Here is a 67,045-nt window from a genome sequence, read left to right as displayed (position 1 = left end):
TTTTTCCTTATAACTGCTCTCAAGTTTATATGATGACAGCAAAACAAAGTTAGTGGGCAGATTCTCTCCATGGATGGTCACTCCATGGCTTTTGACCTTAAACCTCCATAGGCTTCACATACAAATTCTGGTTTATAAACGCAACATTAGACAACGGACGGCAGATTCTCATTCCTACCTATATGACATGTAACTCCCCATCTTTAAATGGTCATTCAAAGACTAGCTGAGAATCACGGTAAATTCAACCTCAGCTGGGACACTACCTCTTGGCAAACTTTACTTTGTATATAAGTGTGACATGCTTGGATCATGTACAATCATGATATATCTTTACTCCATAACATACAATAGCGAATATCCCAGCAGATTCCATTGAACAGATCTGGTCTAGAGTCCCATCTGAGCCACTGAAGAACTGTACTGGAATTAGGAGATATTTGCAGACAGAGGTTATTATACTTATCGAAAGCAATCTTTATCAACATACAGAAATGTGTTTTTAAAGGCACTGAATAAAGATCAATAATAAGCAAATAATTTATTGTTACATTGAACAAACTTGCAAAAATGCTTGTCGTATGATGATATTATATTGTCCACAAATAAAACCATTGTATTACTATACTTATCAAATAAATTCTGACTGACAAAAAACAAGAAATCAGTAATTAAGAAATCAATATCACCCTTCTTCCAGGATTTAGACATGCTGCGGTCGGCTTCCCCAGTTTTATCTGTATTAATGTTTGTAAGGTTTTTCCGTTTACTTAGTTCTGTAGTAGTTGTCAATGTTACAAAATGAAACAGTGAACAGATGTCCAGCTCTGCTGCCTACAGTATTTATGTACGTAAAAGGGCTCCGGTATCAGACAGTCTCTGCAAACACTCGGGATCATTAGGATGATCTTATTTAGAGAATTCTGCTAGGTCTCAATGTGACGCAGTAATTAGATAAGCAGCGGTAGAAAAAGGGCAGTAATGTGTTTGTAAAAGGAAATTAGACATAAAACGTCAAACATTATTAGAAATTGGTACTGTATTATAAAATGTTAACTGTTTCCTTTGTGTGTTTTTTATTCAAACTGTAGCTGATGTGATGTAAAATATATTAAAGGGACACAAAAAAAGTAATCCTGCGCTAGTCCCTGCTGATCTTCTCAATTTAAAAATGTCAGCATGTCCTTTGACTGTAAAGTCACTAGAATAAATGTACATGAGCATTCTCAACCAAACCCTTACCTTAAACACTTGCCTATTAGGGACAGCGGAATGTATATGCCAACAAAGTCTTCACTTGAGTAAGCTGTGTAGACTATGTAGTCTCTGTAGTGAGCATGGTATCTGTTACCTGTTTCTATAATATACTCGCACACATGGGCTGATTCTTTCAGTGGTAGTAGGTAGGTAGATAGATAGATAGATGAATAGATACATAATTAGATATAGATAGATACTAGATACATAATTAGATATAGATACATGTAGATAATTAGATATGGACAGGTAGATAGATAGATAATACGTAGATAATTAGATATAGACAGATAGATGATAGATAGATGATAGATAATTAGATATAGACAGATAGATGATAGATAGATGATAGATAATTAGATATAGACAGATAGATGATAGATAGATACCGTAGATAGATAGATACTAGATACATAATTAGATATAGAAAGCAAAAAAACAAAATTCCACGTGTGAAATAAAAAATATATAGTACTTCCCAAATGTAAGCAGCTACCAGCAACACTCTTCCTCAAAGTGTATACAGAAACAAACGGTAGATCATGGAGCGCATATACATAGGGTGTAAGTGCATTCGGACTTTTTTGAGACCATCTCTGTCGAAGATACTGCACCATTCCGGTGTATTTGTTTTTACAGATTTTAGAAGCTATTAAATAAGAACATTTTACCGAATCTTTTGATGAGCCTGTTTTATCCAGCCTGCTTGTGAGTGGATCTTACACCATATTAAAGTTTTTTTCAGTTTTAACATATTGCACTATTATTGTATTTTATTTTTTTCCCTATGTATATGCGCTCCATGATCTACTGTACATAATTAGATATAGACAGGTAGATAGATAATAGATAATAGGTAGATAATTATAGACAGATAGATAAATGATATATAGATGATAGATAATTAGATATTAGATATAGATACAGACAGACAGACAGACAGATAGATAGATAGATAGATAGATAGATAGATAGATAAATGACGTGGGCACACAATTCACTTGGCAGCAGGTTGTTGTTTGGCCACCAAACCTCTCCCCTTCAACAGCATCCTTATCCCTTTACAACTATAAAGTATTAATAATATATTTCTTAGAAGGAAGATTTTTGTAGCTGCTGTTGGGCCTGTTAAAGAGACACAGACATGACGCTTCAGCTCCTACATTTATGAGGCCTTGGGAAATGTTCTTAACTCAAAGAGGATAGTGTCTTTAGTAGTGAAACATTTTAGTGGGCCAACTTATTCACAGAACCAGATGAACTCACTAATTGACTGACAATCTCAGGGGCCTCTTATTAAGATGAAACTGTGTTCTAATATGATATCATACTAAAAGGTATTACTGTCTACTATGACAGCTAGCTACATAATGACTTAATGGGCTGGAGCAAGGAATTCTGCAAGAATAAGTTTAGGTATGTGTCTTAAAGCTACACGTTCTTACAGCGAACATATGTTTTCATTAGATCTTCCATTGATGTTGTGCTTCATTGTTAGTAAATATTGTGCTGTCTATGAAAGGAGCAGTAAATACAATAGACTGATCAAAGCATTGATGAAAAAGTAAAAACTAATTTAGAATAGTGGTTTATCACCAGTGTTGTACTTTTTAGAGAGAAAAATCTATAAAGTGATTTGTATCTCCAATTGTGTTTTTTGCTAATTCCACTGCAGTGTCTGTGAAAACTTGTATTCGTGGTTCTTAGCATTAGGGTTTTTAGGAGATTGATGACCACGCATTACAGAGGGACAACTGCATCCTTAACGCTGTTCATTTGTACCATTTGCAACTCCACATATAGCCACAAGGGGGTGTCCATCATAACAAACACAGAAGTCAGCATTTACATTAAGGCTGGATCATTTCCAGCTTCCTTTATGCCTTTCCTACGAAGTTCATTTTTGGTTAGTCTAATACAGGGGTGTCCAACCTGCGGCCCTCCAGCTGCTGCAGGACTACATCTCCCAAAATCCTCAACCAGCCCCTTAGCATTATGGGAGATGTAGTCCTGCAGCAGCTGGAGGGCTGCAGGTTGGACACCTCTGGCCTAGTAGAATGCAATGAGTATAATCTTCCCAAATGCATTTTGGGCTAGGTGAGCAACCCCCACCAACAACTAACCCCCTCTGACAGGAGAAAACACTAAAGTGCATCCTTAATAATACATATTGTAATGTTAATAAGACATATTAATACATTTAGAAAGCAGGTGAGGGCACTAATATGTGCACACACAATGTGTCATTTCTCTGAGTTGTTTCAGTAATACACTTACAGCAGAGTCACATATATTGTGAAGCACAAAATAAATAATTAGGAAAATATTGTTCACTAAATAGTCAAGAAGGCCAGGGCAGGGGACTGTGCTTGCGCAGTGCGTTATTTCTTGAAATACTGTCCATGGGTTTTAGTAATATACTTATACTACCTGCAAAGTGGGCAGAGGGGAATGGGCGTCCATCTGGGAAGTTGTGGCGGTCCTGAAGTCATGCAAGGAAGCGACCAATGATTTAAGCCTGTCAGTTTGAGATTGGTCATATCCTTGTTTACACCCCCGCAGAAAATGCATGACTTCCTGGAATACAATCAGACCTTACACTTGGTGGTTTAAACACTGATCAGAAGGCTGATAAAGGAGCTAATAGGTCACATGCAAGCCATCATGGACACCCCAAAGTGCACGTTGGCTATCCTATGTAACCCAATAGTAAAGGGGAGGTTTAATAATTTTAAAAGTTGAGGCATGAGACGCAGCACAAAAAGGGCATGCTCAGTGAAAGAGTTAACACAGCTCTCCTTGTTCCTCCCCTCTAGTGTCACAGAGAGATGTCCCAGGCCTAGCCCTTAGCATATACTCCTAACATACGTCTGTTAAGATTGACAGATCACATTTTGTCCTCAAGGTGACCCAAACCCAGCATAGAAGACCATCACCCTAAATTCCATATCATAGGGGAGTTTCCACTAATGGTCACCGAGCCTGAATCTGAATTTATGGCACGGCTCATGTATGCAGAAGGAGTCGGTCGGTCTGTGTGGCTTAAGAGGGCAAGCTGTAGGCTGTGTAGGCTCTGCATGACAATATACATAATATAAGATGTATTTTATGTGTATGTGACAGCGTGTATATGTGAATCACTGCGTAGATTTGTCCTTCTAGATATCACTCAGTTCACTGACATTACACTAGAATGATAGACATCTTTTGCAATGTAAGCTTCCCAGCTAGCTAAAGGCTAAATGGACTACCCAGCTAGCTAAAGGATGAATTGGCTACCCCTAGAATATCTGTGTATCTACATTTCCTAATTCAAAAATATTGAAAATGACGGAAACAGAAGCATAAACAAGGCAAAATATACAGCACATTTCCAAATTCAGGTAGAGCAGGTGTTGACCAGCCAAGTATTACAACACCACTTTTTTATACTATGGTTCAACAGGATTACGTGTCAACTATTTTTATATAATCATAAAACAGTGAGTCTTTGAAATTAATGAAACAGATTGAATAACACTGGATGACTATGCTTTTTTTTTTACACATATCAGGGAAACTAGTAATCTGGATTACATTGCATGTAAGAACTGTTTGCCCCATGAACATCCTTGCAATCCTTCCACCACCTCCCTCCATCCCCTGTCCTGTGGGATAGAAGGGGTTAGGTACTGATTTAAAAAAAATAAAATATTCAATAATATTTTTTACTGATTTAAACACAATAAAATATCTTTAAATGTACCCCTATGAATGCTAGTATATAGTTAATACATTTATAATGGCATTCAGTTATTGAAGTATTCTGTAATCTATATTCTGTAAATACTTTCATATGCATTCTTTAACCTGTAAAAAAATGGTCCCATTTCATGCCAATCAGCAGCCTATAAAGCTAAGACATGATGGATCATTCTCACGATAGAACTATCTGGTTCATTTCTTATGGAGCCTACATGCGCCAAAATCCTTCTTTTGAATTGTCTTGTAGTTTTGTCCACATACTGTTTTTTACACCTAGGTGTTATTTAGTATTTGTACTAAAAAAAAATTAGCGAAACGCGTTGTTTGCAATAATAGGATTTATAATGCTCTACAGCAGTGTAACCAGGTTTACAGCTATGGCTAGGTAGGGCATATACGGGGTTGAATGCAACCCCAACTTGGTTGTTATTTTAGCCCCATGTTGAGTATATCCTTTTCACCTTCACGGTGCCTCCAATCTTTTAGGGGTGCTAGTATTTAGTATTAGGGCTTTTTATAACTATTTCCCATTTTTATTTTAACTGTTTACTTAAAGGTTATGTTTTAGTTAATTTTTCTTTTTCACTTAGTATTTTTGTTTGGGATTTATCATATATCATAGGGGCGAGGCTGTCAGGGTTCCTCCCTTCCTGCCCGTATATTATCTATTGTATACCTACCATCATGCCTACTTAGTGGACAATCCTCCCTCTCAGGGTTACCCCTGTTACTAATTATTCAGGACAGAGCCGCCACGTACCTGGGTGCTAGTCCTACCGCTGTGGTTCTGTATCCTGGTTCTGTAGCCTGTGCTTCTCCCAGCAGCTTCCTAACAGATTTACTGGTACTGACCCGGCTTGTTTGTGACCATTCTCCTGTATACCTGATGTGGCTTGGTGACCCTGTCCTTCTGTCACCGTTGCTTGACCATGCCTTATGGCCTGAGGGCTTCCAGCCTCGTGCCCGGCCTGAGGGTCTCCAGTCCCCCACCAGTCCAGCTACAGGGTGCTGTCCTAAGTGCCTGTCTCCTATTCCGAGTCTGAGGTGCCGTCCAGCCACAACGTTCCGCAGAAGACTTCAGCTGCGTCCCCAGCCACTGACCCGTCAAGAGACTTTCTAACCTGTGGGTTACCTACAGCCTGTATCCTGTTCATGTCTTGCTCCTCTGTACAAACCAGTCCCGTTAGACTGTTTCCTCATAATCCAGGTGTGTGTGTGTGTGTGTGTGTGTGTGTGTGTGTGTTTTCTCTTAGCCTGTCTGTACCTTCCTGTCCAGCACCATGCGTTATAGGATACAGACAAAGCCCCAACCTGCTTACCCAAGTCCAGACACTAACACAGGCTATAAGAAACAAACCACAGTGTGGCAGAACTACAGGGGCTGCAGGCCAAGGTTGAAAGGGCACTTGCTATACAGTTTTGAACAGGCACAGGGAGACAGGAACGCAGTGGGGTCACGTTACATTACTTCACATAACCCCACGACAAAACAGCGGCGGACCAAAAGCTGCAGGAAAGGTAAGGAGGTTATTTTACATTAATCAGGTTGTATCTGTAATGACGTACAAAAAAATAGCTGAGTGCAGGAAAAGAGAGGCCCTTTTTGCTCCAGTGCCCCAAGATTCTTGTGGTGTGTGTGTGTGTGTGTGTGTGTGTGTAACAAAATATTATACATCACTGTTTATGATGATTTTTTTAACAAAAAAATTTAGCATGCATGACTTATATACGTTATGTCTTATAAACACACTACAAGAATCCATAGTGGGAGTTTCCATTTAAGTTGCTGACTGTTGGTTACCTGAAACTGACTCTTCTGTAGCTCAAATTAATGATTTGTTATTTATGTCAAATGCTGTGACTGATAGTTCAGGGAGCGATCAGATAAGTAGTTAAGTAAGTGAAAAGGTTTGGAGTTCTAAAAGTTCTCAAGTGAGAGAGAGATAAATTGGTTGCAAAGGGAAGAGGGAAACATACATTAGAAATTGGAAGGATGACATGTGCTCCTCTGTTACTCATCTAGCTACTGCTTTTTGAAAGCCTGCTTTGGTTCCTGGGGATAGCACTGCTTAGAATTGATGACAGAGCTATTTTATGGAATGGTTTGGTAAGAAAGCATCTCACAGATCATCACATGAGGTTCTATTTATACATACTTGTTAACGCAGAGTCTAGTTCTTTTTAGCAGCAACATCTACATCAGCATTTATATTCAGCAGCAGTAAGTGAATGTAAAGGAAGCTGTAGACCGTACCTTATATTTGTCCGGTTTGCTTATCTGTGCTTGAGTGACAACAAAATTACTTATAAAAGTGGATAAAGTGATGGAAGAAAACCATTGCTAAACTAACAAGAGCAGAGAGTGCTTTCCCCACCTGCTGTTTGTAAATATATGGCGGTTCAATAAGGATTTGTGTATGTGTGTAAAATAAATAAAAATAAATTCTAGTTTATTTTTCCCCACTTATGCTCGATTTTTGAGATCTGGAAAAAAGGTTTGGTTAATCTCAGATAAACTGGCTAATTTTCCAGCATTTTTTCTAGCGTTTTTGTGATTTAAAACAACCCATTAAAGTCCATAGCATAATAAAAATAGAGCCCCAAAACACTGAGAAATGCACTTTATTTTGAACAAGAAACAATGCACAACGTGCGTCTTGCACAAAACCAAACTAACGCCACATTTGTTCAGATTTTCCGGATGGCTACTCCTTGGGTGTTAACATTAAAAATAAATTCCATGTATAAATACATAAGATGCAATGCTTACTTCACATTGAGTGGTCTATAAAAACATACATCTCTGTTCACAACCCTGTCCTCTAAAGGTTGTAAAAATGCCAAACCAGTGCAGGAGCCATCCAAACGGAGGCAATACTTGTAGAAGCCCAGGCATTCTTTGTAAACTGGCCCTGGGGGGGGGGGGGGGGGTTAAATTCTCAGTTCCAGAAGGGTGGGCAGTATATGGAAGTTCATCCCTCTAGCACCGAAAGGCTAAATAGGGCAGGAATGTGAGACAGTGGGCCATGCTTGCTAAGCGCAAAAATGAAAAAAAGTGCTGCTATCCATTGGAGTGTTTTTGGTTTTCAGCAAAATGACATTAAAAATAGGCAGACACTAGAAGGTATTCGCTGTAGCGTAGAGCACTAAGGATGACATAAGCAATCTACAAGAATGTTTTGCTAAAGAGAAGGCACACTGTAAGCATTAGTTTTTTTTTTTTAGCAAAATGAAAGAAAAATAGCTTAATGCTGAAGAAGCTACGTGGGTAGCTTGGAATGACACTTAATAAGATGTTGCCAGCAACACATCTTTCATACAGTACAATTACCGTAGGTTATAATTAGAGGGCTAAGTGAGCCAGAGGTAATACCTTGTGCACGTTTGTACCCTGGTACTCAGTGTTTTAAACCCGTTAATACAAAGTCCTCCGTGCTAATATATAACGGAATTAAGTAGGCTCACATTCATATTATATAAACTGGCTCTGCAATCTTCGCACAATATTAAAAGTTTTCTGCTTGGATATGTTGTTTCAGCATAACCAATTTAAAAAATGTAGAGGCTTTAATAAGGTTTTAGGGACTATACCCTATATTATAAATGTTAAAGTAGGTAAAACTATAGATTAAACTATAATTTTCATAGGCAGTTAGAGGGTCCAAATGAAAAATCAAGTCCTTGATTCTGTATGTCAAATGTCCTCACAGGGTCGATGTGAACGCGGGATTGAAGACCGTTGCAGATACCTTGTAATTATTAAAGTCGATGCCTTTTATTGCCCCAACATGGGAAAAGATGTGCAGTTCTGTAACCTTTAATGATCTCAGACTATTCTTCAGATGAAAACACCTTGCAGAAATTAAACAGCAGAGTATTATTGTACTCTTCATTTTTCAGATGGCTTGTCCGTGTGTGTAAAGTTGGCCAGAGGATCAGCCTAAAAATTTCCCTTGCAAGGGCAAAATAAAAGACTCAAGGACTTCATCTCAACAATGCAAAATTTTGCTTGGTGTCTTGCAGTACAATGGGGTCCACATCATTCGAGTTTCACTAACCTCTGGCAGAGTCCATTTGGAAGTGCTTAGAGTGTATTGATATCTGGTTTAACTTCATTTAAGTGCACAAGCACAGACTTTCATACACCAAGGTTTACTATGTACATACTGTAAGCTGTGAGCCCCAGTGTTTTCATGAAATCTCTGAGAACTGGCTGTATGTAGGCCTTTTCTCAAAAACTTCAATTAGCCTAAAAGAAGGAGACAACATTATTTAATTTTGTAAACAGAGAAGCACAGCAATAAAAGTGTAAATATCTTCAATAAAGTTGTGTATTAAACATTGAGTTCTGCTGCTCAGTTAGGTTTAATCCGTTGACCATCAACGTTCCAAGCACGCCAGGGAAAAACATCCCGCTGACGACATGAGTTTAGAAGGCGATCTAAGATTTTACTTACCAGCTTACTAATCACAATATGGATAATAAAAAAAGGTGGTAACATGTAAAAATAATTCCCCACTGATGTCACCATCAGGGGAATCATACAAAAAAAAATAATGTATGGGCTATAGCTTCACATAAATCCTTGCATTTGAAATGCCCATGGGGTCTTTTTTTTTTTTTTTTTGATGGGGTAAATCGAATTGCCCGGGTTCAAATATGTCCCAAAAAGGACAGGGGCACAGGCTAACCAAATGCCAAAATTCCCCCTCAAAAAATGCACACCCTCTCAAACGTGGCCTTTTAGAAAACTCAAACCTATGGATGGTATCACTGTACTCAGGAGATGTTGCTGAATACATATTGGGCATTGTTGTTTTTGCTAACTAGTATTCCTAAAGACCATTTTTTTTCCTCTTTACCTCTGGTCAGTGTAGTGTACTTCTACTTGGACAAAGTGATAGTAACACTTTCTAATGGTAAGTAAAATATTTGAGCTTATTTTATTTCCTTTGTGTAATCACAGCAACATTTAAGCCAATTGCCTTGGCTACAGCATATCAGGTGCAAAAATCTGTGTCTGGGATGGGTTTTAGTTGTCATCAACACTGGGATAGATGTTTCTAATGCTGTATATGATTATAAAGGTATTAAATTCAGCGAAATAGGTGAAACACCACCTTTAAAACTGCAAAGATATATCAGGACTAATCAGTTAAAAATAACCGACTACTGTATGAAGGCCAAAAACCATTATCTGAAGCCTTGGACTCACACACTCTTGTATTAAGACGGGTATCATAAAAGATTAACTCATACTAAAAACATGACAGATATGAGCTACTTACCCAATGATTCCAGCTGGGATCAGGAGAACGAGAGCTCCAAACAGGAAAGGGAATCCTTTCATAAAGTGCAGCGTGGCTGGATATAGGGAGTTAAACACACCTGTGGCCAACAAATATGACAGACCTTCCACGCATGCCACAGATGAAAATAAAGTACCTGATGAGCAAAAACAAAAAGCAAAGGGAAATCAGAATGCATTGTATACAGAATTTACCAGTTTATCAATACTTTATATGATCCAATACAGATTTTTTACATCTGTTACATTTAATAAAGCTCTGTTTGCACAAACATCTACACTGATTAGCAATTAATTCCTGGAATAAAACTCTGTATATATGGCTAAGTTTGTAAATCTTATCTTGCCAGACTATGTCAATACATTTATCTTGAGTCACTTTATTGTGGCCCAGTCTGATCATATCACTGCTTATTAAAATAAGTGAACCATAATAATCTTGTAAGCTTTTCAGTACAATCGGGTATGAAAATCTCCTTTATTCATCGGTTAACTAACTTGCCTGTATTGTATTATGTATACACTAACACTTTCCATTTTTTAACATTTTGCCAAGGTACAATAACACAATTTGCACAATGAAGATTATACAGATGTAGTCCACCATACCAGAAAAGACCAAAGGCCCATAGGTCATATTTGACTAGCCTTATGAAACCTGGTAGAGTGTGTAACAAAATAGTCTGCCATAAGAGTTTTTTTTTGTTTGTTTTTTTAACACAGAAATTAGGTAAAAAGATTTGTTTCAGGATTTTTATGTTTATGTATTTTTGCTTTTTTATTGCTTTATAGTGATATATTTTTACGGGCCTATTTTCCAAGCATGTGTCTTTCTGCAGGCAGTGAACCATCTGTCCATGTCAGGCACCAATATTTTCCCTCTTAACAGCTTGGGCAAATTTCTCCAGCAAGAACGGATGAGCTTGACCCGTATAATTCAGTACATAAGGGTACTGTAAAGAAATCTCACTGATTTGATTATGTACTATACAAGGCTGGGCAAGATCTTCTTGCAGCAGAGGGGCACCGGGATCAGCCCATTTTAATATATCACGTCACAGAGCTGAATCCATAAATCTCCGGTAAACCATACATTTAGTTCATGCCCATAGCAGGATAAGGACCACGTTGAAGGTATGTTTTCCTAAAAGCTAAGGGGGGGGGGGCTAGTTACTCTGATGGGGGTACAAGTTTAAGAAGTGTACAGTTGCTAACCTTATAATGCCTAAAACCAGAAATTTAGAATAATGATTAATAGAAAGTCTACCCCCCAATGTCTCTTGCCAAGCAGCCTCTTACCTTGCTCTCCCTCATCCACCAGTTTAGACAGTTTGGACCGGATTACTGGAGTTGTGGCCATTGCAAAAAACCTTAAACCATATCCTGAAATAAACAAAAAAAAATAACCATGAGATAACATTTCTGTCCATTTCTTATTTAATGCAATTTTTTATTTATTTATTTTTTATTAGGCGGTAATTTAAAACCCTCCACAAACAGTCTGGACAGATCTACTAGTCCTAATTTATCTAATTTGCTTTTACAAATGGGGAGATTATTTCCTTTGAGGCAGTCAGCCCACCTAAAAGCATGATCAGTTTTCGGTCAATTTCAAACCCTGGAAACGTAGTTGGCCTTAATTCATCCCCATATATTTCTGAGACAGGAACTCCAAAATGTAGGTTTTACTGCTATTATTACATACAGTAGTTGTTCTGGTACATGTCCTTTGTAACCATGTTTATGTAAGAGGTATGGAAGCACATCACTTCATTTCATCAGAAAAGAAAAAAAATATGAAAGAACAAACAAACAGAACTTTAAATATTACCCGTAAACATCACTTGAGTGGTTGAGGCCAGTGAAAAAACAACTAGGCCTGAAATATTGGACAGGAAGCCCATCTCTGCCACCCAGCTATCTGCCAGACACAACTGGAAGAGACGCAGCCCGGCCAGGCTGCTGAGATAGGTGAGGTGTTCCGCTGCAGAGCCGTAGCCTATCAGGTCAGAGTCCCAGCACAGGGGAGAACTAAGTTCATAGATCACAAAAAGATCCTTGGCACCCATATGCACGGTGACTACCAGCAAGAGAGCCAGTGAGTACAGGCATAACTTGCAACGTTGCTTGTTTTCACCAGCCACCGTGTAGAGTCGAAACACTGATCGGTAGTGCTGGGGAGAAAAAAGTCTAGATGGCTTCCTTTCCTTAACCGACTCCCAGATGCAGAAATACACATAAAGTGCTGTGAACAGATAGACAGCAAACACAAGCCAGAATGGATTAGTGTAACCTTGGGCCTTACGCCAGTGGCCCCCAATGATACTAGCCACCATCCCAGCAATGCCCAGACATGCCTCCAGGATAGCCACACGGAAGGTGCGTGACTGGCGGTCACTGACATCTGAAATATAGGCAAAGCAGCCAGCGAGGATCATGTTGAAGTCGCCAGTAATGCCACTAATGATGCGTCCAAGCAAGAAGTAGCCAACATGCAGTTTCTGATACATGACCACAAGGTAGACAGCAGCTTGCAGGGCCAGGCCGATAGCCGGAAGGATAAGGACTGGGCGACGTCCCACACTGTCACTCCAAGGGCCAAGCAGCATCACTGAGAAGAGCCCAACCAGAAAGCCACCCAAGTTAATGTAAAGACTCCAGTGAGAAGTCAGTGTCTCCACTTCCTACGATGAAGAAAGAAAACATGTCACGACTAGGAAGTGCAATAATCTCCTGATCAGCTAAAAGCTGCATTACTGATTATTTGCATTAGAATATATTTGTAAACCTAAATTTATCTTTGGTTTTAACCCCTTCACAACGACTTTGCCCTAAAAGAAGCAGCTTAAATATATACATTATATATATATATATATACACACACATACAAACAAACACACTCCAGTAACGTGTCATGACATCATTGAGCTTACTATCTAGTAACAAAGATCCTAAGCAAATCTCTAGTGAAAAAGGTTTAAAAAATAAAATATATAAGAATGGATTGAGAGCGTTTTTTGTTTTTAAGAAAAATCTAAAAACCCTTCTCTGCCCCCAGCACTTCTGGTTTAACAAAACACCAACAATACTGTGGAAGAAAAAAAAACCAAAAAACAGCATTTTTCTCAATTACTCCCTACTTCAGTACTATATAAAATATATAATTTGCAGTGCTACAGAATCTGCTGGCGCTATATAAATGAATGTGGGGTAAATAGTGGACCATACAACAAAAAGCAAACCCTATATGTCTAGAAAACATACAATCCGTGTGGGGGCATTGAAAACAATCATGACTGATCTAATAAAAATGGCAAAAGTCCAACTAGGGTGTGGATAACCCTGGCCATGAAGGGGTTAAACAAGATCTAAATCATTTCTAAGCACTCATATGTAGAATAAAACATTGTTAAAAAGACTTCACTACACAATTTCTGGCAAACATCTCACATTAAGGCAACACTTTGAAATCCTACAGAGAATAAGTGATTTTCATCTGTAATTAGCACTTTGTAATAATTTCAAGCTTTCACTTAATGATAAAAGACCGTTATCCAGCAACAGAGGGGGTATGAATTTCTTTTTTTACTTCTCTGCTAGTCACTACTTCACCAACAAAGAAAATGCAAAGAAACCAAACCCTCTCCACCCCCTCGCTCCAAATTTTATTATATAAAGTATTTCCAATTGGCGGAGAGGCCGATGAACAAGCAGAGCCACGGACTAATTTGTGTTGCTTACAAACACCTCCGGTTTATAACAGCAATTTCATGACTCATTAAGGTGTCAGAGAAGAACGAGCTCACATCAATTCCCCATAAACGCATTACCTGCAGACACAAACGTTAAGCACGCACGGAAAATGTCTTTACACAAACGCCGTACATTCAGAAGTTCAGGCCAGGCCCACGGGACGGGACCGGTCATCTCGTATTTTAGTTACGGTGGGTAAAGGTGATGAAACCCTTCCACCTAAAATTAAGGGGGTAGTAGAAGTATTATTAAACACTCATCTACAGACACCAGACAAGCCAGAAGGCTTTTTTGTTCCCCAGACCACAACCACAAGGGATTCTGGGTAGGTGCATGCAAATAGGGTCAACAAGGATACATGTATAAAGTGGATAGAGGCAAAGGGTGACCATGGGATTTCTGGGGGGAAAAAACAAGCCTCCTGGCTTGTCTGGTAGATGTGGATGAATTTAATAATACTTCTACTACCCCTCTTATTCTAGGTGCTCGATTCGCAGATAGACGTTACGACAGCTTAAAGTGGGGGCGCTTCACTCCAGTCCTCAGGTGCTGCAAACAGGCATCCCAATTCTAAACCAGAATACTTGTTTCCAGGAAAGGATACACGGAATTCTGCGCCTGTTTGGGGCCCTTGAGGTCTGGAGTTGCACAGCCCTGGAATAAAGCAAAAGAGGTCATTAGCCCATAAATAAGGCCCTCGAGGACAGCGTTGAAGGCCATGGAGAGCGTCTATTCCTCCAAAACACCTCAATCTTCACACCTGCAAAGGAAATCCCCCGACGCTCCGCTACCGGAACGCGTTTCTTGCTTCACGTTCGGGCTTCCCCGTGGCTTTGGGCCAATGCCCTTTTTGAATGACGAGGGCCTCTGCTTTTTCCATGTCTACACGGAGCCCGGCCAACTCCAAGAATTCCTAAACATTTCACAGGAACGATCCATGTTCCAGAAACCTAAACCTGCATATTCAAAGCACCGGGACTGCGGGAGTCAAAGCATAAAAAAAACAAAACACAGACTTTTTAATAAATGAATGTTTCTGTAGAGAAGGACATAGAGCCGCCTGTGAGACGCACGTTAGCTTAGAAGCAAATGCATACAAAATGCTAGACTACGAGCGGGTAACAGCCTCAACGCGCCGGCATCCCAGAAACCGGCCGGACCGGCTGCTTTTACTTCTTCTAAACAGAATATCGCCTTTTGTTCTGCTCATTCCGTAGTGATGTTTATGAAACCGGCTGATTTAACAGACGCAGGTACTTAATACGGCGGTAATTCAACATCCAAAAAAAAAAAAAGGTTGATATTTTCGATTAAAAAAAGCTACCCTCCAAACAAATCCGTTTAAAGTCAGACCACAATATGACATCCGAGTTACTCGCTTCTAGATTATACATAATCCTGGGGGCTATTATTCTGCACGTAGCCTTCAATAGCTGGACCCCTGTGGGATCTGCCATATATGGTGCCCTCGGCGACGGTGCCCCCCGAAGCTCTACGTACACGGTGCCCTCAGCGTCGGTGCCTTGCCGGCCCCTGCCATACACGGTGCCCTCGGCGTCAGTGCCCCAGCAGCCCCTGCCATACACGGTGCCCTCGGCGTCAGTGCCCCAGCAGCCCCTGCCATACACGGTGCCTTCAGCAACAGTGCACCGCCGCCCCCTGCCATACATGGTGCCCCCTAAAGCTCTACGTACACAGTGCCCTCGGCGACAGTACCCCCCGAAGCTCTATGTACACGGTGCCCTCAGCGATGGTGCCCCACCAGCCCCTGCCATACAGTGCCCTCAGCGTCGGTGCCCTGCCAGACCCTGCCATACACGGTGCCCTCAGGGACAGTACCCCCCAGGGCTCTATGTACACGGTGCCCTCAGTGCCGGCCGGTACCCCAGGCTCTTTGTGGATGTGTACACAATGTGGTTTCCTGTTTATAGGCTTCAGCCGCTGTCAGCTGTGATTTCCGGCTGTCTGCCTTCATGTCTCAGACTCACCTGCTGCAGTGGGTCGATGGTGTTATTAAGGGGGTCACAGCCCTGTTTCTTTGTGCCGTTGAAGCCGACGTCAGCGCTCATCTGCTCCCATATGTATTGGGTAACGAGCGGACCCTGCAGCGCCATAGCAAACATAGACATGAAAAGAACCGGCTCCACAGTGACCCCGGCCGGCACACATCGCTGGAGCTTCGGCCTCTCCTGGCTCTCGTATACGGTGTCCGAAGACACAATGCCCGGTAGATCTTTGTCAGACATGTCGCTACAAAACGCTACTGCCCAGGCCTGGAAAACAGCTCCGCACTGCGACCGCAGCCGGGACGGGGGGAGGGAGCGAGAAGAGCCGCCTCCCAAACTCCTCCCCGCCCCCAGTCCGCACGCTCCATCACATACTCGCATGTCGTATTGGAAGTACATGGAGTGATATAACCAGAGCCAAAGCTACCTCACCGCAGTATTTACAGCGGCAGTAAAGCGATGCGCCATAGGGTGACGGTATATAACGAGCCACGGCACGCCCGTAAACACATTAAGCCTGTGTTAACTCTTTGAGCGCTTTACTTCGAGACACATATGTTGTGTGTAAAGTTAAGGCATATGGTACATCAAATGAGATGATATAATTGCCAAAAAATATCCCGTTTAAGAACATGTATTTTCCCGCATTATTTCCAGTACATGCTAATCAAGTATTAAAAACCCGAACCCCAATTTTATTATGTGTTTATACACTCATAGGTGCCAACTGCCCCAAACCTATCCAGATTCTCTCCCTATGTACTCATATAATGGGAAATATTCGTCATTTTAGACAGGGCTTGATGCCAAGCGTGATGATCACGGCACTGCAGCTCTTATGCTTTCCCTGCACCCAACATAAAAAACATTGCATAAAATAACAAAAAAAAAAACAGTTTATTGCAGCCTCTTCCATCACGGTGTTGCACCCCATTCACATTAACCATCACCATCGCATTATATCATGCCTGATCCAGGGCCCGGCCGCAGTGTAAAATCGACACAGCACGTGTGTAGCCTGCCATGTGCCAATCTCTTGTGACGTTGGACAGGACTGTCCCCAAGCGTCACGTTACTCCTGGTCAACATCGTACCATTCATTTCAGTACTAATGGCACAAATATAATATGGGCCCCAGCATACTATTACCATACAACACAGGGGAGGAAAAACAAACTTGGTCACTTCTAAACTGACCTACAGTTACTGTCAGTCATTGCACATAAAGACACTACCTTGTTCTCTGGGGCTACTGTCCTCTCACCAGCCGGGTACAAGCCTGCGGCCGGCCCATATGCCCAAGTAACGTGGAGGGAAAAAAACATATTTTTCATTTAATTATACCGTGTTGGAATGCAGTAATTGGGACTCCTTTATAATCATCTTTAAATCTGTATCTTTGAATTCACTTTCCACATTCCCATTTTGGTAGCCCCAGCAGTGGTCACCCGGGTCATATGGAGCGTTAGTGGTCTGCCGCCAATGACTTCTGCAATGATTTATTACCTAGATTTTGTTATCAGCCACCAGCTAGTTTTAGGCCCTTTTTGCCGACAACTTAATATGTTGCCTACTGAACAATTTGATTACCCCGTACGATTCTTACCGTGCTACTTTTCAGAACAGCCTTATTAAAAGTAGATAATATTTAATATTTCAATCAAATCAATGCTTGCCTGTGAAGGTGTGCTTGTTGACTTTGAAAGATATAAGCGTTGGTTAAAATGCTTGGTTTCTCGTTAATAATAATAAATATCGCGTTCTCATTTATTGTTCTTTGATAAGATGTTCTGGCATAAATGACTTCAGTTATAAAATTATGTAACATAGATTGTATCTTTTGTTTGTTTGTTTGACTCCTAGAAATGATCAACAGAACTTTGTTTACAAATTATAGACTTAAATCTTTCAATGCACAAATTCAAACATTTCCATACATTTTTCGGAAATGTCCTCGCCTCTCAGATAGGGATTTATTCACTTTAGTGGGAGTTTTAAGGTCAGTTTTGGGATATATTCACTTAAAAAAGACAGTTGTCATGAGTTGCAGTTTCATCTCATTGGACCCACCCCAGTGAGCTTACGCCCCAGGAATAGCTTAGATGGTTCTGCAGAAACCATATTCAGTGCTTTTTTTTTTCATATAAAGCAGTGAGATTTATTAAAAGCCACCTTACGGATTGAACAATGAATTATGTAGGACCAGGTCTGGACTGGCTTTTGGGTACGCCAGGGAAATGCCTGTTAGGCCTCTACCCTATGGTGCCATGCTTGTCTTTGTGTTTGTCTTCTTTTTGGGCGAATATTTGTATATGTTCTTCGTGTTCGTTTTTTCTTTGTTTTTGCCAGGTTTTTTTTGCAGGGGTTAATACGGGGTTAACACGGTGACAATACGCAGCAGCTTTGGCACCCAGATTTTAAAAGTCTGTAACCCCGACTCTATTGGTCAGCTGCTCTTCATTGGTTGATGCCAGACGAGCCCCCTGGTGGCGACCTATAGAGTCGCTCTTATGGACCTTTAACTCATGACGCCAAAGCCATTATCCTCCCCAGGCCAAGTTGCTCCTAGTTGTACCTTACCCTGCGCATTGCCAGGGGGACTAAAATCCCTGTTCCTCCGCTAAGTGGTTGATACCAGGGGAGCTCAGTGACTTGTATGGGGGGGGAAGGGACCAGGGAGATTAGGTAGGAGATATAAACGAAGACGAACACAAAGATTCTTTGTTGCTTCTTCGTCTTTATGTACGTTTACCTGCCTCCATATTACTTTATTCGGTTTGAACAACGAAAAAGAACCATTTGTGTTCGTTTTCACGTTCTCCCGCATATAAATGGACAAGTCTAGTACAAACCACAACTTTTCTGCCAGTTCCTACTTCCATTGCCTCCAACGAGGAGAAACGTTAGTAAAAGAGGTCATAATCTAAAACTAGAGGGTCAAAGGTTTAGATGTACTGTAGGGAGGTCTTACTTTACATAGAGGGTGGTTAATAAATAGAACAGCCTCCTATCAGAAGTAGCAGACCCCTTTTGAGGAGCATATCTTGTCCCCGTGAAGAAGTTAACAATACACATATCAGCGATGAAATTGGCGACAGCCGTAAAATGGTGAATCCTTCTATACAGGGGCGTACCTAGAGTATTTGGCACCCGGGGCGGATCCTGTAAGTGGCACCCCCCCCCACCAAATGTAAAGACATCTACAAAATTATGTTAAGAATATTTATTGCACCAATTTGTAAACTGTATGTCAACTGTAAACAACAAGAAATCTGAAAAAATAAATTAATAACTTATAAGTAAAATAAATACGTTTAAATACCATTTACTGGACATATAATAGTGCTTTCTTTAATAACTCCAAAAAAACAGCGTCCACATTGCCCACATAGAACCTGACCAGCACCCAAATTACACACACATAGGAAGTGCCATCTTTGCCCCCAAACAGCCCAGCATGAGTCAGCATTGTTCCCAAACAGCCGAGTGTACGCCATCTTTGTCCCATGAACACGCTACCTGTGCCATCTTTGTCCCATGAACACGCTACCTGTGCCATCTTTGTCCCATAAACACCCTGCCTGTGCCATTTTTGTCCCTTTGTCCCATAAACACCCTGCTTATACCATCTTTGCCTTTTTGACAAATCAACTATACACCTATGATTAACACAAACACTTTTACAGTCACTCACTAATTCACTTTCATTCACACAATTCATTCACACAATCATTTATTCTTTCACACAAATTATTTACACATATTCATTGATGCATTCTCACAAATTCATTAATTCTCTCACTCATTCAAACAATTCATCCACACATTAATCCATTCATTTTCGCTCTCTTATTCTGACTCTTTATTTCAATATTCTTGCTACCCTCCTTTCTCCCTATCTACCCATTCTCACCCCCTTCTGCCCTATCCCCCCGTCTCACTCCCTTCTCCCTATCTACCCCGCCAACTATCTACCCTCTCCCCCCTTTGAAGTTCACTTACCTTTCAGGAGTCCTGCGGTGGGGGTGCAAGGCCTCTGTCTCCCAGCTCTGCCACTGTATGGAACAGTATAGAGTGATGGGAGTTTTGATGTACTTTAGAGCATAATTATATAATGAAAAAGACTTTGGAAATGGTACAGCATAACACCCATCACTCTCACACATTTACCAATCCACACATTCCACACATACCAATCCACACATTCCACACATACCAATCCACACATTCCACACATACCAATCCACATATACCAATCCACAGATTCCACATTTACCAATCCACAGATTCCACACATACCAATCCACAGATTCCACACTTACCAATCCACATTTACCAATCCACAGATTCCACACATACCAATCCACTCTCACTGAATGATTTCCTACCTTTCCTCTTTTCTTCTTACAGCAGTCAGCTCCTTATCTTCCTCTTCGCTCCTCTTCTTCTGTCTTCTTCGCTCCTCTTCTTCTGTCTTCTTCCGGGTCAGAGGGCACGGACGGCGGTGGGCGCGGCTTCAGTGTTGTGCGCCGGGATCTGACAACAAACCCCGGCGCACAGCAGCAGTTGCCGCGTGGATCGCAAGGGAGCGGTATCGGAGGTCTTTAACAGACCTCCGGCTCCCTTGAGTGATTTTAAGCCGGTTCAAGGGAACCGGCTTAAAATCACTCAAGGGAGCCGGAGGTCTGTTAAAGACCTCCGATACTGCTCCCTTGCGAGCCTGCTCCTCCAGCGGCGGACATTACTGTCCGTCTGTGGAGGGGTGCCGGCAAGTTGGCACCCCACTGATCAGCGGCACCCGGTGCGGACGGCCCCCCCGCCCCCCGCTAGGTACGCTACTGCTTCTATATGCCACTAAATTTTACTAATATTAGATTATCACAAGAATATGGAGCTGTAACACATACATTAGGTTATGGCTACATGCTCGCTTTATAATAATATAGCTACACTCGGAATGGAATTTTCTGGAAATAGTCCTATAATACACTGTGATATTATACTCTGTATTGATTCTCCGTACTGATATATACTGGTTTACTGATACTTTATCTTATATTTACTTACTTATGATATAAAAAAAATGTAAAATGTGATATTTTAAGATGTGAAATTTGTGAAATTTTTCTTTTTTTTCTTCTTGCAAATTACTTCAGGAAAATATGTGAAAACTAATACAAAATGGTAGTAGTTGAGGTGAATACTAGACTTCGGCGCCGTGGGGGAAAAAATCTTCGTATTCCGAGAATATTCGCCCGTTCCTGTGTGAATATTCGTGTACATCCTTTGTGTTAAAGGGCCGTACAAGCGACTTTATTGGTCGTTCTTACGGACTGTTGGAGCGGACCAAGTTGCAGCACCAGGATTTTAAAAGTCTGTACGAGCGACTCTATTGGTGGTCAGCAGGGGCCTCCTCTGGTATCAACCAATTATCTACGCACCATCGCAGGGGTTAACGGGAGCAGAAATCCGTAGGTTTGCCATCAGGAGTTAAAAAGGCAGTGCGAGTGAGCCTATAGGTCGCCTGCAGGGGCCTCCTCTGGCATCAACCAATTGGTTGGTGCCAGAGGAGGCCCCTGCAGCCGACCAATAGAGTCGTTCGCACGACCCTTTAACCCCTGTCTAGATGGGGAAGGGACCAGGGAGATTAGTAGACCAAGACAAACACGAAGATTCTTCGTATTGTGTGTTTTCGTCTTTGTCTACGTTTTGCGGCCATGTTCGTATGTTCGTGTTCGTTTTCATGTTCGCCCGAATCCGAATGCACAAGTCTAGTGAATACAGTGAGTGAATTAAACATGCATGGAATAGGAATCAAGCTATCCTGGATCTAAGACAAGATTGATTAAGATCTTAGTCTTTACCGCAGGTAGTAGATGGGCTATGTGGTTGATACTGCAATCAAGTTGCTTCTATGACTTCACTATATATGTCATTAATAGTCAACCATGACAGTTTTCAGCTGAAAGAAGGGCAAAGTCGTCTCTTCAAAAGCAATGCTCTTGATTGCTAAAATATATATACTTTTCCTGATATGGCTTTACACAAATGGTTGAAAATGTTATACGTTGTCAGTAAATCAAATGTTTCCTATTAAAATTTTAATGTATCTCCTTTCAAATTCCCTTTTGCCTTTCATATTGATAATTGAGATAAAGCCCACTAATCTGACTTTGATTATTTGTTACTGGAATGAAGTTATAATCAGTCTATAGCAGTTTCAGCTGTCTTACTGTTGCTTGGTGTAGTCTTTCAGCTTTTAAAATATCAGAATATAAATGACCGCTATATCTTACATAATTCAGAACGCACTTTAACATTTTCACCAAATCATCAAATGCATATAATTAACAGAAGAAAAGCCTACTTCCAACTCACCGTTCTTACTGAGATTTTGGAAGGATTATTGTGTATTACAGCTGGGAAAAGGTTTAATCACAAGTAGAGTAAGACTGAATTTATTGAGTTTAAATTTCAGGATGTCCCCCACCCCCTTGCATCTGCAGAATCCCCATTCATCCCCCATATGTGTTTACACCTTTGCCTGCCCACAGCTATTTTTGTACAGGATATATGATCAGAGATATGAACAGACCTCCTTGCACATGAATGAAGTAGCGTCCAGTTTCCTGCCCCCCCCCTTTCTAAATAAGACAAGAGACAATTCTTTATTTCAAAACTTTATTAATCGTCAACTATGGATTTTCTTTTTGTCCGCGGTGCGGATCGCATATAACACAGCACCGCGACACTCAACCTTTATTAAATGTTTACATAATTTATACGTTTTATAACCATTTATTAGCCACACATATTTTGACACAGTATATAAGCATTTACCGTCAAAATAAAAACAACAATGATAACCAATCATAACCATGAAGTAACCTGCTGGTATGGGCGTATCCACCTGGATCCCTGCTGGAACTGCCGGCGTCCCCCAGCGCGGCAGTCACACGACCATACGATTCACAGGGGCAGATGCCCCTGGAGTGTCCTGCACTTACACCTCTGTGCACCACAAGTAACCATTCTTATAGATGGTTAACCCCTGCACTGTACCAGCTTAAAACCTGAGCCCCCGACAACTGCAAAAATAGGGGAGGGATGGGCGGGAAAATATTCTTTAAAATGATTGCCCCTATAGCATAAGCCCCCCTTAATATATACCCCTCAGGGAGGGCAATTACCCCCTCCCCTCCGGTCTTGCACATGCCTCAAACCATTAATACCTTAAGTGCCAAAATTTTGCCTAGTCATCCCTTAACCCTTAAAACCAGGCATTCAACGAGGTACCTTGTCCGGCACTTCATTCATGGGGCCCCTCCGTCCCATTCTTTCCCTACGGGGCTGTTCTTGATATACTTACCAACGAGTCAGCTCTAGCGCTGGCTCAGCAACAGTGCCATCTTAATGCAATGGACCACTGGCCAATGTGATTCCCAGCGGAGCAGAAAAAGCAGACTTTTTTGATGTCACAGACGCCAGGTCGATTATATTCATGCCAACAAAATATTGGGAAATACGTTTTTGCATAGTTTGCAAATGCATCTGCCACTCCTAAATGTTCTGTCCTTTGGAACATTCTAATGATGTTGGTTTATAAATGTGGAATAATTAAAAAATAAAAGCTTTACAGTGCACAATTAAAATATTTATTTATTAAATCAGATATGCACATTCAGGTCTCTTATGTACATGGAACTTTCGTGCCAAAATGCTGACCACAGTGTTGACCCATCACACTGTTTGAGGTATATCTCCCATGTAGGCATCTGCTTAATAATACAGCCTCCTAGGTTAAAGGGGAACCCCTATGGACTTTTTTTCAGTTTATATACAGTATGATGGGTTAGTATTAACAAAAACCTGGTTTTATCTGCTTTAGTTCCAGTAAACTTCCTTTATTTGCAGACCTGGAGGCAGCCTTTGTTGTCAGTCATGTGATATTTCAGGTGACTTTTTCTCCACAATCACCACACTGAGCTGATGTTTTGTGGCAGTGCTTATAGAAATTCTTTAGTGAGATTTAGTCTGATTGCGTGATTAACAATGAACCGTGATATTGTTTATATATTTCCCTAGATCACATACAAATGCCTAGTATGCAGATACCCGAAATATTACATTTTGCAAAGATTAGAACTATTAACAGTATTTTGAAAGCCTATTTTAATCTAGTAATAAAACAACTATGAAAGTTTCCTTTAAACATATAGTTGGTCGAGCCCTGGCTTAACAAGTTATACTTATTACTATTACTATTAGTAAAAATCAGCGGCAATGGTCTGCTCTGGCTTAAAGAATATGGGCTACTATTATGTATCTTTTTATTCCAGTTGTAATTCCATATTTTGACCACAGTGGAAGCCTGGGAATGGATTCAGCTTACATTTCTGCCAAAACAAGATTATTTTACTCCTCTTCTCTGCACAGTTTTTAGGTCCATACCTGGACAAGTATAGAGGCGGCTTTGGAACCATAGGCAGGTTGACCGCTCCATTTCAGGCTGACTGATAAGTTGCCAAGTAGCGTTAACTACTTGCAGTAGGCTGAGTAAGAGGCAAATACAGAGCAAGCCCAGAAACACCGTAACAGGCAGAACAGAAGGTCGGATGTTGCTGGTAAAGGAGCTGATGACTGAGCTGTGTGGTAACTCTGCACAGGTAGGGCAACTCTAGAACCCCAAAAGACAGGGATTTTAGGAGGCCAGTGCACTTAGAATAGAAGTAACTGAAGTGACCCAATCTCAATCCAAAAGCACAAGTCAAGAAAAAAAGGCAGTACCAGGAAAAGTAGTAATAGCTGAGTCAGGCAGTGCATGGTCATGTACAGATTCATAGTCAGGAAGTGAAAATAAAAAGAAGCAGTCGGGTAGCAAAGTCCAGTAATGGAAGCCAAATTAGATCAAATCAGGCAGGAACAGGGTAGCAATGTACAGGTGCCAAGGTCGTGTATTCTTGAGAGGTAAATGGGGGCAAGGCAGCCTATGGGCTGCTTTATTAGGGACCAATTTTTTTTTTGCCAAACACTGAGTGGGGATCACCACTACATAGCAATTGTGGCCTTGGCAGCTTTTAGCAAATGTAATGTCAGTGATGTATTGTAGGTCAAATAAGGGAGGATGTGATGGAGTTGGCACAGCCAAGAAATTAGTGTCAGCCACTTCTGTAGATTTTATTAAGGACACGGAGACTCCAATTATATCAACCACCTCGGGGGCACGAAATCCAAAATGTTGGCATGTCTCGCAAAGGACTTCTGGAGGTACTGTCGTCTTCATGGAATTTCCGTTACCACGGTACACATTCCAGGTCTTTCCAACTTCACGGCGGATTGGAATTCGCGCTTCCTCAAAGATTCCGGAGATTGGCGTCTTCACCCATCCGTCTTTGTCAAGCTTCAGCGCCTATGGGGTCCGATGGAAATAGACTTGTTTCGTGCCCCCGAGGTGATTGAAATAATGGGAGCCTCCGTGTCCTTAATAAAATCATGACTTTACGTCATGAGACTATTAAAATCTTAGAATTTCATGGTACACAGTGGAGATTCTTCTTCATTGAAAACCCAATGGGAGAGGCATAACCTGTCTAAGAGGAATTGTCTTTATAGAAAAGACCACCATTCAAGGTTTATGTGACATGGATACTGTTGCAAAATAAATACAATGGTTACTGTAGTTTTGTTATTTTTACAATATTGTACCAATGTCCTGCATTTTAGCATAAAACAACTTTTTTTTTAATCCCTGCTTGAGTAATATATTACTTATTAACCATGGTTTATAAAAGCACAAATTTTGAACGAGTTAGTATTTAAAATATATCAGGGTCATGTTATTTGGAACATTCACAGGTATAGAGATTGGCTTCTTCCATGGCTCAGAAACCTTCTTCACATCTCTCTTCCGCAACTTGATTGAAGAGTAACGGTTTTCATCACAGTTTTTACCATAACTAAAAAATTTCACCAAATTCTACTGGTAGCTTGCTCTTTTTTTTGGTCTACAGTGTAAATGTTATATACAGGCATACCCCTGTTTAAAGACATTCCGTTTAAGAACACTCACGTGTAAGAACATAGTTGCAGCACAACCATTCACCTGTTTATGTATACTCACTTTCCAAGAACAGAGGCATAACAGCATGACGTCAGCACGACAGTTCGTCTTTCGAGCATCTTTGGAGCATTTCGTGGTGGAAATGACCTGATGATTGCAGTGCAGTACATGAATTGATAAGAGAAAAAAAGGTAGTGCTTCACTTTAGGTACATTTTTGTTTTTCATACATGCTCCATCGTGTACATTAATGTGGGTTTGCCTGTTGGTATTTGGTTTGACGTTTTTAACATGGAAACCTGCGGCAAGCAGTATCTAATCAATTTCTTGTCCTGAAGCTCTTATCCCAATCTCTTAAAAAGGCTGTCTGAGCCAGTCAACCACAATCAGCAACTTAACAATAGGGCAGAGATAAATGAATGGAAATTACCATGTAGATCATGATATCAGTACGTTGGTAGCACTGCTCCACCAATACCCCTGCAGTATACACATAAGGAGGGTTTGTAGTCCAGAAATATGCATGTGAAAAGGGTGAGATCCTTTTTAAATAGTGATTTTTGTAATGTAAATGAGGCATTGATATTGATATATTGAAGTGGTAATTTCCAGTCATATGAGGTCACCAGATCTATTTTTACAAATTGGTATAGTCCAACCTGTATATCGGATTTCAGCACACACGGATTATCAGCAACATTACGCACCTTGTTGGAAAAGATGAGATAAATGGAAAATTACCATTGCTCTGTATTCGCTTCCAGTGTTCCAGTGAATCACATTTTATTTTTTATCTCACTGTAAATCTCTATGGAGGGAATACAATCAATTGCCCGATTATATGATTTACAACTGTATTTCCTCATAGTTTGAAGATTACATTTTACACTTAGTCTTAAAAACACCTGACTTGTTTTTCTTTAACCTTTCATTACACAACTTAATAAACGGATAAAAGAAACAACACTTTAAAGGAACAGTCACATCAAGTTTATGTAGTAAGTTACATTTGACAAAGAACTTCAATAGCCATTCTGTTACGTACATTGATGGTATATGTAATAGTCTGTATTGCGTTTTTTTGAGGGGAAAAAGCTGAAAGCTTTTCCTTGACTCTTTGTGAAAGAATAGATGCATACCTGCCAACATTTCAAATGGCCAAAGAAGGACACCTTTGTTTTAGGGAGTGCAGTTGGAAGTTTGGCTAGGGACCAGGCTTTCTCAATACTTTTTATGTGACTATGTGACCTCTAAATTGTTCTTTATGTCACTGAGAAAAGCATTTAGAAGAAGAAGAATGTATTTACACCATTTACACATACACTCACTGGCTACTTTATTAGGTACAACTTGCTAGTACCGGGTTGGACCCCTTTTTGCCTTCAGAACTGCATTCATTCTTTGTGGCGTACTTTCCACAAGGTGCTAGAAACATTCCTCAGAGATTCTGGTCCATAGGAACATGATGGCATCACACAGTTGCTGCCGATTCATGAGCTGAACATCCATAATGCAAATCTCCCGTTCCACCACATCCCAAAGATAAGATCTGGTGACTGTGGAGGCCATTGGAGTTCAGTGATCTCATTGTCATGTCCAAGAAACCAGTTTGAGATGATATGAGCTTTGTGACATGGTGCATTATCCTGCTGGAAGTAGCGATCAGAAGATGGGTACACTGTGGTCATAAAGGGATGGACATGGTCAGCAACAATATCCTTCTGAATGTTGTAGCAGGAATGGAGACTCATCAGACGAGCCAACTTTCTTCCAGTCTTCCATTGTCAAATTTTGGTGAGTCTCCGCAAACCTTGGTTGCCTTTCTGTCATCTCGAAACCAGTCTGCCCATTCTCCTCTGACCTCTGACACCAACAAGGCATTTTCTTCCACACAACTAACGCTCACTGGATTTTTCTCTTTTTCGGACTATTCTCTGTAAACCCTAGATATGGTTGTGCGTGAAAATCCCAGTAGATCAGCAGTTTCTGAAATACACATACCAGCCCGTCTGGCACCAATAAACATGCTTTCATAGTTCAAAGTCACTTAAATCCCCTTTCTTCCCCATTTAGATGCTCGGTTTGAACTTCAGCAAGTTGCCTTGAGCACGTTTACATGCCTAAATGCATTGAGTTGCTGCTGTGTGATTGGCTGATTAGCTGTTTGTGTTAACAAGCAATTGAACAGGTGGACCTAATAAAGTGGGCAGAGAGTGCATACTGCTGTTTCTATACACATTATTATAACTTGTAGGGCTCATCATACCCATCAAAATTTAAAGTGATAGCAAATAGGAACATCACAGGGGAATGAGGGATGGAGGACACTAAAGAGGGACACGGAAGAAGTATTCAGATGTGAATTTTTTGATAAAAATCAGAATGAATAAAAAGTAATATCCCAATGGACATATGCTGAAGATTTTAAGATTTATTCCTCTAACTGTAACCACTTGTGACCTATAATCGGGTTTAAGATTTCTTTATATCAAGCAGAGAGCCAGAAGCAGGAGTCCCCTGCCTCCTTACTGTAGACAACACTGTACACATTCTTACAGATGGGAAAAGTGTTTAACCTGGCAGAACATCACTAGGGTACTAAATTATTTAATTTTAGCGGGCACAACAGACAGCACCCCCCTTTGCTTTCAGGGAGTTGAGCATCACAAGGCTTTCACTATTTACTATACAAAGCAGATTTGTCTTAGAGGACTGCAGCTCAATGCCTGCTGACTAAGTGCTGGTGAAATAAAACTCACGGACATTGGTTTATGACTGAGAAACAGTTACCCCCCAGGTTATCTATTATGATAGTGATTATGATTTACTCTTCCTTATGTCTCCTCCTTCCTTGTTGGCAGAACAATCACACAAAAAAGTAATAAACACCCACAGTTACCTGTGAGCTCCGTGCCTCTTATATAGCTCCGCAGGACAGAGAAGCCTCCTCTTCATAACTAAGCAAACACTTTGCTGGCAACATGGTTTCCATCTGGAAATGGATCTTGGCAAACAGAAATTACTTCATCATTTTCCTCACACCACTACTTGTCCTGCCCTTGCCATTAGTACTGCCCTCCACGGTAAGTTCTCCTGGGGAGAGGTTTTATTAATGCGTTTAGCAGAGTTTTAGATTTTGTGTCCGGTCGTGTCTTCGTTGACAGAAATACTGTTTTTGTTGGCATTGCTTCTTCTGGATTGTAAACTTGTTTAAGAAAGACCTTCCTTTTGTCTCTGTAAGTTCAAAGCGTATGCACTGCTTCTAATGTCCTGTTTACTTTGTACAGCTCTGTGGAATATGATGGCGCTTTATAGATCAATACATTTTAAATAATTTATTACATGCAGATAAAATCATTATTGAAAAAAGGGTGAGAATTAGGCTTAGTAACTAAAGAGCCACAGAAGTAACATAAGACAAAGTTTAGACAAAGGAGCACTTGGAAATGTTGAAATACAGATTGTGGTAATAAGTGCCAACCTTCAGGGCTGCCAAATGGGATGCTCTGCAATGTGGTCTCAGCAGGAGGTGTTAATGTTAACCATCTTTGCACAGTAAGCAAACTGCCCCCCCCAATAACTAAAACACACTAACATACTAACATGCACTAACTCGCTCTAACATCTACTCACTATACACTTGCACACACACCTAAACATCTCCCTCCTCTCCCTTATCGTGTGTCATACTCTGACACACGATAATGCCAACACCATACACTAGCATATGCACTCTAACTCTTTGCAGTAACAAGCACACACGCTAACAGCATCCTTTCACACATGCTAACACCATATACTAACGCACACGTTAATACCATACAGTAACACATTTACACTCTACCGCTCTACGGTAACACACACTATAACACCATACTCTTACACAGAGACACACTCAAACACAATACACATACATTCATTTATTCATTCATACCAACACCATTGGGGTTTATTTACTAAAGCGAGAATTAATTGCAGTGATTGCAAAAGACTTTTCTATGCATTATGATGGGCCTAACCTCGGCAAGTGACTCCTGTGCAAAGAGCTTAACTGGCCCTGTATAACACATAGTTCAAATGATGACAACTTCAAAATATTTCACTGATTTAACAACACTGTATACAAGACAACCCAAGGTCTACTTACATGAGAAGCTATCTGGGGGTTACATCTTCATGGTGCATAATGAAGTTGAAATTACAATTCACCTCCCAGCTCCTGCTTTAGTGAATAAACCGCTGCTATTTCTGATTTTTAATGGTTACAGTATTAATCACCTGCCTGTGTCATTGGGGTAGCCATCCAAGTTGTATTTAGGTATTTAGTAAAACCTCACATTATTCTACACATCTACGGAGCGTAGTGGATAAGCAAAGAGAAAGTCTGAACCCTATCAAAAGATAATTTATGTGTACAGAAAATTAAGTAGTATTTCTTCCCACAACTGCTGGTCCACCTGATTTACTCCCTTCTCTCCTTTTTATGTTGCCAGTGTTCCTTTAAGGTTGCTTTAGGCAGTTTTTTTGTATCTTGGTGAGATTCCAATTTAGGGTTGGCAAAAAAAATAGGAATTTTAAAATATTTTCTAGCCATGTCCATCATTTTTGTCTTGATATAGTGGGACTCTCATAGCCTTTGTTCTATACAAAATGTTACCCCAGTAATATATATATATATATACTGTAACGATAAGGTATTTCACATCTGCATTGCTGAGCTAACATGGGTTCCTTATTTACATAACAATATAATTCTTTTAATAAAGAAACAGAAAAACATAAGAAGAATTTATGATAATAGTAAACAGTAAACCATTAATGATAATTAACCTGCTTTTCCTAGTAACAAGTATTGTTTTTATGTGCTTTATCGACATGGGTAATTACATGGTTAGCGACCTTTAGTTATTATTTGGGACAATAAATACGCAGGGGCCTTCTCTAACTCTTCTATAGCAGATAAAGTCTTTGGACTTTGCATTGTATGCACCTTGCCTTGCAATGTGCCTCTTTCTACATCTTATAACGGTGTGCATATTGTGTTCTTTGGAAATAAAAATCTTTGCCGCAATTGCTTTAATTGGTAATGGTAATGAGTGCTATTGTTTTATAATCATTAAACATTATAGTTCCTATATGAAGTTTCAAAGTCCCACCTGCCTTTACAATAACTTTGGATTAATTTATCAGTGGGTAAAACGGTTCTTTTGCATAGTTACTTGAATCACCAGGGGTGTAACATCGAAACATTTTAACTGTCTTATATTTTTCTTTTGTGCACATGTTTAACATTGTTTGATTAAATGAGTTTATTCAGATTTTCGACACATGTGGAGCTGGCAGTAGTGGATTCTGGCATAGGCCTAAGGGGACAGGTCCAGGGGGCAGCATCTGCAAAACCAGAGGCAGACTGCCTTGTTGGGTGACCAGAGCCCACAGAGTGCCCTGTCCAATTTCTGATCTCCCCAAACAGTCCATTTAGACAATGGGGGGCTGTGCCGAGCCAGCAAAGCGAAATACGGCTGCTGTTTGGGAGTGGGAAAATAAGACAATGTTAGTAACCTCCAATAGAGACTGCTCCAAGGTGGAAATAAGGAGCTGTGGAGGGCTGGAAATTTGTTTGCTGTGGATGGGGGCATTTAGGGGCAAAGCAGGAGGCAGACGTGACTGTGTATATGGGTAAAGGACAATTAGTGTTTATGTATGGGTAAGGAGGAGGATGTGTGTATACGTATGGGTATTTTTTAAAGGAACATGAGCACAGGCACCTCACCTGTATATGTGAATATGTAAATATATATATATATATATATACTCAAGTAAAAAAAATATACAAAATCAATGATAGTCTGTGTTAGTGAGTGTTAGCATGAATGCATGTGTTGTAGTGAGTGTGGGTGCTAGTGGGGGCAGGGGGGGGCACTCAGCTATACCTGAAGGGACAATGCACTGCAGCTTTTCTTAAAGGTTGAATAATGTGTATTAGCGTACTACAAAGTACTTCACGATGGATAATTGGAAAACTATAGTAATGAACATTTTTGCTGCATATTTGTTGCCATGCAGCAGCTTCCAGTAATGCTAACAATACAGCCGACAAAACCTTACACTACAATTGTACCATATTAACCCCCAATATCTACGCACACTCAGAACTGGGTTTGCTGGGGGAGATACCCCACAAGGCTCTTACGTCTAGCTTCTTGTCCAGAATTAGCCCAGCGGTCATTCCATACTGAATACTTAAATGAGTGCAAACACTACAGACCAGCATTACTTTGCCGATTAATTCTGGGTTGATTCAACCGGTTCTCTTGCGCTGATTGCTTTGTGGGAAATCAACGTCCATAGAGCTCTTCTACTGGTAAGCAGGATTGATTGAAACTGATCCAGTACAAAGCAAACTTTTTTTAAAACAATGGGTGACAAATTTAATGATGGTTTTACATTTTGAAATTTAAACTTACTATGTTTTACCCAAGCCAGCTTTTCACTGATTTGAATCTCTCCGAGATCTAAACTTAATACATAATCCCATTGCTGTCCTTGCACCTTGGATGAAAAAAATCAGAATCTAGGAAATGTGATCTGAGGGTTATCTCAAATCAAAATACTTTATGTATGTAGCCATTTTTTTTATCTTCCCCATTCACTGCTCCCCAATAAAACACTGAACATCAAGTTTGGGTAAGGACATTAATCGCAACTTTATTAAACATAATCAAGGACACAAATGGACACAAAGGATAATCACCTGCCAGCTTCTAGACATTTCAATGATTCTGCAGGCAGTTACCTCAAGTTACAAACCAGTCCAGACTTCTGGTATCCTGAGGTGCCATCAGCCTCTGACAGAAGCTCCCTCCCAAAGCCACCATGGCTTGAACTGGGTTTCTAAAGGTAAAATGTAAGTACAACAAATCCACTTAAAACCCCAATGGGAGAAGGTCTGACAAAATGGGGCCGGTGCAGGCCAGCAGTCATGGCCTCCTTCCACCATTGGTCCAATCCCTGATAATTCCTACTTCATGGAGCCTAAGTGCTCTTTGGGGTGACAGGGCTTCCAAGTGCGAGAAGTCATAATACACGGGTCAGCGGGTCTTCTTTTCTGACTGGAGAGAGATTATTACTTAGAGCATGTATACGATAGTAAATATGCTTTATCACTTAGGCTTTATTTTTATTCGTCTTTACAGGAAGCAAGCTGTGGTTTTGTCATCATCGTCATGGCTTTATTCTGGTGTACTGAAGCTCTACCTTTAGCTGTCACCGCCTTATTTCCTGTCCTGCTTTTCCCCATGATGGGTATTATGGACTCAACTTCAGTAAGTACACCATTTGCAAAAATTAAAAGCTAGCATCACAAATGAAAATGCATATTTAATACCTTGATATTTAATGCATATATATAGAGACCTTAATAGACTTTTATTATTCAGCTCCACCACTGAATCGATACGCTGTGGATGATATTTTCCCATCTATGAGGATTTAGTCGGCTCTCAAGACAATCATTCTGCCCATAACCTTAACCATGGTCCTTAATGTAAAATTAATGTAATGCGATGTATAGGTTTAACAGATCGGCAAAGAATAGAAGGAATTGGCAACTAATAAACCATCTTTAAGCATATGTGAAAATGTTTTTCTTTGTATTTTATTTTCTTTTTCACACTTTATGATTCTCCACCTGATGTCTAATGCTTCTCCCATCCCCAGTATAACATGACACACACAGTATACTGCAGCTTGCTCTTTGTCAGCCCATCATTCACAGATTCTTTAGCTTTACTACTTGGCCACTTTCTTCATTCTCCTATCCTTTCCAAGGGGACTTTCTGTGTCACCTGACACACAGAACCTTAGAAAAGCAGCAAGAAATACAATGAACAAGATATACTAATTTTTATTCTGCATCGCCACTGCAAATGAATTACTGGCGATTAGAAGGCACTGCTGTAAATGTCATTTTTCTCTTTCAGGTATGCAGTCAGTACCTGAAAGACACAAATATGTTGTTCATTGGGGGACTGCTGGTTGCAATCTCAGTTGAAAAATGGAATTTGCACAAGCGCATAGCCCTGAGGGTGCTGCTGATCGTTGGAGTTAAACCTGCTTTGTGAGTTTTCCGCAGGAAAATGCTGCTTCTGGCTATTTGTTTATTCTCATACGATACTTGGCAGGTTAACACAGACGGTTAACAGAAAAACATGAAGTACCCATGTCATTTTACCTTTACAAACATTTATTTACACTCTACTAATGGGAAATAGTGAAATCACTCTACATTGCATGCACATTATATGATTTGATTAATAAAAAACCCACAGGCCTCATCCTAAGAAGGTTTATTTAACAGTTAATGATTTTGGTTTAAAATTTAAACTAGCGAGGTATGATGTAAAAGAACCAAAAATGGTAGCTATATGATCATTCAAAATCATGAATGTTTTAGGTCTTTTATGGCGACTCTGAGGTTTCAATTTGAGTCTCGGGTAACAGCACTTGATTTTAAAAATTAGGTGAAGTGGTTATATTAGGCAAGCATATCCGGCAAATCGAAAGGTTTGGCTGTGAATCTCAAGGTATTAACACCAATCCTGAGTGAATGTGCTGATTCAGTTTCACGCAGTGTGAAATTAATTCTTCATATCTCTTTGTGTTCTAGTCAATTTGATAATATCCAAGACATATGTCATAGTATCGCATCCGGTCAGTTGAGGATGACAGTGGTGTGTCACAGTAAACATCTCTACTTGAAAACCTAATTCAGAATATTCTTACCTCTAATTCGTTTCCGGAAAGGGACATTAGTAGAACCATTTGGCTGCCACCATCAGTGAGACACCACACAATGATCTTTGAACATACTATTAAAGGGTTAACATACGAAGTGACGCAGGGTAACCTGCTAAATAATGTTAGTGAGATATAAGTAACTGGAAATATGTTAGAAAGTACTGAATATCAGCATTCTAACTACTTCCAAAAGACAATCTATTAACTGTTTAACTTTTGTTGGAGACATGAGAGGTAAAAATGTAATTTTTTGGTCAAAGTTTACAGTGTGGTCCTACTGTATTTCGGATGGCAGATTTCTTTGAAAGGTGCAACTTTAGGTATTCATTATACAGGGCCGGCTCATTCCTTTCCACAGTAGAAACTTCATATTGTATAGCCTACTACAACTTGTCTGCAGGCTCAGTGCATTGAGATTTAAAAAGTTGTAATTTTACTTTTTTTGTTCTCATGTATAAAATCCATACAGGCCGCTTTATATGACCCACACAAGCATGTAGAGAAATCTAAAACAAAGGCATTAAAATGTCTTTATTATATATAAATCTTACTATCTATTTTACTGTTCTTGTGAATCTAGCCCATTTTTTCTAATGTAAAGACACATACCTTATTCAGTCCTTGGTGATGTCTTTTATACAGGATAGCTTTATGCCTAATCCATGCATGTTTAAATCCCCTCACTGTATTAGCCTCTACTAGACTTGGGCGCCGGCCAACTCATCGTGTTCGTCTTCGTGGGGGAAAAAATCTTCGTATTCCGCGAATATTCGCCCGTTCCTGTGTTCGGTTCAGGCAAAGGGGTTAATACGGGGTTAACGCGGTATGGACTATGCAGCAGCTTTGGCGCCAGGATTTTAAATGTCGGTAAGAGCAACTCTAATGGTCGCTTGCAGGGGCCTCCTGTGCCATCAACCAATGAAGTACACCTGTACTTCATTGGTTGATGGCAGACGAGCCCCCTGCTGGCAACCAATAGAGTTGCTCGTACAGACTCTTAAAATCCTGGTGCAGCAACTTGCCCGGAAGATACCACTGGTCTCCCTGCTCCAACAGTTAAAGGTCCGTACAAGCGACTTTATTGGTCATTCAAACTGACTTTTAACTGTTGGAGCAAAGAGACTAGTGGTCTCTTCCGGCCAAGTTGCACCGTAAGGAGTTAAAGGTCCGTGCAAGTGAGCCTATTGGTCGCTCGCACGGCCTTTTAACCCCTGACAGCGAACCTATGGATTTCCGCTCCCATTATCTACGCAGCATTGCAGGGTATGACGGAAGCGGAAATCCGTAGGTCGCCGTCAGGGGTTAAAGGGCCATTGTGAACAACTCTATTGTTCGTCTGCAGGGGCCTCCTCTGACATCAACCAATTGGTTGATGCCAGAGAAGGCCCCTGCAGACAACCAATAGGCTCACTCGCGTGGCCTTTTTAACTCCTGGTGGCGAACCTACGGATTTTCTCTCCCGTTAACTCCTGCAATGCTGCGTAGATAAGGCAGGCTAGATGGGGAAGGGACCAGGGAGATTAGTAGACAAACATGAACACGAGCATTCTTCGTGTTGTGTGTCTTCGTCTACATTTGCCGCCGCCATGTTCGTGTTTGTTTTCATGTTCGCCCGAATACGAATGCACAAGTCTAGCCTCTACCACATCTGATGGTAGATCATATAAATGGGTTCCATTTATCTACCACGCTATAGATTTATAGCTGCTGAAGGTTTTCATATTTTGCTTTCCTTCAATTTGTAGGTTGATCTTGGGATTCATGGTAGTCACAGCCTTCTTATCCATGTGGATCAGTAACACTGCTACAACTGCCATGATGATACCTATAGCACAGGCTGTTCTGGAACAACTTTACACGTCTGAGGAGAAACTAAAACATTACAGTTCACAGAGCCTAGAAGACACCACTGAGAAGAGTAAGATTCAGCTAAATGGTAGCATTAACAAGGGATTTAAGAGTGAGTCCAACGGAACTCTCAATAATATCCCGGAAAAACACCCTAATGGTATTCTGGTCCCAAGCTTTGAAATGAAGGAGAATACATCTAGAGATCCAAGTTCTGTCAATCCAGAGTCTCAGGGTAAGTTTCTAAAATTTTGTGAATTGAGTAAAAAAATGCTAACTATAGGTGACACTAAATAAATAACCACTTTAAAGGACGTTACCACTGATTTTTAATGCACTTTTTTCATTTACCCATACATAGAAAACCCACCTTTTATTCTACTATAGAACCTAACCTCCTCTTTTCGACCTTTGGTTTTCAGGCAACCTTCTTTAGTCCTGCAGGGCCTAGGGTCTTAGGCCTTGACAATCTCTTGGGATCCTACATTTTACATCTTTAGAAACTTATATACAAATACTTGGATAATGTTATGGATACTATCTACACTGTGTTCAGTATTTGTGTGTGTGTGTTTTTTCTAGATAATGTTGTCCTTAAATTTGAGGATGACAACCCAAGTGAAGACAAGCAACATGACAGGCTACAGCAGCACCTGAAACTCTGCAAGGGCATGAGTCTTTGTGTATGTTATTCCGCCAGTATTGGGGGCATTGCCACTCTTACTGGCACCACACCCAACCTTGTCATGAAAGGACAAATGGACGAGTAGGTACTTTTCAAGCCTGATTATTACAGGAGTACATTGTACAGCTACTTTAAATCTGGGCACCACATTACAGAGAATTTAAATCTATACACTACATGTTACTCATGTTATTCCATGCTGGTCATGAAATCTGCTATCTTGTTGCCACATTGATAAAACTGGTTAAAATCCTGTTTACTTTAAATTCTGTAGCAAGCAATTCAATTAAGTATCTTTGTGGTTAGTTCAATTGACCAGTTAACCATACTAAGGGGTTAAAATATCATTATGTTAAGATGTTTCTGAACTCTTCTGCACATTTGCAGTTTTCTTTTTCCATTTCTACACATGTATACATATACATTCATGCTCACATACACTTATACATACACATTGATGCTCATAAACATACAACATACAAACCATCACGCCCCCTTATCTCTCCTGCAGCTTTAAGCCCGGTGCTCTTACACTTTGCGAGGAGCCTCGGGTTCGACACAGGGTCTTGTAACCTGTAACACCAGCCCGGCCCAGGTTGGGTTCCAGAAGAGAAGACAGGAACAAGTGGTCGCAGGGGTCACAGTTGTGACTTCTGCAGTTACTGTTTCTAGGCATAGATTTTTATTGCCTACAAACTCTTGTTTAAAATGTATCAATCTAAGAAACACTAATCCTTTGAATGCTAAACTAAATCACCTAGGTGAGGTTGTTTTGCCCATCACTGTCTTGATTTTAAAACCTGTTTTTTGAGATGTATTTGAATGGCAAACCATGCTTTTTTCACCTCTTTTAACACCAGTTAACATTTAGATGGCTCTTATCCCATAACTTCCTAGGTGGAGGATATGAGTTTATCATAGAGGTCTTCAAACCTTAATATGTACATAAACTGCAAAAAACGTGTTTAAAAATGAAAATGTGTAAAATAAAATACATTTTCTCTTTCTCAATGCCTAGCTCTATTAAATGAGCCACTATCAATAACATGCAATTTCACATTAAACACTTCAGTAAAGCCATTCTCCATGTTGAAGTGTGTCAGACATAGATCTTCACTAACAGCGTAGTAATGAAAAATGTGTTTATCTTCCAGGTTGTTTCCAGAAAACAATAACGTAATCAATTTTGCTTCATGGTTTGGATTTGCCTTCCCTACAATGATTGTGTTACTTATAATGTCCTGGATCTGGCTTCAGATTATGTTCTTGGGACTAAAGTAAGTGAATAATGCAGTGTAAGACAAAGCCTGATTTTAACTGACAGAGTAACCACTTTGCAATGTACTATAAGAGTTAAACATTTATCGCTCAGGAGAAAAGTGTTATTGGAACTTATGTGATCAATCGAATGTCATTGCTTTATTATTAGATATCGCCTGTGCCATATTATTTGTTTAGTACTTAAATTAAGAAAATAATATAATGTGCAATAGGTTATGTTTGGACCCTGATAAATATTAAATGCATTGTCTTTGTTCCTCCTAGGTTTAAAGAGAATTTTGGTTGTGGTATTAGCCAAGAACAAAAAGAAAAGGAAAAGAGAGCATATGAGGTTATTTCCTCAGAACATAAGAAGCTGGGCCGCATGAGCTTTGCAGAGATATGTGTGCTGGTTCTGTTTATTTTGTTAGTGATCCTGTGGTTCACAAGGGAGCCAGGATTTATGCCAGGCTGGGCAACTATCAGTTTCAACAAAGGAAACAAAGAGTGAGTACTTACCACAAGCAGACCCACTCCTTCACTAGATATCTTTTACATCCAGACAATTTCCACAATGTAATCATCTTCTTTCATACAACTCTTCCTCTTTGTTAGGGACTGCACTAATGTTATTTCTCCCATTTTGTCTCTAATCAGCAATGTCACAGATGCAACAGTTGCCATATTCATATCTCTTATAATGTTCTTCTTCCCATCTGAGTTACCTTCATTTAAGTACCGGGACACAGAGCAGACAGGTAAATACGTCTTGAGTTTCATAGCGTTGGACCAAAGTAAATGCATGACTACATCGTACTTGATTTTATGAGTTTCTCGAAGCAGAGCTCTACACGCTGCCCGGACTAAGCACCGGGGACTCAGATGCAGGGGACCTGGATCCTCCTGTGTTATGCCCCCCTAACTTACCGGTGCTTCTGAGTCCCCGGTGCTTAGTCCGGGCAGCATGTAGAGCTCTACGCCATTCGCGTACACAACTTCCGCTGCAGAGGAAGCTGTCTACGCGAATCGCATAGAGCTCTACACGCTTCCCGGACTAAGCACCGGGGTCTCAGATGCAAGGGGCCTGGATCCTCCTGTGTTATGCCCCCCCCCCCAACTTACCCCTGCTTCTGAGTCCCCGGTGCTTAGTCCGGGCGAGCTCTACACGCTGCCCGGACTAAGCATCGGGGACTCAGAAGCACCGGTAAGTTTGGAGGAGGGAGGGGGAGGGAGTGTTAAACGGGGGGCATAAGGCATTTCTGGAGGCAGAGTGCTCTGTGAAATGTCTTTTAACCCCCTTAATGCCACTCTGCCCCATAATATGCCTTTTAACCCCCTAAATGCCAGAGTGGCATATAGGGGTATGAGGCAATTCTGGAGGAAGAGTGGCACATAGGGGGTCAAAAGGCATATCATGGGGCATAGTGGCATTTAGAGGGTTAAAAGGTGTATCATGGGGCACAGTGGCATATAGGGGGTATAAGGCATTTCTGGGGCAGATGTGCATAACTGGGGGGCAGGTTGGAAAATAGAAGGAAATAAAACCAAAATATTTTTCTCAATCATAGCTTTTATTAAAAAAAATTGTTTACATGAATTAACATTTACTGGTAAAACTTTTTTCCTATAATGTCGTCTTATATTCAGGCTTTTTCTTTTTTTCCTAAATTAATATTCAGATTTGGGGGGTTGTCTTATAATCGAGCAAATACGGTATATTAATTTGCTTTCTCTTAAGGTTCAGCAGATCCCAGGATATGGCATCAAATATGCTCTAAACTAAGCTGTGTTCAAACACAGACATCAGCTGTGACATACCAGTACAAAAAAATAGGAATTGGGGATGGCCAGAACCACAGTTTTAGAGAAGTAAATTAAATTGCAACCCTGCCATACTATAATGAAGAATGTGAGGGGCCAGATGGACAATGCCCTGTCCTATTGCATCTTACCATTCTGTAGTATTAGACTGGTTTCAGGTTCTGGTGGTCCCAAGCTAACATTGTCCCCAGAAAGGTGATGCTATCTTGAGGTGGAGAGGATGGATGCCATAAACATTCAACATTGGTAATTTAAGAATGCTTGGTAAAGGCGTATTCTTTTACTGTGCTGAAAATAAAACCAAGAATAAAAAAAAAGGATTTTATGAAATAAATATACACACAAAATAAGCCAGCTGGTTTGGACAGTCCCACATTTCCTCATGGTCACATTTACATAGTCCAATCCATGACTGGAAATGTCACTATCCAGTAGACTCATGCTTTTGGATTTATATGAATTTTATTAAAATTTGCCAATTTTGTTAATTCGTATGAATGTCTGTAATTGAGAAAGGACCTCAAACCAAAATAAAGTAGGGCGCTCAGAATTTTAATTTGTATTTCATTTAATTTTTCAAGCTCACTTATGCTCAATGTCTCCCTATCATCTCTGCTAACTGCTTCCATATCCCTGTCTCCACTTCTTCTCTTGCCTCTTCTTTTTTTCTGTATTCTTTGTTCTGTCTTCTTCCTTGGTCCACTTCTCCCTGCTATCTGCTCCATTAACCTGGCCTCCAGGAGTGCTTCCAGAGGGAAGCCTCCGCACACACTCAAGGAATGGGGGAGAGGCTGTCCCTGACCAGGTTAACAGAGCAGATAGCCGGATGAAGCAGACCAAGAAAAAAAGAAAGAAGACTTAAGAATACAGAAGAACAAGAAGAGGCAAGACAAGAAGCAGAGCTGTGGAAAAAGGAGATGGGACACGGAATCAGTTGGTGGAGAAGGTAGGGAGGCAGTCAGGGAGAGTGAATGAGTGAGTGAGAGTGAATGAGTAAGTGACAACAACTTTTGTTTTTGAATTAATTCTGAATTGTGTCTATACCAAAAGGACAGGAAATGAAATTCATTGTCTGAAAAAGAATGGACAAAAAACAAAATTTGTCTGAATTGTTTTTGGTCAAGGTGCATAAGTCTACTATCGAGTGATATGTAAGATTGACATTAGCAAGTGAGATGCTGACAATAATACTTGGTTATAACTAGAAAACTATTTCACTGTTATTGTTGCTCATGATATTGGGACATCCAAACTATTTACTTTAAAAACAATGAAATAAAATGTGTTTCCCTGGAAATCCCTGGAAATGTAAAGAAATCACATACTTTATTTTATAGTCATAGTCCTGTAAAAATTCTTTCTGATCTGCTGTTATCTGAGCTAATGTCCATGGTCTTAGAACTATTATTTACACATTGCAGTAAGTTGAGACAGATACAAGCTTGAGTAGATAATATATCTGAGATAAGAAATCAAGTGTAAGTAAGTATTTTCTTATCTCGCTTTAACAGTTCATCGTTAACATTCTACACAGTAGACTTGTGCATTCAGATTCATATGAATTGTAAATGTAACAGAATTTGCTGATTTTGTCATTTTGTACAAATCACCAAAAACGAGGCCAGACCTCTCATGAACCAGGTGAAACAAAGCAAAAAGCTTCTATTTTTTCAGTGGTCTCCTTCACTCCCACTCTCTGAATGTTTCCCTACCTTCTCTGCTGACGACCTCCGCTTCCATGCTTCGCATCTTCTTGTTCATCATCTTCTCATTTCTTTCTTCGTCTGTATCTCCATCAACATTACCGCCTGGCTAACGTCTGCAAAGTGACGTCATCTCTCTCGCTTGGAGGGTTGGAATAAGTGATGTCACCGGAAGCACCTCCATTTTGCCCTAAGATAACCCTGTGTGAACTTCGGCCAAAATGGCGGAGCTTCCAGTGACATTCTCTTCCCAGATCCTCCAATCACCAGAAGCTCCGCCATTGGGGCGGATGTTCGATTGGAAGTTATGTCCGTGGAGATGCGGCTGAAGATAGAAGAGAGAAGAAATGAGAATAAGAAGATGCAGAACAAGAAGATTTGAGACACAGAAACAGAGATGCAAGACTGGAAGCTGAAGTGGTCGGCAGAGAAGTTAAGGAGAAATTAAGAGAGCATGAGAGACTGAACGAAAAAGAGTGTGACAGAGTGAGAGTCTGAGAGATTGTGAGAGTAAGTCGGACAACAAATTTCGTTTCTGATTAATATGCCCTCAATTTTGTGTCTGAAACAAAAGGGCAGGAAACAGAAGTTGTTGTCCATTTGCACATGTCTACTATATAGTATGAATCACTTAATCATGGCAGTAACAAATAACACATAGATATTGCCTGTTGACTTTCTGAACGTTGAAAGGGAACTCCCATCCTTCTCCCAATGGTGTCATAGTTATTTTGTAAGTAGGGCTCCTAGCGAACTGTGCAGACGAGCAGGATACTTTAAGCTGAGCGAAGTAAGATAGCTGCAGGTCAACTTTGGCACTGAAGAGGGTTAAAAGATAACTGTTCCATCTTGTACGCAACTCCATCTTGCTTGTTGTTTGACAATCTCAGCAAAAAAACTTGGTGAGTTATTTATAAATGTTGAAGAACATTCTAGTGGTTGGTGATTGCACAACTTTTACCACTTTGCACCAGACATGCTCTTTATAACTACTCCCCTCTGTCGAGAGTAATAAACCAACTGAGCACAGAAACTGCACATTTTCTGACCTTTTCTCTCGTTTTCCCCGTAGATGTTTATTTCGATGTAAGGCAATTTAGCACTGCTGTCCATAATGTATGGGTACAAAAACATGGCAACCTATCTATTTACTTTGCTACCCTAGAGTTCCCCTGGATTAAAATGTAAGCAGATGTCTGATGATTTTTATTACTTTTAAGTACAAACCTGATAGAACCCCCCAGCCATAGGAGAGGGGCAAAGTTGTTGTGGAATCAAGGATACCATTTTCAGGATAATAAACTTGTTTGAACAGGGATCACTTAAGCTTTTGTTTCTGTAAATAAAAATTCTTATGTTATGCACTAGTTGGTTACCCATTGTACAGCACTATGGAATATGAAGGGGCTACATAGTCCAATAAATAATAATAAATTCAGTATAATAACAGTCACACATTTAATTAGACAAGAAAACACCTCACCTATTATTTCTATATTATGGAAGATATAAAAGGCAGACAAGATAGTGGAAAAAGGGAAATAAGAAAAATGAGGAAAAGGTGTCGGCAATTTGGCACACATATACGGGGCAAAATGGTTGCATGCCAACTGTCCAAATGCTCCTAGGAAAGTACCCTGGGTTGTCTGTCTTCAAGAAATATATAGCTGAGGTTAATTTAAACTAGTGGGCTGTGCAAGAAAGCCTAGGATCACACAAGCATCTGTGATAAAAGCACAGAAAAGGTACCCAACCTTATTCATTGTTGTGGATATTTCATAGATACTTTGCTCACAATGTTACAAACCCGGCATACTAAAAAAAACATACAACTTTGAAAGACAAATCTACAATCTCTAATATTAACCCTGTAATTGCCAGAAGTATATGAAATGATACGTAAATGAGGCATTTTCAAAACCAAGACGCTTATATAATTACATTTGGTCAACTTAACCATTTTAGTACAAATGTACATAGGTAAAATTATGAAAAGGTTTTTTTCATTTTTTTTTAACTATATAATTTTTATAATATATATGATGAATATAGTTCTAAAAATAGTATCAAAAGAATTTGTCCTAGAAAAAAACTGTATCTCACTTGTGTGGGTGTATTAAACATGGACAAGAAGAATTACAATGGAACAAAAATATGGTAAAATGGCAAGAAGACTCTTGCAAATGAGTTAACTGCAGACCAGTAGGTCCGTTGTAGGCAGAAGGCAGTCATGTAATATTTAGGATGACCAAAATGCGCCGATTCTTTATGGCAATGCTAACAAAGTCCTGTTTCCATTTCTGTAATTTGGTATGTTCCGTTTTAGATTTTCATGAATGAGAAAGCCCCTCTGGCTGATTAACACCTTAAGGACCAGGCTGTTTTTTATTTTTGGAACCCTTTGTGACCAAGACCAAAAATAAAAATATGGTTAAATATTTAAAGGAAAAAAAACACTTTCACAAAAGCAGGGTATTTCAAATGGTGGTATTTTAACTCTTTCCATGCACCAATTCAATTTAACATTTTTGCAGTGCTTGTACTTTGTAGTGTTTGTAATTGTTTTCGCTCTCATTTTGAGTACCCACACAAGTTAAATACTGGAGTTTTTTCAAAACAAGAAAGGTTTTCTTTAGATTCCATTATTATATCATCTTTTGATATATTTTTATATCATATTTTTTAATCTCATCTCATCTACAAAAACTAATAAGAAAACCTGCTAACTGGACTCTATTTGTCCTGAGTTTTGAAATACCCAATGTTTTTATGTTTTTAGCTTTTTTGTTGTTGTAGGGCAATAAGTACTATTTTAAAATCATTTTTTCATATCTGGTAATCATGCTTTTTTCCCCACACACATTGTAGTTCAGATATACATTTACAGCTCCTGGTATATGCCACTGTCAAAAAAACACCCAATATGTGTTAAGCAACATCTCCTGAGTAACCATGCACAGTTTGTCATGTTGTGTGGAGGCTAAATGGCCACATTTGGGAGTTGATTTTTTTAATTTTGAAATCTGCCCAACCTGCGCCCATTTCATATTTGGGACATCTATGAAGCTGGCCAATTCAATTTACCCAATGAAGCAATATATTTTTGAAAACTAGACACCCAGGGGTAAATGCTGATATTTTAAGTCTTTCCATGCCAGGACTTTAGGTTTTGCTCAGAAAAAAATAAAATATATATATTACTTTTTGTAATTTACATTTTTTACATTTTCTTGGAACTGGATGGTTCTCATGATGGTGGCATCACTGGGGAATTATTTTTACATGTTGCTACTACATACTACGGGGCCCCTGCAACTTTTTTGTTGTTGCTGAATGCCTTGATATTGAGTCACTGCAGCATCACGGTTTGAGCAAACAAAGCAATATTTGAACGCCTTATAAACTCATTCAGTGCCATGACATGCCAGGCACGTCATTGGTTGTTAAGGAGTTAAGACTGAGACATTTAATTGTTTACCACAGGTTATATGATATGGACCCAATAGACTGGGCCAAATAAACACTTGGAAGCAGAGTATTGTCTGGAATGCCTTTGTATGTTGTAGTATTAACATGACAGTGCCACAGTCACAGTCACTGAGCTCTTCAGTACGACCCATTCTACTGCCAAAGTTTGTTTATGGAGATGGCTGCCTACATGCTTGATTTTATTGATCTGTTAGCAATGGATCTGGTGAAACTTAATAATTATGAGGACTGTCAGAAGAATTACAGTTCAGAATAAATATATATATATATATTTTTTTAAATAACATTTTTGGGAAATGGTGGCTGACAAAAAGTTTCTTCTTCATGCAGAAAAGGTGCTGTAACTATGGTAGACGTAGTTATGTACAGGTATACTCTATACATGATATGTATGTACTGTATTGTCCACTAGGGAAGAAGCAGAAGATACATGTCCCACCTGCCCTGCTGGACTGGAAGACTGTCAACGAGAAGATGCCCTGGAACATCGTCATCCTGCTGGGAGGAGGGTTTGCTCTGGCTAAAGGAAGTGAGGTACAAAAAAGAGACAGCCCCGGTTTCTAAAATGCTAATTTTCCAGAGCAAAGTGATTAAATGTTGAGAACTCAGCATTCTGCTGCTTTCCATGGTGATTTTACCACATTAAGTGGATAAAATAACTGCACCAGAAATTCTTTTAGCGGTATGATTTTTTTTACTGTGAATCGTACATAGTTTCTATGCAGCAAGATTATTTGAAAGCAAATGATCTGTATGCTACTGAAGCTATCCAGCTCATTCTGTATATATAAAGGTATTAATGACCATACTGGATTTGTTTCAGGAATCAGGATTGTCAATGTGGCTTGGAACAAAGCTAACTCCATTGCAGACCATCCCACCAGCAGCTATAGCCTTAGTATTGTGCCTTCTGGTAGCAACATTCACAGAATGTACCAGCAATGTAGCCACTACTACTCTGTTCTTACCCATCTTGGCATCAATGGTAAGACCTTGGTTATTTAACATGACCAGATGTTGGTGTATACCTTTATTAAACTCCTGTTGCTAGTTAGGGTAATGAAGGACGGTGTTCACTAGATAAACAAATTGTTGGTTAGACATTTATTTTCCTAAAACATGAATATCAAGAGCAGAGTTAAAGGAGAATGAAATAAATCTTTGTAATCTCATATTTCTACAAAATGTTTCTAGCCATGTTATGCTCCTTTTGAGCACTTGTTTAGTTATTTGTGGTAATCCATTTTAACCTGGTTTCTGATGGCACAGTAAAGGGAACCAGGGGACTTCCAGTGTGAACCGGAGAGTAAACATGCTCCGCCGGGGGAAAAGTCTGCCAAAGGAACCTTTACCACCAGTAGCGACAGAACAATCCAGTCAGGATGTAAAAGAAACTGTTATTACTGTTTATTAGGAGATTAGGATGGGTTTTTAGGGACAAGAGGCAAAAAGTGTTAAATGTGATAGCCAAGGGTCCCTTTAGTATGGCTGATAGATATGAACAGGGAAGGTGAGACTTAGTGAACAATGAACAGATGTATATCAGCAGAACAAAACATTAACATGCATGGCTCCTGTTACAGACATAATTCCAACTGAATGTAGGGCAGAATGACCAACCACCCTCTTGTTTATGAGCTGAGTGCCTGGATACATACATTATTTATATAATATAGCTTTACTGGAAAGTTTTAATAAAATCATAAATAATAATATATCAATACAATACAAGTAAAAAATGTCACATTTTAAATTCCATTAGTCAATAAGAAATTAGTGTGTTGTTTTAATAATACATTTGGTTCATGTTATGTGGAATGTTTCGTACATATAGAAAACTATGCATGGAAATGGGCAATCAAACATTGTATTAATGTAAGCACACATTCTCTTTCCCTTCCAGGCAAAGGCCATAGAATTGAATCCTCTGTTTATCATGCTTCCATGCACTCTATCTGCCTCTTTGGCTTTCATGCTGCCAGTGGCCACTCCACCCAATGCCATAGCCTTCTCTTATGGACAACTCAAGGTTATCGATATGGTACGTACTTCCCCTTCAAATTCTTAGTAAAGGTACTTGGAACTCTTAGATAGTAACTTGGTCCAACAAGAACAATGTGCCAATTTTTATAATGTATTTAAATAATATTAACATACTAGTCCCCTCTAGTGTCACACAAGTTATACTGTAGGCAGATATCACGCTGAACTAACAGTTCTGTATTTTGAATATAGGCAAAGGCAGGCTTTCTGCTGAACATTCTTGGAGTTCTGACCATCACACTGGCTATCAACAGTTGGGGTTATTATATGTTCAACCTTGGTACATTTCCTTCATGGGCAAATACTACAGTTTCACCCTAAAGTGTCTTCAAGTTGAAATGGATGGTCCAATTAGACAAGAGGCCAAGGAAATTGCACTGCCCAAACATATGGATGCCCTGCCTTAATTGAAGGTGTACTTGTTAAGCCTCCATGACTGTGATCAGTTATTTAAAGAGCAAGATAATTGCTCTACTTACATACAATATCTTTAACATGTTTTTCTTCTCATCATAGCTTTATGAAAGAACAAATATAAATAGCAGGTCAGGAAATGTTACCTTTTCATGCAAGAGTTCATATACTTGCCCTGATCATTCTACATGACTTTAAATGTAAACCTTCTTCGGTTTTGTATCCTGCAGTTTTCAATTATTTGTATATTTATTTAAAATGTAAAAAATTAAAGGTTTAAGTGAACATGCAACAGCTACCTGCATCCACATTCTAAGATTGTTGGCAGAGGCAACAAGGGTGATTTAAACAGGTACTACATGACCATGATAGACACAATGTCTACAATTATGCATGTGGCATAATGATAAATGTAAAAGGAATCACCAGTCAGCCTTTCCACGTATTTCCGTTGCACATGTACTGTTTGCTGCCATGTGTTATGGTGGTTATGGCACATCAAAGTTAACACAAAAGCAGCAAAATAAAAAAGGAGTTTATGAAATAAAATAAATGTAATTTTTTTTAATATAAATGTAATTTTCACTGGCGTTGCCACCATCCCAAACCACTCAAAAGTATGCAGTAGATATCTGTGATATGGAATTATCAATTTTCAAAAAAGCGTTCCAACTTTATCCTGAGGTTTGTAATGAGAAATGTTTAGTCTGTGCAGTAGATGCAGAAAGGAACTCGAACTCCTCTACTTGGTAATCAAAAGGATCCATAAAAAGTTTACTTGTGGGCTTATTAGAGGATAAATTGCATTTGGTAGAAGAAAAGATACATGTAAACATAAAAAGTGGAATTAAGCCAAATCTGTGATACAAAAGTAACTTAAATATGTAGTTATTTTCTCAAATTTGATAATAGATGTTTTTGCTATGTTCATTTCCGGACAACAAATTTTGTAAGGTAGGTGATAAAGCAGCAGCAACAGTGCACCAGGTAGACCACTGACAGATAGACACGTCTAGCCCCACCAAACAGGTTTCCCCAAAAGTAAACAAAACAATTAAAGAACTGATTCCTCAGTGTCAAGGAGACTGAACGGTGCAGACCGACACATCAAACCATATGGTTTAAGACTGAAGCCCCTCCCATATCAGAAAAAAGAACAAGTGTTGACCCCCCAAAATAAGGAAGGGCATTGAGCCGCAGCAGAAGAGGCAGGGAGTACAGGGCACTGACAGCAAGACACATCCAGATTGTACAGGACTACATTTTCCAAATATTAGAAAAAAGAAAAATAATTAATCCCCAAAGTAGGGAAGGAGATTGAGTCGCAAGAGGCAGGGCAGGCACTGGTAGACAGACACATCAAGCCATATGGTACAAGACTGAATCCCTCTCAAAATTTGAAAAAAATAAAAAGAATTGATCCCCCTTTAGTAAGGAAGGAGATTGTTCTGCAAAGGCAGGGCACAGGACAAGCACTGGCAGACCAAATTTCTCCAATATATGAAAACATAAAAACATTGGGTATTGCTAAACTCAAATAGTAGAATATATTTAGCAGTTTTTTTTCATTAGCTTTTATATATGAGTAAAAGATTATTTTAGTAAAAGTGAAAAAAAAGTCATTTTTCTCAATTTTACATCATTTTATACTTTTGTATAGCAAAATATATTATACAATCAAAATAATGACATCTAAAGAAAGCCCCAAACCAAATTGAGAATGAGAAAGAAGAAAATTACAGCTAAATATGAGCACCGCAGAAATGTTAACAGCCAAAAGAGTACTAAAAATAAAATCAGCCATTGTCACGAAGGGGTTAATCTACATTTTTCTTCTGCAGTTTGCAGTTTGTTAAATGATAAAAGTAAACTATTAACATGTGTATTTTTGAAACCATTATTACTTTACAGCATGTTTTCATACCTGCCTAAAACCTTTGCATAGTACTGTATATAGAGAAGTAGTAATTTAACTGGTCAATAACACCTACCACACTGATTATAAAGTAAAAAGTAAACATAAAAAACAGGTCAGGTTAAAACTTCTTAGAGTACTGTATATTTTATATAGAAACAGGCTAAAACCTTCATACAAAAAAATTGTATTCTCTCTCTGTGATAAAATTCCTGTTGGTGTAATGGTCAGGTGTCCCAATACTTTTGTCCACATAGTGTACTGTATAAACACACAAACACTACCATTCAAAAGATTTGGGTCACTTAGCTGTTTTCATGGAAAACAAGGACATTTCTCATTATGTAGCATTATTGCAAAAGGGTTTTTTAATGGTTTTTCTCATGATCAATTAGCCTTTTAAACTTAAACTTGGATTAGCGAGCACAATGTCCCATTGGAAAAGGAGTGGTGGTTGCTGATAATCGGCCTCTTTATGCCTTTGCAGACGTTAAGATTAAAAACATTAAATAGCTTAACCCCTTAATGACAAAGCCTGTACATGTACGGGCTCAAAATGCATTGTTTTCAATGGGTTCAGGGACCCCCATTGTCCTTAAGGGGTTAATTAAATATCATCATCTACAATGCAAGTAGTGTTGCCTAATGCTGGAAATGCAGATCGGAGAGCCAATTAGTTACATAGTTAGATAGTCTGAAAAAAGACATGCGTCCATCAAGTTCAGCCTTTCCCATATCTGTTTAGTTTTTGCTGTTGATCCAAAAGAAGGCAAAAAATCCCAGTTGTGACTATTTCCAATTTTGCACAAACTAGGGAAAAAAACCTTCTTGACCCCAGAATGGCAGTCAGATCTCTCCTTGGATCAATAAGCTGATTCCCCATAATTAAAGATTATATCCCTGAATATTATGTTTTTCCAAGTATTCATCCAGTTGCAGTTTAAACGTCTGTACAGACTCCGATAAAACTCTGCAGGCAGAGAATTCCACATCCTTATTGTCCTTACTGTAAAAAACCCTTTCCTCTGCTTTAGTCTAAATCTCCTTTCTTCCGGTCTAAACGCATGACCACGTGTCCTATGCATAGTCCTGTTTATGAACAGATTTCCTCACAATGGTTTGTATTGGCCCTGAATATATTTATATAATGTTATCATATCCCCTCTGAGGCACCGTGTTTCTAAACTAAACAGATTTAAATTAATTAACCTTTCTTCAAAACTAAAGTGTTCCTTTTATTAATTTTGTAGTCCGCCTCTGCACCCTTTCTAGAGCTATAATATCCTTCTTTAGAATAGGTGCCCAAAATTGCACAGCATATTCAAGGTGCGGCCTTACCATTGATTTATAAAGAGACAAAATTATATTTTTATCCTGCGAAATGATGCCCCTTTTTTATACACGACAATACCTTACTGGCCTTACTGGCCTTAGCCAGTAAGAATAAAATTGGTCCCAGAACAGAACCCTGAGGAACACCACTTAGCACTTTTGTCCAGCTTGAAGATTTACCATTTATAACAACTCTCTCAATGTTCAACCCAAGAACAAGAATTTGCATCGAAATATTCAGGAACAAACTTGTACTTAACGATGATACTTAGTAGCATGTTAAGCAATAATACTTTTTTAATGTGGTTAATTGATTTTATTGAGGTACTGACATATTATGAAATCTCACGTTGGTTTGCAACTACAATTAGATAAGCAGTTTAACACAGTGTCCATGCTTAGTAAAAAAAGGGATAGGACATTCAACTCATCTGGTACACTTAGAACTATGGAAAATAACAAGAGGAAGGAAAGAAGAAAAGGAATAGGACATGAAGAAAGAGAAAAATTGTGGGACAGCCCAGTGTTGGGACAACGTCCCGTAGAGAGGAGAGAGACGAAACTAGGAATCGCTCATAGCCTGGATGTGCCAAGGTGTGTGGTGAGTCAGCAGGCCCAATCCCCGAAGAGTAAGACTGTAGTGTCTACATCCTATGCATTCCACATGCGATAGGAAACCTGAAGTGTGTTCGCTGTCATTTATGACAAATACCCATAAGGCCTCGTAGTTAGAGAATAAAGAACATTATGTATATTGGGGGTAGAGTATTCTTCATCTCCTGGTGATAAACATTTTGGCCGCTAGCATGACCTACGCTCCATTGTCACTGTAGGAAAATAAAGGTAAGACTCCAGGAGTAAACATATTACGAATGCACTCAAGCTGGTAAATCCTCACAACCACTGGTGTAGAATTCTAGGTGAGACCTTTGCTCTTTTGTAGGGAGCTACATGTACAGGCGCACTCAACCAGGGCAACGGTGTTAATCATGGAGCATATATAGCGACCCAAAAGTGGTCTTGGCCTTTATCATAGTAAGCCACTCTGTCTGTGCACATCAGATCTGGCAAGGGAAACTGCGAGGAAGGATGATATTACCCTGCCTGTGCAGGAGACTCTCTTGTTGTACATCAGAACACTGGAACCATAGCCAATACAAACTTATGAGGGTTAAGTAACCTTAATAAGTTAATAATAGCCAGAGCTACTCAACTATGCGTCCATGCAGCTCCACCGTTCGGCCGCTTCTCCATTTATTTTATTTATTAAACTGTTTGCTAAATTATTTTAGGCCCATCTATGTTTTTTGTCTGGAAAATGTGTAGTTGTCTCCTGATGATCTCCATGTAATCTTTTTTAGCACTCAGAAGTAGTTAAATAGCAAAACATGTTTTTTTTCACCACTGTTAACAACAACAGATACAAAACAGATACCTTATTGCAAACAATAAAAAGTCAGCCAGTCAACAATTTTAATAAATCAGGCAATATCAAAAACAGTCAGTAGGGAGCGCTGTTAGCGCAACAAGAGAGCTTTGGGATGACTACTGAAAAACAAACCTAGGATTATGAACTCATTTTAATTGCAGCAGACAGACGTTGAAATAATTAGACTGAAGTAATTGGCACCTGATATTTCATAACATATAATGGCTCTTAATTGAGTTTCAGGGCATTAAGGTTTCATGAAATTCTCTTAGTACTACAAATATTCAAAATTGCATGTACAATTCGTCATATTGATTTCTTCTGATCATACTTAAATGAAATGTTTCAGCCCACGCATGAGTAAGACCGGTTCCACAGAAATAAAACGTAACTTTTTGCTGAATCTTTATGGTCCATTAGTGTAATGTAGACTTTGAAGGTTTTGATACACAAAAACCCTATTCCTCATAGAACAGTAAAAAAAAAAGAAAAAACATTTAGCAAGTCAAGAAATGGCAACTTGAATGCTGGTATGTTCTAACCACAAGAAACAGGTCATTGAATTGTTAAGTGTCCTAACAATACCTAATGGACATTTAAGAATAATATGACATAGATCTACATAATATTACATATTTTGACATTTTCAGTTAACGAGGAGGTAGAATAACATGGGGCTGATATGGGAGGAGAGGGAAGAGAAGAGGGGTTGAAATGAAGGGTGTAGTGTGCTGAGGCAGAGCATGTTATATGGATATGATGGCAATTGCAGATCGTTTGGGGCCCCATGAGATTGAGCTGCCTAGGTAAAAATAAACAAACTGGTCCCTTGTTGGACTGCACACATATAGGTGAAATCCATTAGGATAATCTACTTTGGAACTCAGCTACCGATGCTCCGTTTTATTGTATTTACTGACAGTCAAAGATGAAAAATCTGATAGTCCCTAGAAGTAAGACACTGATCCAGATTCAAGCCTTGCAGAGTATCCTAAAACACCTCTGACAGAACAATAACAGGCGTCTCTGCTCCTCAGGCTGTAGACACCACTTACAACCATTCATTAAGATAAGGAGCTACTTACTAATTGGGTACAAAAAGAACAGTTTTCTTAGAATCAATTTCTATGTGTGAAAAATTATTATACTTTGGCGAGACAGAAGAATGTATCTTAATTATTTGCTTGCTTGGGGAGAACAGTACACAAAAAAGTAATTTGTTTTTGTTCTAAAAACATATCTAGTTAAGTTGTTAACACAAGATCATAATATGTAGTCCAAGTCAAATAAGTACTTCCTAGAATTTTATTGTGTTTAGTGTTAGATCAGGTTGCTACTGTAATGGCTACTGTAGTCATGGTTAAGATATTTTTTGTATAAATGGATATTTGCTTAAAAATAAGCAGATAATAAAGTACCAAAGGCAGCAAGGGCAGTTTTTATCTCTGTCTGATAACCATACCAGCCCACGGATGTAAAAAATTAGTGATGTAATGATTAAACATTTCATGAATCTCTGGCTGAAATACTTTACTGAACTGTAGATGGTCATTTGGTGTTATATTTATTTGTTCAACTAAGCCTAAGCACATCATATTATTTTGTGATATTTTATACTGTCCAGTTTATTTTACAGCAGGATTTAGTACATAGTTACATAAGGTTGAAAAAAGACCTAAGTCTATCAAGTTCAACCCTTCTACCTAACCTTCCTATTCTTGATCCAAAAGAAGGCAAAAAAACCCTAATTAAGCTACTTCGAATTCTGCCATCAGGGGGGAAATTCCTTCTTGACTCGAAAAGGCAATCAGGATTTCTCCTTGGATCAAGAAGCTCTAAAATATTAATTCTATTTATAGCCCTGTATGTCATGCCTTTCTAAAAAAAATATCCAGACCCCTTTTGAAGGCATCTAATGTATTTCAGTGAATTCCATACCTTTATTGTCCTCACTGTAAAGAATCCCTTCCTTTGTCGTCTATGAAACCTGCGCTCTTCCAGTCTCAGAGGGTGACCTGTCACTGAAGAGCTCTTTATATTGGCCCTGCATATATTTATATAATGTTATCATATCCCCTCTAAGATGCCGTTTTTCTTCATAACTAGATAAGAATGTGTATAATGCGTTCTACATTGAGAATGGCTCAAAAAGATCCTTTTGTAATGTATTATGTATTACAATTCAATAATAGCATTATTTGTTAGTTCTATCCAGCAGGCTGAGTAGATAAAGGTCATGTACACAAATAAATACGCCATGTCCTCAGTAGCTGGTGGAAAAAATATTCCATAGGGCACCTTCTTTCTCTGACACTTACTGAATAGTTACTTGTGCACGGTGGGTAAAATTGGTTCAGATGATTTTTTTGTTTCATTCGTTCTTTTTGGATAACAGATTTCATTTCATGTCCTGCTCAATTGAGAAATAACAACAGCATCTTTCGGCTCAGGTAGAGATCCAGACTAGAGTTAGCATTGCAGGACCATCACTACCAGCAACAGCAGCAAGCTATGGGACTGAATTTCAAAGATTCACAAATTATCGGAATCAATCTACAGAGTAAGGAAAGTAAGAGAGTGGCAGCAACACCAGTAGCAGAAGGGCAATGGGCAGGCACTGGCAGAAAGACATAGCAGCATGCATTAGCTAGAGGCATTCTTAAACAGGTGGCCCATATCTTGTTCCCATTTTGTATTTAAAAATCATGGGCTTTTCATCATACACAATTGAATAAAGTGCATATATTTACATATGTTCAGAAAATACATTATGATAAACATACCTAAACACTGCTTATGACTCCTCCAATAGAAGCTCTGAGTGGCTGTTTGGTAAGCTTTAGAATTGATACATATAATATAAAATATACAATATATATATTTCCCTTACATTAGTGACAACTATTTGTAATTGGTTGTATAAAGTATGTTTTCGTGTGTTTATCTCACAGACACAAATGACACATCTTGGTGAAGGAAGGCAGTCAGACATGTCTTACACCCATACATTCGTTTTAAGGCCATGGAATTTTAATGTTTCAACTGACATTTTAATTTTCCTAATTTGTAACAAATTTACAAATGTTCTGGGAAGATTTCTAAATGTATAGTTGGGGAAGTTTGTATCTGTAAGAAAGTGGAAATATTACATTTATGTTTTTCATAGTATCCATTTATGAGCCACACCTGTCTAGTAAATTGAGACAGACGGGCCATTACTGCAATTATACTCCGATCTCCACCAAATAAAGACGAGTAGTGGAATCCATTAACGATTTACGCATTGTCAGGACTAAAGGTTGAAAGCTTATGATGGATGAGAAAAGGATTTGCCTTAAAATCCTGTGAATCCTTCCTTGCAATCACTTTAAGGGAATTTGTGTTATTCCAGACTCAAGGCTTGAAGGCTCTTCCATGGCTCTATCTTCATAATCAGCAACTGGGTTTCAACGTCATAGAGAACAAGATTACCCTTTTAATTTTAGACACTTTCTAGAATTAATAATGACAGCAGGCAACAAGTTACACTAACCCCTATAGTTTAGTGTCTGGGCCGAAACGATACTTTAGGGCCAGTCCTAGACCCAATTACACCACAAGAAAGAATGCTTCTTGGCGTCCCTCTAACTTTTTTGTCCAAATTTTAGGTAGCATTATGTGTTTATACAATTATGATGTGACCAATGCTGTACTGGATACGTCATGAAACTCAATGGCGTATTTTTTAAGCGGCAATTTGTTTTATATTTGCTCTTTTACTTTGTATTATGATGGGGGTTAGTTAGTGGGGAGTTAGATGGGGTTAGGGCTAGGGTTTGGTAGGGGTTAAAAAAAAAAAAAAGAAATAAGAAAAAAAAAACTTGAAACAAATTTGAAAACTTAATATAAATGAAAACTATACAGGAATATAGAGTGGTTTCCAAATCACTAGCTGTGTACAATTTATAGTAAAATTGTGAATACATAAAAAATAGTTTTTTAATTTTATGCATAACAAATATTTGGTCTCACCATTGTTTGCCTTCAAAACAGCATTGACTCTTCTAGGTACACTTGCAAATAGTTTTTTAAGGTAGGTTGTTCCAAACATCTTGGAGAACTGATCACAGTGGATTTAGACAGCCTTCTGTGGATTTAGACAGCCTCAGTTACATTAGCTGCAGCGGGGGGACCGACTACATAATAATGTCTATGTATTTAGAATGCAGTCATCTTTGTTTAATGGTCAGGTGTCCCAATACTTTGGTTCATACAGTGTCTCATTTGTGAGGGTGCATTATATAAGAAACAGGGATATAAAAAAACTTAGCAAAAACATGAAAATTGTCCTGGTCCTGTAGCATAAGATAGTCTTGGTTCTTAAGGGATTCATTTATAAACACATTTTCTGTGTTGCTTTGCTGTTTTATACAAGCATTATTATGACTTTTGTGGCTGTAGAACACTTATGGCAGTGTGATACGCTTATACCCAGCAAACATTCTGCATTCCTAGAAAAGAGGAAAATCAGGGGAGGAAATGGGGATATAGGGATATATATACATATATATATATATATACAGTGGATATAAAAAGTCTACACACACCTGTTAAAATGCCAGGTTCTTGTGATGTTAAAGAATGAGACAAAGATAAATCATGCAAACAGCTTATTGTGCGTTGTTGTTTTTTTTTTCCCCTCTCAAAGATTTCCGCTTGTTTTGCAATTGAATTGTTCATGTTATAGGTCACGTTGAAGGTGGAAAAAGTTCTGACATGATTTATCTTTGTCTTATTCTTTAAAATCACAAGAACCTGGTATTTTAACAGGGGTGTGTAGACTTTTTATATCCAATATATATTCAAGGTCCAACCTTCTCCTGCTAGAAGAGTCCCTGGAACAATAGTTTAGAGACCCGGTATAATAAATGGTTAATACAGATGTTCTTACTGAAGAGAATTGCGTAGTTTGACCCTTCATGATACAGAGCGAATGCAGTGTGTTGAAATCTATCACCCATCCTGCAAACTGACTGTTTAGTAAATGCACCCCTCAGTCATAACTGCAGTTCCTGCATTACTTATCCTTATTTACCAAATTACATACAAGGTGGTAATTGAACCCTTTCATTGTCTTTTGTTTTGTAAAGTGTTTTTATAGTCCCTCACACTAGGTCACCGACTTCAGGGCTACATTTAAAAGTTTTCTGGGTCTGGGCAAGTTTGCAAAATTGGCTTCCATGCTGAGGAACTAGCAGGCCGCTCGGGTGATCCCCTGGTCACTGTGGACAATGTAAGGAGAAGAATACTGGAAATAACACAACATAATTGTTGATGGGATCCAAAGTGCTCTGTAGGTCTTGGCACAAAAGGAGCTTTATCCCGTGTTAAAGAAGCCTCTGAGTGAATTTCTTTATTAGTGAATTTTGTCAGAATCTTTTTTTTTATTAGGTCCGCCCTGTATTCTTAAAAAATATGGTAACTAGCGTTCATGGTTTTATTTGGACTGTGATGCTTACATATATAAAGCACCACAGGCAGCTCTCCAGTCCTACAGAATTTGCTGACATGATTTAAATAATAGTGAGCCAGACAGACATTGGTACAGCATGACTCCTATGATTATATAGCAAGCCAGACACAGACAGTAGTACAACATAACTTCTCTTACGTGGAAGTTAACCGGGAGGCCTGGTTCACAGAGAAGCAGGTGAAGAAAAAAGACCCAGGAGAAGCGAACAAAGAAAAAAGACAAAAGAAAGAATACAGAATAAGAAGAGGCAAGAGAGGGGGCGGAGCTGCGTGAAAGGCGACAGAGACCTGCAGGGGTGTACCTAGAGTATTTGGCACCAGGGGCGGATCTTGTATGTGGCAATTTCACAAATTTTAAACTGAATGGGAAAAAAGAGTTTCCACAGCGGTAAGATGCACAGTTAGCAGGAGCATGGACATAGCTGCATTCATTTCACACTAAAGAATGAATGAGAAAGGGCAGCTGCTTCATTGGTTGATGCCAGACGAGCCCCCTGCTGGCAACCGATAGAGTCGCTATTACAGGCTTTTAAATCCTGGAGCAAAAAGCTGTGATTCCCAGCCTTGATGAAGCCGAGGTGCATCTCAGCGAAACGAGCATTGGGTTAGAGTGTTTGTTTAGAGGGATTTATTTTTCTCACGCTATTAGTTTTTTCAGGTTGGAGTGCTAGGGATCTATTTTTCTCACACTGTTAGCTTTTTATCCCTTGTGGATTTCCATACTATACCTACCACCCCTACTATACTACAGAATGCTATACCACCCCTACTATACTAAGGAATCCTATTGGAGCAGTCATAGGATACACCGGCATTCTACAGAAGACCCTCTAAGCTACGTCACATAATTGATAACATATGTTGCTAACAATCAAGTTGCATTCAGGCCTAAAATGTGCAGAACAAAATAAAAGTATAAAAATGATTTCACTTTCTGCAGTTCATAAGGAAGTGTTAGTTGAGATGTCTGTGCCGGTTGAGGGAGTCCAAGGTCCGGGTGCCAAGGTAAGCAGTTTTGCACTCTGATAAAGATGTTCCTGCAGAGGACAGACAGGAGGCTATTATGAATATAAGACAAGGAAGAATAAGAGTTGAGAGATTTTTTCTTATAGCTGATAAACAGGGAAACTACATTTGGCAGAATGGTTTTATCTGCTTTCAAATTCTAATATTTGTTTCTAATATGTTATACTGTGCAGGGGTTAAGGGAGAAAGTACAATCTAAAACAAACTAAAAGGAAATGTTATAGGCTGATAAGTCCGGATTTACAGTAGGTTTTGCCTTTAGTACTCTCTTTTAAGATTGTTTCTTACTACCTGTCTCTTTCATCATAACAACCATTAAGCTGACACCACCCCATACTTCAATCATATGTGTTCACAGACTTTTGTATATTCACCCTAATAAATACCAGAGATTATTAATTACAGCAGTGACACAATGCCCCGTCATCACCATTGTCTCTCACTGAACGTTATGGACTCAGGGTATGTCAAATATGACAAATAAATTCAAGTTTCTGTTCCTAAAAGTGCACCTGCTCTGCTAAATTTTCTAAACATTTTCTAATTATAAGAAACTGTATTTCTTGCAATGTTAAACCCCTTAAGAACCAGTGACATAGGGGATAATGAGGATCTTGAGGACCAAGGATGTATCCCCTATGTCATGGGGTTTTGGCATGAAAGCCTAGTCTGACCCCTTACTGCTGGTTCAAAAATGTGTGGCCCCAGACTGTCAGATGGAATGTGACAACGCTATAATAATTGTAAAAGGGATTTAAATACCCAAACAGAAGTTTGGGGCATTTCATCACTGATGTCAACGGGGATTCCTTTTGATGCGGCATGGTCTCCCAGGATCTTATATAGGAGAACCCCTTGATTGCTGTGCTGGGGAACCCTATTAGGTGATTATCACTAAATTTGGAAGTGATTGGAGATAGGTTAGCTGCCTGAAAAGTTTTAAAATGACCCTAGTAAAATACCCTGGGTTGTCTTCTGTTCAGTAACACATATCCTGATCAGCCGTAACATAATGATCATCTGCCTTATATTGTGTAGGTCCCCCTTTTGCTGCCAAAACAGCCCTGAACTGTCAAGGCATGGAGTCCACTAGACCTCTAAAGGTGTGCTGTGCTATCTGGCACCAAGACTTTGGCAGTAGATCCTTTAAGTCCTGTAAGTTGCGAGGTGGGTGTCCATGGATGCATCCTGGTGCCATGTGTTTTCACGCACGTTACAGAAGCTCACGCACCCGACCATCCACGTGATATAAAAGAAAACGTGATTCATCAGACCAGGTCACCTTCTTCCATTTCTCCATGGTCCAGTTCTTATGCCCAAGTGCCCATTCTAGGCACTTTCGGCAGTGGACAGGGGTCAGCATAGGCACACAACAAGCTGTGATGCATTGTGTGTTCTGACACCTTTCTATCAGAACCAGCAATTTGAGCTACAGTAGCTCATCTATTCGCCAGCATTTGCCCCCCACATGCATCAATAAGCCTTGGCAGCCGATGACCCTGTCGCAGGTTCACTGCTTTTCCTTCCTTGGACCACTTTTGATGACCACTGCAGACCAGGAACACCCCACAAGATGCTCTGTCCCAGTCATCTAGTCATCCCAATTTGTCCCTTGTCAAAGTCCCTCAGATCTTTATGTGTGCCCAACTAAACTTTGAGAACATAAAATAGTGTTAAAAAAGCCTGCATCCTTTAGTGGTTATTTTACAACTTTCCCAGAAATGATTCTTTAAACATGTAAGATTTTACATTTTGCATGCAACAGAAAAATAGGCACCGTTGTGCCATTGCCACAGACACTAAGGATTCCTAATAGACTTGGGCACCAGGGGGCTCTTCGCGCTTGTCTTTGGGGGGAAAAAAATCTTCGTACTCCGTAAATATTCGCCCGTTCCCGTCTTCTCTTTGGGCGAATATTCGTGGACATTCTTCATGTTCGGTTTTTCTTCGTTTCCCCGGTTAAGGGGTTAATACGGGGTTAACGCAGCTCTGGCGCCAGGAGTTTAAATGTACGTATGAGCAACTCTATTGGTCGTCAGCAGGGGGCTCGTCTGCCATTGGTTGATGGCAGACGAGCCCCCTGCTGGCGTCCAATAGGGTCGCTCGTACAGACTGTTAACTCCTGGTGCCGTAACTTACCCGGCACATCCCACTGGTCTCCCTCCCTGTTCAATTAGTTAAATGTCCGTACGAGCGACCAATAAAGTCGCTTGAACAGGGAGGGAGACCAGTGGCATCTGCAGGGTAAGTTGCAGCATTGGGGTTTTAAAACCCCAATGCTGCAACTTACCTGGCACATCCCACTGGTCTCCCTCCCTGTTCAACAATTAGTTAAACCAATAAAGTCGCTCGTACGGACATTTAACCCGGCACAGACTAACTAATTGAACAGGGAGGGAGACCAGTGGGATGTGCCGGGTAAGTTGCAGCATTGAGGTTTTAAAACCCCAATGCTGCAACTTACCCTGCAGATGCCACTGGTCTCCCTCCCTGTTCAATTAGTTAAATGTCCGTACGAGCGACTTTATTGGTCGTACGGACATTTAACTAATTGAACAGGGAGGGAGACAAGTGAGATGAGCCTATTGGTCACCTGCAGGGTGCCACTTCCACTTCCGGGAACTGCCGCGATGCCGCGAAGACAAGGTAAGTTAGAAGGGGGGGGATGGTAGACGAAGACGAAGATCTTCGTGGTGTGTGTCTTCGCCTTCGCCTACGTTTTACCGCCGCTGTCTTCTCTTCGGTGTGTCTTCGGAACGAACACGAAAACACACTCTTCGTGTTCGTTCCCATGTTCGCCCGAAGACGAATGCACAAGTCTAATTCCTAAGAGCTCTCACGTGGTTTTCATGTAATTAAAACTTTAAAGAATAAAATGGTGTTGAGCATAGACGCCCCAGTGGGGTGTAATGACCTCGTAGAATGACCTTCCCCAGTGTATAGAGTAACTCTTGTTCCAGACACTTCAACAACTGGGCTGGAGCTGAATGATGAAATTGGAGAATTTTACTGGCCCAGCCTAGAGCCACTCTATGGTCTCAAAACTCTACTACTCAATGGCTGAAACCTTACCTAATTGTCTCGGTTCACTACTGACTATTGTTGTCCTTGTATTTCATATATTACAAAACACATTCTCCACCTAAGAAATCATTTAAATTAATAACAACACCAGAAAGCAATTCTATTCAAGGCAATGCTAATTTGGGTTCCATTTTTGTAGAATCAAGAACATAATTTTCCTGCAAATCAGCAGTGTATTGGCACAAGAAGCTTGTTGTTTTGCTTGTCCTCTACTTGTCGTATCTCACTACCATCATTTATTACATCGGTAAAGTATGTGCCTGGCAAATTCCTACAGCTAACACTGCGCATTACCTACAGATCTTGTTTACCAGGTGAAGGGGGCTGACATCACATGCCGAGGATTAATTGTAACATGCCAGTCCTCGCATGTCTGTTTCTGGATGTAAATATATATAGATATATATATATCTATATGTGTATATATATATATATTTTCACATCCACAAGAATTTCTGCATCCTCTTTTGCAGTGGATTAAACATTAGTAATATCAGTGTCCAAGCCACACATCATTCTACCTTCTGTCATTCTGTCCAATCCATAAATCAATCTGTCTTTCTATCCCACCATTTCTAGCAGCTCAACCTTGTGTCCAAGTTTATCACATTAACTCCACAGCATTAAAATTACCAACAATATGTGTTTAAACAAGACATAATATGTTTATATATGTTGTTAAAGGCTATTGATGATTGTTTCTTGATGCATGATATGTATATATTTAGGCACCCTTTTGTATAATTTTTCATTCCACCTAAAGTGGGTGGAAGCTATTTTACTCGTCATACATTTTTTTGTCTTCCACATAACCAAATCATCAAACATTAACAATGTAAATGCTCCCAATCTCAGCAGCCTACACTTCCAACACTCAACTATCACTCACACATGGAGGAGATACAGGGAGGGACATGGACAATATACCTGAATCATTGCCAACTCCTCCTTGTCTAGACGCAATTGATTGAAACCATTAATGTCCAGTGAGTCACTAGGCATGCCCCCATCACTCCTTTTTTCTGTCCATATATTTGGGTCAGTGCTTTAGATTTGTTCATCACGCTCTAGTGGTTTACTTTAGCAGTTTAGCAGTTTTCAGACACTTATTTAATTCATCTTACCAATCTTACCAGTTTTAAGAAGAATCACAATGCACAAAACAATGATACAAATCAATCGTTTTAACAAACAAAGACAATTGCCTGCGATGTACAGATGGTAAAAAAATACATCAAACTAGAACTAGCCGTCCGTGTCTGAGGTTGCCCTGCTGGAGAGATTGGTTGGTGGGGCTGAGAGACAGCTGGGAAAAGACGCTGGTCTGTTTCAAACCATGAATAAAATAAATAGTGAAGCTCATGATTTTAAGCAGGGAAGATGTGATTCAAGTCTGCTATTGAAATATTTATTTACTTTTGCTGTTCTGAGCTATATATATATATATATATATATATATATATATATATAAATATATGTGTGTGTGTGTCTAGGTATGGCATGTTAGTGTAAGTGTGTGTCTGGTCTGGGTATAGTAGTGTGTTTGTGTCTGGGTATGTAATTGTACACATACCATATCATAATATATTGTGTGTTTTATATGTATTACAGATATCCAAGAAATTAAACACACTCCCAGGACTTTCAAGTCAAAACTGACCAAGTTTTTGTCACAACCTTTTCAAGAAATGGTACTAATATGATCCCTGTGTTTCTCTATTATCATAGTAGTCCTAGCGTACCAATGATCTGTAAGAATCCATACACTTTAAACATAACTACGTGTATTACCCCAGCAGGAACTGCATGCTTTATATCACAGATTTTTGCTTGAAATCATCAGCACCCTTATCATTGTAACATTTTCCCAGGCCTGAAAACACTAAGATTTCAATGACTCTTAATTGCCAGGGAGTTCCCTTAACGAATGCATTCTTTCTCCACCTTCACCCCTGGCATTGAACTATGAAGTGATATGGTGTAAAGAGTAGAACTGAAGCCCAGTAGAGTAGCCCAACGTAAGAATAGAAACGTAGAATGTGTCAGCAGATAAGAACCATTCAGTCCATCTAGTCTGCCTAATGTCTGAATACTTTATATAGTCCCTTGCCTTATCTTATATCTAAGATAGCTTTATGCTTATCCCATGCATGCTTAAACTCCTTCACTGTAATAACCTCTACCAATTCTGCTGGAAGGCTATTCCATGCATCCATCACACTCTTAGTAAAGTAATACTCCCTGATATTACTTTTAAACCTGGTCCTTTAAATTTAAGACCATGCCATCTTGCTGCGGTAGTTTTTCTTCTTTTAAACTTGCACTCCTTGTTGAATGCAATCTCAGCCCATTCCATATAACTTGAACACGGTTGGCGATCCGGAACCATTGTGATTTTCCAATAGCTCGATGTTACCGGTGAACATTTCACCCATCTCTCCGATGACATCAGCAGAATTCCGGTGATCTCAAGCACTGTCATATTTGTTTCATTTAACTACTTTGAAAGAAGACATGAAGATGAAGAAGGAATGATGAGAACATCAGGCACGAAAGGGCATGTTTTACTGGAAGTCTGTACATGACGAGGCTGAATAAGACACATTTAATCGTTTAGTGACATCAGCAGGGATAGAGTCATTCTGCCCCGTGAAGCTATATGGGTTTGAGGACTTCAGAATTCTAAAGTCAAATTAAAAGTGTTTATTATATATTATATTTATTACATTATTATATGAGCGTATATACCCCATCACCTTCAATACAGCCAATCGCCTGTAATTTCTTTTATTCTTTTCCCATTTTCTTAGACCCAACCGAAGTACTGGCATCCAGCCTGGGTGTGTACTCAGGATTCATGGCAATTTTATTACAAAGGTGGAGCCCAGGGCAAGGCCCATCTTACAAATGGATAAAGGTGCAGCCTGTTAGCCCATTGTCTTTCTTGTTTAACCTCTTTTCTGCCAGAGGTAATTTCAATCCATTCTAGTACCTCGCGCAGAGCTGCACATGTACCAGCAATTTCTAAGGAGTTAAAGTGGGAAGAAAGTGAATTGTCTCGACACATTACACATCTTTTGGGTGTGGTTCCTTAGGCTTATTTTTTCCTTGAAATATACCACCAAAATATTTCACAACAATGGTTTGCGAACTATAAAATCCTTGAGGAGACACTGAAAGAAAGGAGGGGTGCGAGAACATTTGCTGTCAGACTGAGCTTATCCATGTAATCAATTCTTTGTATTAATGCGGGAGATAATATTATATGATCGGCATTTTGATTTTAATCATATACATAGCGACAAAAACCCAAAATATTATATAGGGATATTATGCTTTAGTCTATACTCCGGGACTTAGAATAAGCACACTAGCCTACACTAGTCATGTTATTACATGGTCTCTGCTTCTGATTACGATAACGCCGAATAAAGTAACAGTCCACTACAGACATAAACTAGACTTGTGCCTTCGTCTTGGGGCGAACATGAAAACAAACACGAAGAGTGCGTTTTCGTGTTCGTTCCGAAGACACGCCGAAGAGAAGACAGCGGCGGTAAAACGTAGGCGAAGACGAAGACACACACCACAAAGATCTTCGCGATCGTCTTCGTCTACCATTCTCCCCCCCCCTTCTAACTTACCTTGTCTTCGCGGCATCGCGGCAGTTCCCGGAACTGGAAAACCGCAGGTTCGCCGTCACGGGTTATAGGGCAGTGCGAATGAGCCTATTGGTCGCCTACAGGGACCTCCTCTTGATGCCAGAGGAAGACCCTGCAGGTGACCAATAGGCTCATCCCACTGGTCTCCCTCCCTGTTCAATTAGTAAAATGTCCGTACGAGCGACCAATAAAGTCGCTCGTACGGACATTTAACTAATTGAACAGGGAGGGAGACCAGTGGGATGTGCCGGGTAAGTTGCAGCATTGGGGTTTTAAAAGTCCGTACGAGCCACCCTATTGGTCGCCAGCAGGGGGCTCGTCTGCCATCAACCAATGGCAGACGAGCCCCCTGCTGACGACCAATAGAGTTGCTCATACGTACATTTAAACTCCTGGCGCCATAGCTGCGTTAACCCCGTATTAACCCCTTAACCGGGGAAACGAAGAAAAACCGAACACGAAGAATGTCCACGAATATTCGCCCGAAGAGAAGACGGGAACGGGCGAATATTCGCGGAGTACGAAGATTTTTTTCCCCCCCAAAGACGAGCACGAAGACGAACACGAAGAGCCCCCTGGTGCCCAAGTCTAACATAAACCGGCTTAAAGGGGCAGTTTATAGTCCCTGGCAGCCCCCTAAGTAATCCTTAGAAACCCTTAGAAAGTCTTGTCATTTGAATGATTGTTCAGAAATGATCAACACTGGTACCCAATAAAAACAATAAGATATATGACAGATATATTCACGGAATTTGATGGCGCTATAAAAAACAATAAATAATAATAATAATATAAAATGATGACCCAAAGACTGTTGTTGGATTCTAAATAATAATTCAATAACATCTTAAGGTAATATAAAGAAGATGTATCCCAAGAAGTGCAATTCAGAAGGA

At 39.7% G+C, this 67,045-nt stretch overlaps 2 protein-coding genes across 2 annotated transcripts; one reads left to right on the top strand and one right to left on the bottom strand.

Annotated features, from left to right (window-relative positions):
* Positions 1-9,192: 9,192 nt before the first annotated feature.
* Positions 9,193-16,309, bottom strand: SLC46A1 (solute carrier family 46 member 1). Its single transcript, XM_089494484.1, has 5 exons — positions 16,052-16,309; positions 12,142-12,994; positions 11,610-11,693; positions 10,291-10,447; positions 9,193-9,250 (listed from the first exon to the last, which is right to left on the bottom strand). The coding sequence occupies exons 1-5, from the start codon at positions 16,307-16,309 to the stop codon at positions 9,193-9,195; spliced, it is 1,410 nt and encodes a 469-aa protein (XP_089350610.1).
* A 12,800-nt stretch (positions 16,310-29,109) lies between these two features.
* LOC149286119 (solute carrier family 13 member 2-like) lies at positions 29,110-48,097 on the top strand. Its single transcript, XM_089494375.1, has 12 exons — positions 29,110-29,211; positions 33,325-33,453; positions 34,111-34,247; positions 36,673-37,010; positions 37,358-37,541; positions 38,615-38,737; positions 39,006-39,227; positions 39,378-39,478; positions 46,146-46,267; positions 46,557-46,718; positions 47,637-47,774; positions 47,969-48,097. The coding sequence occupies exons 1-12, from the start codon at positions 29,110-29,112 to the stop codon at positions 48,095-48,097; spliced, it is 1,887 nt and encodes a 628-aa protein (XP_089350501.1).
* The last annotated feature ends 18,948 nt before the right edge of the window (positions 48,098-67,045 follow it).

This window comes from Sceloporus occidentalis, unplaced genomic scaffold (assembly GCF_023333645.1).
Source record: "Sceloporus occidentalis isolate IW3139 unplaced genomic scaffold, rSceOcc1.0.p SCAF_72, whole genome shotgun sequence".
Taxonomy (NCBI): Eukaryota; Metazoa; Chordata; class Lepidosauria; order Squamata; family Phrynosomatidae; genus Sceloporus; species Sceloporus occidentalis.
This window is presented reverse-complemented; position numbering and strand designations above follow the sequence as displayed.

Bases quoted from the DNA above. Each gene is read 5' to 3' on its own strand.
- SLC46A1 (XM_089494484.1), bottom strand. From the start codon at position 16,309: ATGTCTGACAAAGATCTACCGGGCATTGTGTCTTCGGACACCGTATAC. The intron at 11,694-12,141 runs GTAATATTTAAA...TGTTTATTTCAG, and splicing joins CACTCAAGTGATGTTTACGG to GATATGGTTTAAGGTTTTTT. The intron at 9,251-10,290 runs GTAAGTAGCTCA...TCCTTCTTTTAG, and splicing joins ATCCCAGCTGGAATCATTGG to GCTAATTGAAGTTTTTGAGA.
- LOC149286119 (XM_089494375.1), top strand. From the start codon at position 29,110: ATGGTTTCCATCTGGAAATGGATCTTGGCAAACAGAAATTACTTCATC. The intron at 38,738-39,005 runs GTAAGTGAATAA...TGTTCCTCCTAG, and splicing joins ATTATGTTCTTGGGACTAAA to GTTTAAAGAGAATTTTGGTT. The intron at 47,775-47,968 runs GTACGTACTTCC...TTTTGAATATAG, and splicing joins AACTCAAGGTTATCGATATG to GCAAAGGCAGGCTTTCTGCT.